The sequence below is a fragment of the Staurois parvus genome, unplaced genomic scaffold (genome assembly GCF_062004578.1).
Source record: "Staurois parvus isolate SC_StPar_1 unplaced genomic scaffold, SC_StPar_1.0 ptg000231l, whole genome shotgun sequence".
Lineage (NCBI taxonomy): Eukaryota > Metazoa > Chordata > Amphibia > Anura > Ranidae > Staurois > Staurois parvus.
In genome coordinates, this window is record NW_028318027.1 from 998,427 (window position 1) to 1,070,515 (window position 72,089).

At 43.1% G+C, this 72,089-nt stretch overlaps 3 protein-coding genes across 3 annotated transcripts; all 3 read right to left on the minus strand.

Moving 5' to 3' along the window:
• Window positions 1–347: 347 nt before the first annotated feature.
• On the minus strand, window positions 348–6,942 carry LOC149460382 (olfactory receptor 6F1-like). Its single transcript, XM_089679748.1, has 2 exons — window positions 6,838–6,942; window positions 348–1,298 (listed from the first exon to the last, which is right to left on the minus strand). Exons 1-2 carry the CDS (start codon window positions 6,940–6,942, stop codon window positions 348–350), a joined length of 1,056 nt encoding a protein of 351 aa, XP_089535874.1.
• A 14,841-nt stretch (window positions 6,943–21,783) lies between these two features.
• Window positions 21,784–22,892, minus strand: LOC149460383 (olfactory receptor 6B2-like). Its single transcript, XM_089679786.1, has one exon. The coding sequence runs from the start codon at window positions 22,818–22,820 to the stop codon at window positions 21,879–21,881; it is 942 nt and encodes a 313-aa protein (XP_089535912.1). The 5' UTR covers window positions 22,821–22,892; the 3' UTR covers window positions 21,784–21,878.
• A 33,746-nt stretch (window positions 22,893–56,638) lies between these two features.
• LOC149460384 (olfactory receptor 11L1-like) lies at window positions 56,639–57,574 on the minus strand. The gene has a single exon (XM_089679749.1). It carries the CDS (start codon window positions 57,572–57,574, stop codon window positions 56,639–56,641), a length of 936 nt encoding a protein of 311 aa, XP_089535875.1.
• Window positions 57,575–72,089: the final 14,515 nt, after the last annotated feature.

A 72,089-nucleotide genomic window follows, 5' to 3' on the forward strand; every position in this document is an offset into this window, starting at 1 on the left:
TCACGTGTCCCAGAAGGGGGGGGGGGCAAAACTTCTGCTTTTGATCGCCAAGGTGATTGCAGCGGAAGTGGGCATCTGTCAAAATTGGGTAACTGCTTCCCAAAGGTGTCAATCATTAATGGGAGTGGGGGACGAGGCCTTAAAGTGGAACTTCTCGTTTTGGGTAGAGATGCGCTTTAAGCATTTGTCATAGATGCCTAAAATGAAAGCTTGATTTGTAAAACAGATTTTATTCAAATAAAAAAAGATATAAAACATAATTTCAGACACTTAAAAAACATTTCAGACAAATTTGGCCCCAAACCATTGCGGTTTCCCTTTACCAAGGTTCATGTAATGATTGTTTATTAGGAATGTATTTTGGAAATACAGAATATTTTCATTTCAGTTTTTGTTTTCTGCAAAGCTTTATGAATTTCTTGGTTCCGTAAGGTGTAAATGATGGGGTTTATCAGTGGAAGCACCAAATAGTATATGAAAGAAGTCCCATTGTAGATGCTGAAACTCATTGGCAGCAGATATTGAACAAATGGTATGCCGAAATAAATACTAACCACCAGGAGATGGGAGCTGCAGGTGGAGAAGGCTTTCCGTCTCCCGGATGATGACTTTATCCTGAGGATGGTGATTATAATAAGTATGTAGGACAGTACAATAAACACAAAAGGTACATTAAGCAGATCACTGATCACTGCGCCAACTAGTTCAATTGGCCCCGTGTCCGATGTCACACAGGCAGTGGTGAATGTTGTGTATTCACAAAAGAAAGATTTAATACTAAACGGACCACAATATTCTAGATTCAGTAAGTAGTAAAATAATATTGCCACAACTAAAACTGAAGTTATCCCAAACACAATGAATAAATACAAGCACAGTCTATTATGCATGAGAGCGGAATATCTCAGAGGCTTACAAATCGCCAAACATCTGTCATAGGACATCAAAGTGAGAAGGAAAGTTTCAATGACCAACATAACAAGCACTACGTTTATCTGGATGAGGCAGCCAATGTAGGAGATGACCCCTCTTCCCGATAGGATGTTGTACAGGATTGATGGAGACATATTTGTGGTGCTGACAAATTCACAAAAAAGAAAATTGCTGATCAGGAAGTACATGGGGGAATGGAGACGAGGACTTTTCCATACCAGAGAGATGATTAGGAGGTTCTCAATGCAGGTAACGATATACATTATCAATATGAGCAGGAAGAGTGGAATTTTATAGTCACTGAGGCCTTCAAACCCAACAATCAGAACTTCCACAATAATTGTGCGATTCCTTTGATGTGTCACCTGTGGAAAAATTGACACAAATATGTCATGAAAACATGAGTTGCTCAGCTGGTAGTAAAATAAAAAACCACAGATCTTGCCCTTTTCCCAACACTGTTCTCCAGAGAACCTCCACCCCACCATCCAGCAACAGCCAGGACAAGATGTTGTCAGGAGGGATAGCTGCCCTGGGTGCCATGGTTTCATGTGAGGTGGAGAGTTCCTACCTACAAGCGGACAATAATAGTGACAGCAGCTTCACTACTCTCATCAGCTTAGCTCTGGAGGAGACAAGCCAGATCTGGAGGAGGAGAGTTCTGGTAGGACCTGTGGATTATCCTCTTTCCCCTCTATCTATTCCTCTTATCACTGCTCCTGGATTGGGATTGCTGGATTGCCACTATGTGGTGTTTGTTTGCTTGCCCCCATCTCCTCCCAGCAAAGGATGTGGATGGGTTGGGGGGGGGTAAAAAACACTGCACAATGACAATTTGACATCCAGTGGTATCTCTAGTGCGGGGCCTCAACACTGCAATCCTATAGACCTGCAGCAGCTGACATCTGTCCCTGCTATCTGCCAGTCAAAACTATTAAGTCAGTTTCCCTTAGGCTTCTTCTCAACTCTGACATGTCAAGATGAGGAGAAGCCTGGGAAGAAGGATGCCTCACAGCACTGAATATGATGTCTGTGTGTTTGAAAAGGGCAAGCATTGCACTGGAGACATAATGGGGGGAGGGGGGCAGAGTAACAAACAGTTGTGCTCGGCATGAGAGTATTTGAGTTAGAAGAGGAGAGGAGAAGAACATTAGTGCTAGTATGGGGGTTGGGAGGGGATTTGTGAAAGGAGGGGGGATTGAGGGAGAGAGTATTTATGCTGGAAGGAGGAATTTGGGGCTGCGTTAGTGGTGTAAAATTTGTTTTAGGAGGCAAAATTTGAGGAAGGGAGAATTTGTGCTGGAGGTGATTATAGAGATTGTTCTAGGAGGGGGAACTTGGGGAAGGAGGATTTGTGCTAGAAGGGAGTGTGTGTGCTGAGTGAGGGGAATTTGGAAGGGGGGGTAGAGGATTGATAAGCAGAGGGGAATTTGAAGGGTAATGGGTTTGTGTTAGGTGAGGGGGATTTGGGAGGATTTGTGCTGGGATTGGGGGATTTGGAGGGATCTTTGCTGGAAGAGGGGGATTTTGGAGGATTTGTGCAGAGCAACTTAGAGGGGGGGAGGGGATTTACGCTCAGAAGGGAAATTTGAAGGGTTTTGGAGGGAGAGAATATTGTACTGGAAGAGGAGGAATTTTTGTTTGATGAGAATTTTGGCTTGCAAAATGAATTTATGCTTAGAAGGTAGGCACACAAGATAGTGCTAAAAACAAATAAATAAATATATATATATATATTTTTTTTGGGGGGGTGGATTTTTGTTGACACAAAATGCTTATGCATTTGTGGAGGGGGGGTGCACCATTTGACATCTTTGTCCAGGGCCCTAGATGACCTTGTAGCGGCACAGGTCCAGCACAATCCTCTTTCAGGTTGAGTAATGTCTAACGCTCACCTTGAAGTTTTTAAAAATTAATGTAGGAGGTGGAATCCCAAAGCGGGGAGGAGGTCTGGCCTGGGGTGGTGCCCAAGCTAAAGTTGGTTTAAGTGAACTTAAACTTAAACCTAAGTGAACTTAAAAAAAAGAAAATATGCTATGCTGTAGGGAACATTTCAAAATGTTAATTATATATAAGAGGTACTATATAAATATATCTCCGGAAATAGAACACCACACTTCCTGGTATGTGATGTAACTACTGTGCTGCTCACTGATCTCTGTGCTGGAGGCTCTGACATGAGGAGGCTAAGACCTACCCAGGGGTGGACTGACCATTTGGAAACTCGGGCACTGCCTGAGGACCCGGGGTCAGTAAGGGGCCCCATGAGATGCCCCTGGTACCTTTTTCATAGACTTTTTTGAGTTTGGGCAAGGACACAGGGGCCCAGGGGCAGACTGACCATTTGGAAACTCGGGCACTGCCCGAGGGCCCGGGGTCAGCAGGGGGCCCCATGAGATGCCCCTGGTACCTTTTTCATAGGCTTTTTTGAGTTTGGGCAAGGATACAGGGGCCCCATGATCCCCTATTGCCCGGGGGCCCCATGAGTTGTCAGTCTGCCCCTGGTCACTATCATAATTCAGGTAGATAGAAAAAATTATGGACTGAAACCACTAAATAATTTTTATGGCCAGTCTCACCTATGTGACTCATCACCCCGCCATACCATAGACCATTTCTCTGCTCCTTTTCAGAATTAAACTGATCCTACTCAATTGGACAAACTTCAATCCATGAGTGGCCTGACAAATGTGCAGTACCCCTCTAGATATCCAGGGGGAGCTAGTTGCAAATTGTTAGTTAGAAAGGCTGAACAGCAGCCTGGGAATATTCAGCATCAGGGGCGGACTGACCATTTGGAAACTCGGGCACTGCCCGAGGGCCCGGGGTCAGTAGGGGGCCCCATGAGATGCCCCTGGTACCTTTTTCATAGGCTTTTTTGAGTTTGGGCAAGGATACAGGGGCCCCATGATCCCCTATTGCCCGGGGGCCCCATGAGTTGTCAGTCTGCCCCTGGTCACTATCATAATTCAGGTAGATAGAAAAAATTATGGACTGAAACCACTAAATAATTTTTATGGCCAGTCTCACCTATGTGACTCATCACCCCGCCATACCATAGACCATTTCTCTACTCCTTATCAGAATTAAACTGATCCTACTCAATTGGACAAACTTCAATCCATGAGTGGCCTGACAAATGTGCAGTACCCCTCTAGATATCCAGGGGGAGCTAGTTGCAAATTGTTAGTTAGAAAGGCTGAACAGCAGCCTGGGAATAGTCAGCATCAGGGGCGGACTGACCATTTGGAAACTCTGGCACTGCCCGAGGGCCCGGGGTCAGCAGGGGGCCCCATGAGATGCCCCTGGTACCTTTTTCATAGGCTTTTTTGAGTTTGGGCAAGGATACAGGGGCCCCATGATCCCCTATTGCCCGGGGGCCCCATGAGTTGTCAGTCTGCCCCTGGTCACTATCATAATTCAGGTAGATAGAAAAAATTATGGACTGAAACCACTAAATAATTTTTATGGCCAGTCTCACCTATGTGACTCATCACCCCGCCATACCATAGACCATTTCTCTGCTCCTTATCAGAATTAAACTGATCCTACTCAATTGGACAAACTTCAATCCATGAGTGGCCTGACAAATGTGCAGTACCCCTCTAGATATCCAGGGGGAGCTAGTTGCAAATTGTTAGTTAGAAAGGCTGAACAGCAGCCTGGGAATAGTCAGCATCAGGGGCGGACTGACCATTTGGAAACTCGGGCACTGCCCGAGGGCCCGGGGTCAGCAGGGGGCCCCATGAGATGCCCCTGGTACCTTTTTCATAGGCTTTTTTGAGTTTGGGCAAGGACACAGTGGCCCCATGATCCCCTATTGCCCGGGGGCCCCATGAGTTGTCAGTCCGCCCCTGGTCAGCATGGTCAAATTTCTTGCCCTTATCTCCCTCCTCTCCAATTTCAGCAGTCACCTGATCCATCCTCTATCCCTCCCTCATCAACATATCTTGTTATATTCCCATTTATCCATTCCATCATATGACATCATAATCTCTCAGGTACACATTCCCATTTATAATTCCCACCAATTTAAAATACAATCTTTCGGATAAATAAATATTCATGTCCCACCACGTCACTCTTTATTGTAAAAATGAGTGTTTGGGTCCCCTTGCATTTACCGGTGATTACAGAAGTCCTGAAGATGAGTCCATGTCACATTATTTACCTAACAAATAAATTGTGTCAATTGTTTCTTCCCAGAGAGAAGCTTCACTGTATACTGTATGTGATGAAGTTGACATGAATCAATAATAAAAACATGCCTGTTATGTTAACTGCTTTAGGACCACCCTATAGCAGATATACTGCTACAGTGCGGCACCTGTGCGCAGGATCACGTATATATATGTCATTCTGCATTTCAGGCAGGGGCGTATTTCCCACAAGGCAAACAAGGCATTTGCCTAGGGCGGCATTTTTCAGGGGGGCAGCACCACACCCCCCAGAAAGAAGGGATGGAAAAAGGGACACACACAGCATGTGGACCAGGTGGGATCTGAAGGAGGCTGCGGGCTGCTAAAAGGTGTATGCAGAGCCTGACTCTTGTTCCTGGGGATGTCCAGAGCTGTGAAGATGAGTGTCTTCTCTCTCTCAGGGGTAGGGTTGCCAGTGTATGGGGTGAGGTGGTAGTTGAAGACTCTCTTGGGTGGGGGGGTGTTGGTCAGTGTCAGAGTCTCCCCGTGGGGGGAGGGGAGCCAATTTTTGTGTTGCCTAGGGCAGCACAAAACCTAAATACACCACTGATTTCCGGGTAGGGGGGCCCTACACGTGCTGCCATTTGCGGCTGCGGATGTCAATCACCAGGTCCCGGCGCTCAGTGATTACTGAGCATCTAAGACAGGACAAACAATCTTCCTCCCTGTTGGCTCGAGCACACTGCTCAGGATGGCTGTGCACAATACAGCCATCCCGATCAGTGTGCTTACAGTGAAGCACACACCCCCTGCCTCCTAGTAAAACACTCCCAGCACACAGGTAACCCTTTGACCGCCCCTCGCATTAATCTCTTCCTGCCATTAGCACAGTATCCCCCCGAGCTACACTCGGGCTTACCATGCGGCGCTGCTCCGGGATCCCTCGATCACTTACCTTGTCCTGCGCTCCCGCGATGCCCCTCCTGCAGTGTCCCCGGCAATGTCCTCCGGCCGATGCCGGCATCTGTCTTCCGGGTTCTGTTCCCTGCGACGTCGGGACGTACGGGGGACGGAACTGGCGGGAAATTTGAAAATGACAAAAAGTGACATTCACTAAAATCACTAAAATCACATAGTATAACATTCCTGTATCAAACCATTTCACATACATTGTGTCCCGAGTGCTTTGTCCGGTGCCCTGCCTGCATTGTTACTGTTCTTTCTGCCTGGAAACTGAGAAACGTCCATGGCGTCCAAAAAGCGTCCCTTTAGGCCAAAAGCGGTTTTAGACCGGCTAGAGAACAGCGATAGTAAATCAGAACCACTTGCAGAATTGAGTGATAATGATTGGTGGGGGAAATTCCTCATCAGACACTGAAAACGATTCTGCGACTGAGCTCAGCGATGTGCGAACTTGGCGCTCTATTTCACATTTCAGTGTTTTTGGTTTGATTATATTATTGAATTAAATGTATTATTATTATTATTGAATTAAATTTAATATTATTATATTATTATTTTTTATGATTATTTATTAAATTATAATTTATGATTTCGTGTTTCAAATTTTATCATCCCCGGAATGTTTACTAGACTCTTGTTCGGACAGATTTCAGTGAGTTATTCCTAAAAATTACAGGCCTACAATAAAAAAATACATATTTCCATGCAAAAAAATGTACCGCTTTGAGCACAGAAATATGGACATAATCAGACCGCTAGGGAGGTTAAATCTGTCACCCTCAATGTGATCCTCTCTACTTACTATGTTCTCTGTACCGTTCCTCCCTCCATCCATCCTGGGAACATACAGATTTGGAGTGGAATGTTCATTGTGAAGAGCGTGTTGTATGCCTCCATGGACGCCCATGCTCCGGCTGAGGTTTTGCTTTCTATTGCATCCACTGGTCTCTTACAGAACCTTTTATACGTTTCTCATCAGCTACATTTATGAATTATCCCGGTAGGATTAATAATTTCTGATCAGCAATTTTTATTAATGATCCCAATGGTATTATTGATTTCCCAAAGCAGATCATTAGTATTTTACTATTTTTTTTTTATATGATGGTGTCAGACAAAGTATTTCATTGCATCACAGTTGGATCAAAGAATGCAAGGGAAGTTTTTTTTTTAAGTGAAAATCTCGGAGTATCGAGTTGGACCTTAAACATTTCTAAATTAGGATATGCTCACTTCTCAACTATGTAGTTAACATTTAGGGCCAGTTCACACTAGTGTGAGCCGTACAGCTCGCGTTTGTGGGGGCATAGCAATCCATCTATTTGATTGGGCTGCTGTGCCTGCGTTTCACGCAAGGAAAAGGTGCATGCGCCTTTTCCAAAATGCATCCACAGAGAAACTGCATGTTCTTCCGTAATCACGCTGTGGGATGAGATTATTATTATTATACAGGATTTATGGCGCCAACAGTTTTCTCAGCGCTTTACAATATAACGGGAGACAATACAGCAACAATACAGTTCAGAGCTATTGTGTTCTGACCGGGGGACCTCCCCCCTTCCAGAACACACCAGTCAGCACTCACAGCCAATCAACCCGCTGGGTTGAATAGCAAAATACCTATAGTGTGTATTATTATTATACAGGATTTATGACGCCAACAGTTTGCTCAGCGCTTTACAACATAATGGGAGATATTACAGCAACAATACAGTTCAATACAAGAGGAATAGGAGGGCCTGATTCTGGGAGCTTACAATCTAGGAGGGAGGGGCTAGTGGTACAAAAGGTAGTAACTGTGGGGGATGGACTGGTAGGAAGAGTAGAAGATTCCAGTATTAGCTGAGGGCAGGATAGGCTTCCCTGAAGAGATCGGTTTTCAGAGATCGCCTAAAAGTGAGCAGAGTAGGCGATAGTCTGATAAATCGGGGTAGAGAGTTCCAGAGAATGGGGGAAGCTCTGGAGAAGTCCTGTATATGAGCATGGGAGGAGGAGACAGGGGAGCTAGAGAGCAGGAGGTCTTGTGAGGACCGGAGAGTGTGGTTTGGGTGGTATTTGGAGACAAGACTGGTGATGTAATTTGGGGCAGAGTTATAAATGGCTTTATATGTTATTGTTAATGTTTTGAATTTTATCCGTTGGGCAATGGGAAGCCTGTGGAGGGATTGGCAGAGAGGGGTGGAGGACACTGAATGGAGGCCAGTGGAAGGATTGGCAGAGAGGGGTGGAGGACACTGAGTGGAAGCCAGTGGAGGGATTGGCAGAGAGGGGTGGAGGACACTGAATGGAGGCCAGTGGAAGGATTGGCAGAGAGGGGTGGAGGACACTGAGTGGAGGTCAGTGGAGAGATTGACAGAGAGGGATGGAGGACACTGAGTGGAGGCCAGTGGAGGGATTGGCAGAGAAGGGTGGAGGACACTGAGTGGAAGCCAGTGGAGGGATTGGCAGAGAGGTATGGAGGACACTGAGTGGAGGCCAGTGGAGGGAGTGGCAGAGAGGGATGGAGGACACTGAGTGGAGGCCAGTGGAGGGATTGGCAGAGAGGGATGGAGGACACTGAGTGGAAGCCACTGGAGGGATTGGCAGAGAGGGGTGGAGGACACTGAGTGGAGGCCAGTGGAGGGATTGGCAGAGAGGGGTGGAGGACACTGAGTGGAGGCCAGTGGAGGGATTGGCAGAGAGGGGTGGAGGACACTGAGTGGAGGCCAGTGGAGGGATTGGCAGAGAGGGGTGGAGGACACTGAGTGGAGGCCAGTGGAGGGATTGGCAGAGAGGGGTGGCAGATATGGTACAGTTAATAAGGGAGATGAGTGTGGCAAGAGCATTCATGATAGACTGAAGAGGGAATAGCCTGTGATATCAGTACCAGGCTTTAAGTGACAGCAGGCGCAGGGAGCGAGTATCAAAGTAATTTTAAAGGCTTATGTAAAAAAAATAAATAAATAGCAAACATTTCTATACTTACCTGCTGTGTGTAGTGGTTTTGCACAGAGCTGCTCAGGTCCTCCTCTTTCAGGTCCCCCTTCAGCTCGTTTGGCCCCTCCCTCCTGTTGGTTGCCCCCACAGCAAGCAGCTTGGTATGGGGGCACCCGCTGCTCCTTTTATCCATTCACACACGAAACTGCGGCTCGGCCCCGCCCCCTCTCTCTTCTCATTGACTCACTGGCTGTGATTAACAGTAGTGGGAGCTAATGGCTTCCGCTTTTGTCTCAGCCAATGAGGAGAGGGAGTCCCAGTGCACATCGCTGGATCCAGAGGGAGTGCAGGTGAGATGGTGAGGGCTGTTTCACAGAGAAGGGTTTTTTCCTTCATGCATTCAACCTTGAGCCTTTAGAACCACTTCAAGCTTCCTGTCTGTGAAAAGGGAGTCTGTCATCCATAATATTATATTACAAGTCTGTCTGAAAATCTGCAAAACAGTGTTTTAGGTCTTTTTTTATTTATTTATTTTTTTAAATAAAAATGTTAATCTCTGATATGTACCTGATTCAGCCTCTAATATTCTATATATATCTTCTGTGTGATATTCTGGGTGGATTCGATATTTTCTTCTCTAACCATATAGCCGGTTATTTACACTGCATTTACCACCACATATGGATATTCAAAAACAAGTTGTCTTTTTTACACTTTACATATTAACTAAATTACACACCAAACTTGTTATTGAAATTTTTATCAAATAAATTAATTGAAACAATAATTGGCCAAGTAATCGATTATGAAGATAATCCTTAGCCGCAGCCCTAATTCATAGTAACTTGTCTGTCGTGCCGAGACTACAATGAAAAATTGATTGTTATGATTTTTTGTTCAGCCTTGCGAAGAAATGATTAAGGGGGGGGGGGATATGATCTTAAAAAAATGTACATTTTAATTCTTTATTTCTGTTATGACAAATCAATTTTGTGCCAGCAGCCTCCGTCCAAACATAACAGGTACAAAGTACTTTGGGAATAATGCAGTTCAGACACTATTGGAATGCTTTTTTTCATGTGCATGAGCCCGTATTAATGTGTTTGTGCAGTAAAAGTGCGATTAAAAGGTCTTCGATTGGATTTTTTTCATTTAGAGTAGAGGATGCCATAGGTTTTTTTGAGTTTTGGCTGATATTGCTCAATTTCATTACTAGAAACAAGCGTGCCCTACTGTACGTGGCCAAAAGTTTATTGAAAACTGAACATCACACCTATATACATATACATACATACATATCACATATACATACATAATCAGGACTTAAAATTTCAAGTCCTGAGCTACTAGCCAGGCCTTAGAGTTACTCGCCACCAACAAACACACACAAACAGAGACACCTGTATACACACACAGACATGTACATACACACACATACACGCACAGAGACACATGTACACACATGCACAGAGACACATGTACACACACACACACACACACACACATACATACAGACACATGTATACACACACAGGCACGTACAGACACGCATACACACAGATACATGTACATAACAGAAATACAGACACATGTACGTACATACACACGTACACACACATGTACATACACGTAGACACATGTAGAGATACACACATGTACATACACACAGACACATGTACAATTGTACATGCATACACAGACACACACAAACACACACAAATGTACACGTACACCCCCCCCCTCATAAAAAGTTGCAGTGCTTCATTGTTCACTTACAGAGCCGGGTACTGCACTCTAGGGGGAGGCAGAGAGCACAGCACACACTCCTTCCTTTGCTTTCACTGTGCTCAGCTATTGAGCAGTCTGACGGCTCCCAGTGCCAATGACAGTACCGGCCTGAGCGCCGAGCTTGATCAACAAGACGGCCCTGGGGGACACACTCGCCCCCACCATTATTTCCAGTTGCCATTGGCGAGCAGGCGAGTGGAAATTTCAAGCCCTGCCTTAACCACTTAAATCAGAACTTCACCCAAAAGGGGAAGTTCTGCTTGTCTGCCTCCTTCCACTCTCTTCTGCCACATTTTTTCATTTTTTGAGGGGGAACAGGTATCTGGTTTTGACAGGTACCCACTCTCACTTCTGGGTCAGATTGTCATCTGAGCAAGAAGTTCAGCCCCCCTCCTAACACTTCACAGGTCCCAGAAGACTGCACCCATTCACAAAGTGCAGCATGCTTCGAGCATGCGCAGTTATCACCTGGCTATGAAGCCGCAAGGCTGCATAGCCTTACTGAAGATGCCTGTGCCAGTACCCAAAGGCGACTCAGGTGAGGACATTGTTGAACCCCTTAGACAGGTAAATGTCCTCATAGTAACCACTTGCCTTCTGGAAGATTTACACGCTTCCTGGCCAGGCCAATTTTTTCTATTCGGCACTGTGCTATTTAAACTGGTAATTGCGCGGTTATGCAACACTGTACCCAAACAACATTGATGTATTTTTTTTTCAAACAAATAGAGCTTTCTTTTGGTGGTAATTGATCACCACTGGTTTTTTTATTTTTTGTGATATGAACGAAAAAATACAGATAATTCTGAAAAAAAAGACCCTTTTCTACTTCAGGTTACAAATAATATACAATAAACTCAAAGTTAGTCATAAATTTAGGCCAAAATGTATATTGCTGCATGTCTTTGTAGCAGAAAAATTTCAATACATGTATATTAATTGGTTTCTGTGAAAGTTATAGCGTCGACATACTATGCTATATATACTAGAATTTACACAGCTTTTACTTTCTGACTGCCCATCACATTTCTTGAGGAGCTAATATGCAGTACAAAGATCTCCCAAATGACCCCTTTTTAGAAACCCAAGGAATTTCTGAGAGGAACGTTGAGTCCATGGAAGATTTTATTTTTTTCCCACAAACTTGTGAAAAATAACAATTTTTCTTTTACACAAAGTTGTGACTTAAATGATATATTGCTCACGTATACAATGGCTATATGCAAAATAACACCCCAAAACACATTCTCCTACTTCTCCAGAGTATGGGGATGCCACATGTGAGACACTTTCTGGCAGCCTAGCCACATACAGACCCCCAAAATCCAATGACCACTTTCAGGCTTTCAAAAGGGTTTATCTCCTCATATCACTTCCTCACTACCTATCACAATTTTGGAGGCCCTAAAATGCCAGGATAGTACAACCCCCCCCCCCCCCCAAATGACCCATTTTTGGAAAGTAGACACCCCAAGGAATTTGATAAGAGGCATGGTGAGTATTTTACAGATATCATTTTTGTTACAGGGTTTGAAAAAGACAAAAAGAAAAGAAAAAATAAATCTTTGTTTCCTTTATTAATTTTCTAAAAACAAATGGGATTTGCAAAATACTCACCATGCCTCTTAACAAATATCTTGGAGTGTCTACTTTCCAAAAAGTGGTCATTTGGGGGGTGGGGGTGGTGTTCTGGAATTTTAGGGCCAACACTAGAAGCTTCTGCCACACATCACCCACTCTTCTAACCACTTGAAGACCAAGCCTTTTCTGATACTTTTTGTTTACATAAAAAACATTTTGTTTGCTAGAAAATTACTATGAACCCCCAAACATTATAGATTTTTTTTAAAGAAATGGCCCTAGAGAATACAGCGATGGGTATTGCAATTTTTTTTGCCACACAGTGTTTGTGCTGCAATTTTTCAAACGCCAATTTTTTGGAAAAAATACACTTTTTTTAATCTTAATGCACAAAAACACAATATATTGCCCAATTGTTTGATAACATATAAAAGATGATGTTACACCAAATAAATAGATACCAAACATGACATGATTTAAACAGCGACAAACTACGTAAATTTTTAATATCAAAAGAGGACATTTTAAAAGCCTTTACAGGTCACCACTTTATATTTACACAAGGGATCTAGTGCTAGAATGACAGCCCTCGATCTGACGTTCATGGGGATGCCTCACATGCTTCTCTGTTTACATATTGACACTGGACCAATTTTTTTATTTTTTTATTTTTTTTACACTCTCCCTTTCCTTTTTTTTTAATTTTTAATTTTTTTTTTTATTTTGATCACTTTTATTGTTATCACATGGTATGTAAATATTCCCTGTGATAGCAATAGGCAGTGACAGGTACTCTTTTCTGAGAAATCTGGTATTTGTTAGACTCTAGATTTCTCCTCTGCCCTTAAAGCATCTGATCGCACCAAGATCGGTGTGATCAGATGCTTTCGCAATTTAAAAATGGTGCTGTTAATATCCGGCGAAAAGTAAATGATGAAATGCTCGTAGCTTTTGGTTTCTTAGACCATAGAGATTATTGGAGCCATTCTGGTCTCTGATCAGCTCTATGGTCAGCTGGTGGGACTACCAGCTGCATTCTTTAATTCCACTGTGGGACGGGAGAGCCCAAGCAAACTGTGGAAGGGGGGGATGTCCCTTCCCACTGCTTGTAAAAATTATCCAGCAGCTAATTAGCTTCTAGGATTGCTTTTACATGAAAGCCAACCACCAGCTGAAGAAAAAACGATACCGGGATGATGCCTGTAGCTGCAGGCATCATCCCGGTATAACCACTCAAAGTCCAGGAATGTAACAGTATGTTGGGCATATATGTAGCAGCAGAGAACCCAGACATATTATGAATCGGGTCTGTGGACCAATATGACCACAATTCATTCTTTTCTGTAATGCCCATGTTGTGGGTTTGGCCCTGTGAAGGGAGTGACTTTTGGGGGTGGGGGGACCTCTGTATCATCTCCCCAAATCCTTATGTTTAATCCACCCTGTGCCTGTTTAAGGGTACAGGGTGTGAATGTCCCAGTATTGTGCGTTAGTGTGTGTCCATTGTCTGTTTGCCATGTGCTCCCCCCGATTGTGCTGTGTCTTCCTGTCCAGCCAACTATTATGGGATGTACTGTTTGTGTATTGGTGTGGGGGTTGGTCAATGTCCTTTGCCACATGGCTGCATCCCATTGTTCTGTGTCTTGGTTGGATGGGGAGAGGTGATGAGGTGTTTCCTGCCTATACTGTAGCCCTTCCCACTGATAGGGTGGGCTGATGATGTGTTTCCTGTCCCTGGTTGTCTTTCCCCGCCCTCTGTATAAAACATGTTGTTTGTGTACAATAAAAGTTGTTGGCTTTCTGTCTTAAGAGCTGGGTGCTGTCTTTTTCCTGAGGGATTTCAAGGGTGTGGTCCGTGGATGGTGTTCGGACAGGGAAGCTGTGGAATAACGGAAAAACTCAGTGCGGTCTGGGTTCCGGTTCTGTTACAGGCCCAAAAAAGTTTTATTTTCAGAAACCGTGATAGGTTTACATGTGAATTGTCTGGCAAGAGCTGAATTTGGGTGGGCGGCCATGTATTGTTGTGCATATAAATTGCCTTGGCCCACAATTGATACAAATCTGCCGTGAAGAACAGCAGAGGGGCTAAACGCTAGTGCTGGCAGCGAATGGTGCCGATCCAGCTAACTCTGCGTTTTTGGGAACACTATACTAAGGAGGCACTAGTATAGTTCTATATAAACAAAGAATGCAAGTGCCTTACAATTGGAATTAAATATATATAAAAGCTGCTATGCACACAACAGGTAACCAATATCACCTAAAATCAAAAATAACATATAGAAAGGTGCAGCGCTAAAAGTGACAATAATGAGACAATAATGAGACAATAATGAGAGATCAATAAAATGAATATATGATAATATAATGATATAAATATTTCCAATAAATAGGAAAGGATAAATAAAGGTGACTCTAGTGCTCTGGTAACTCTGGATCCGGTATAGGTGCAATAGTGGTGATAGTAATGCGCACTCACTGGACGCACATGTTAAATGCGCCTTATATATTTATTCCAGATGTCATCAGTATGGGGAGTGGTCAAGAACTTATTAAGTCTTCCCTCTAGAGCAGTGGTTCTCAACCTTCCTAATGCCGCGACCCTTTAATACAGTTCCTAATGTTGTGGTGACCCCCAACCATAAAATGATTTCGTTGCTACTTCATAACTGTAATTTTGCTACCATTATGAATCGTAATGTAAATATCTGATATGCAGGATGTATTTTCATTGTTACAAATTTATCTTTTTTTTTTTTTTCAGTAGTTGATGATTTTACATTTACCCAGTAATTATAATTCATGAAGTGTCATTTTACCTCCAATACTGCTGCTTTCAACACAGTAGCTGCTTTTAACAGAGTAGCTGCTTTCTACACAGTAGCTGCTCTTTACACAATTGTGACTGGTCTACATAAGTACATTATGGCGCCAACCCTGTCACATACACCTGTATTTGTACGGGGTGTATGTGATGGGTTTGGCGCGATGATGTTATCACACCAGGTACTCGTATGTGGGCATATCTGCATGTGGGCGGACCCGCCTGAAGACGGATAGAGGAACGGTGTCTCGGTTTCTAAGACCATTGGAAATATGTGTTTTCCGATGGTCTTAGGCGACCCCTGTGAAAGGGTCATTCGACCCCCAAAGGGGTCGCGACCCACAGGTTGAGAACCGCTGCTCTAGAGGGTAGTAGGTCATCAGACAGGATCCTTTTAAAGAATTACAGATGATCCTCGTCCTATAGGATTCCCCTTTAAGGTGCCTGGTAGTGCTCCCTGGATATGTAGGTATCCACTGCAGATATGAAGATTCCTCCTGGAGTGGTGTATCTAAAAAATTCAGAGGGCTCCCCCAGAGGGTATGGACAAGAATTCTCCCATAGTGTAGTAATTGTGAATAAATATTTATTCAAAGTTTTAAAAAAATCGATGCATCAATATAAAATACAAAGCGTCAGACAGCAAGTACTGACCATCCTGTATTAAAGATGGCCGCCGGAGCTCCACATTGCTCCAGCGGCGTGACGTCACGGCGTGATGTGGCTCCTCCTGACGCGTATTGTGTACAAACACGTCCTCAGAGGGGGGTAGTAGTATAGTTCTGTTTGTCATCAGTTTATTGATCCGTACAAACACTATACTAGTAATGGCGGGGATCAGCGGCCTATAGCGTGAGTGCGATAGTGTGCGGGCAATCTAATGCTTGCTGACCCTGGCCGGAGGGGCGCTTACTGACCCTGACATTATCTGATGTCACTAGTGGCAGGAATGCAGTGATCAGTAAAAAATTCTATATACTGACACTGTACTAATGGCACTGGCTGGGTGACGGGGCCATCAAAGGGTTAATAGGGGCGATCAAAGAGTAAATGTGTTAATCTAACGTGGGCGTGTAAAATGCAGTGCTTTGTAGTGCGGTGTTCTCTTTTCTCTCCCTGGACTGACGGAGGCAGCGAGAGGCGCAGGCGCGTTCATAACCTGAAATAGAAAGTGACGTAAGTTTACCTCGCTTTGCCCAGAGCCGCTGTTTGCCCGCACAATGCGGGAAGGCAGGTGGCAAGTGGTTAAAAAAAAAAAAAAAAAAAAGTAAATTTAAAAAAAAAATCTCAACACAGTATTTTTTATTTTATTTTTTTTTTACATTTTTTATTACTTTTTTTAAATACTTTTATCAAAGTAATGCAATATTACCATAGTAACATTGTACTACTCTGGGGGGGTGATCAGGGATTTGTTTTTTTTTTTATGAGCATGAGCAATGAAGATCAAATCTTGCTTTGAACTGTCGTGAATGAGTTAAGTTCATAACAGTTCAATATAATAGTGATCTGTGATTGGCTGGAGCTGGTCACATGATACAGGGTGCTGTGATTGGCCCCATGTATCACATGAGAGCTGTGAGCCAATCACAGCTTACCAGGAATTGAAGCAGAACTGTTATTAATCAGATTGATTCATAGCAACTTTGCTAACATTGTGATCATGTGATCGCATGATCACCGAGTCTCGTTCACCGTCATCTACATTCAATTGACACAGCGGTCTCGGGTGGAGAGTGTTGCACACCAACTAGGCCGAACAGCGCCCCCCCCTGTGTTAGTACAGCCAGTGCAACGTACCCATACCTCGCTTTGCCTGCAGCTGCCGCCCGGCCGTCGTACATTGTGGTTGCGTGGTCGGGAAGCAATTAAAAGTCAGAAGGTACAGTATTTGTAGCTGCTGACTTTTCATGTTTTTGGAGGGAGCCCGAAGCTCCGGAAGGTTTCTACCCCTTGCATGATCAGGGCATTTTTTGCTGTTCAGCACTGTGTTACTTAAACTGGTATTTGTGCAGTCATGCAACACTGTATCCAAATTAAATTGATATCACTTTTTTCACACAATTAGAACGTTCTTTTGATTGTATTTGACCATCACTGTTCTTTTATTTTTTAATATATAAATGAAAAAAGTCCAAAACTTTTGAAAAAAAAATAGTAATAGTATTCAACTAAAAAAAATATAAAAAAAATATAAGTTCTTCATAAATTTAGGCCAAAATGTATTCTGCTACATGTCTTTGGTAAAAAAAAAAAGAAAAATCTCAATAAGTGTATATTAATTGGTTTGTGTGAAAGGTATACACATTATACAACGTCTACAAACAATGGTATATATACCAGAAGTGATATTTTCTTTTATACTAATAATGGTGGTGATCAGTGACCTATAGTGGGACAGCGTTAGTGCGGCGGGCAATCTGACACTGGGTGGGAACTGACTAAATGACACTGACATCTCTAGTGACACTGATACAGTGATCAGTGTTAGTGCTATACTATCACTATACACTGTCACTGTACTAATGCCACTACCTGGGAAGGGGTTAACATCTTCGGCAAACAAGGGGCTAACTGTGTGCATACTGTGCAATGTGCGAAATATCTGTTTTTACTACTAGATATATTTTTTTTTTCTCCGTGAAAAAACAGACATATCACTACTCCAGTGTACAGAGCTCTGTGTGTTAGTAAACACAAGGCTCTGTGCTTTCATCCACTAAGCCGATCAGCAGGTCCCGGCCAATGATTTAACTTCTTGCCGACCAGCCACTGTAGAAATACGGTGGTAGGTCGGCACGGCTGGGCAAAAGCATGTTTTAAAACGTGCACTTGCAAAACAGGGGCGTGCGCGAAGCGCGTGCCCGCCATACCCATCCTGCTGATTGCGGCCACGGATGTCAGTCGCTGGGTCACAGCCGGTCATTTCCTACCATGTCCCGGCGATTAGCGGCAATCACTGACAGAGAGGACAGCTGCAGTGTTTACACTGCAGCCGTGCTTTGTGTCAGTCCCCTGTCAGCTCCTGACATGCTGATCCGGGGAGAAGAGTTTATCTCTCCGGATCAGCGTGTACCCGTAGAGTACACACCTCCGCCCTCTAGTAAAACACTCCCCTCACACAGTTAACCCTTTCAGTAAATAAAAAAGTTAACCCCTTCCTGCCCAGTGCCATTAGTACAGTGTCAGTGTTTTTTTTTTGCCCTGATCACTGTATTGGTGTCACTGGGGATGTCAGTGACCCCAAGTCAGTTCCCCCCAAGTGTCAGAATGTCCGCCGCAGTCCTGCCATAAGTCACTGATCGCCGCCATAAGTCGCTGATCGCCGCCATTATTAGTATAAAAAAAAATTTAAAATCCCAATATCTTTCCCGCCATTTGTAAACGCTATAACTTTCACATAAACCAATTAATTTACACATATTGTTTTTTTTTTAGCAAAGACATATCGCAGAATGCATTTTGGCCAAAATTTATGACTAAATTTGATTTTTACATTTTTTTTACTGGACATGTTTTATAGCAAAAAGTCCAAAATATTGTTTTTTATATTCAAAATTGTCAGGCTTTTTTTATAGCGCAAAAAATAAAAAACGCACAGGCGATCAAATACCACCGAATGAAAGCTCAATTTGTGGGAAAAAAAGGATGTAAATTTCATTTATGTACCGTATTGCATGACCGCGCAATTGTCCGTTAATCTAGCGCAGCGCTGTATAGCAAAAAAATGGCGTAAATTGCAGTATCTATCCCATAGTTTGTAGACGCTATAACTTCACACAAAGCAATCAATATACACTTATTGGGATTTTTTTTTTACCAAAAACATGGAGCAGAATACATTTTGGCCTAATTTTATAACCAACTTTGAGTTTACTATATATTTTTTATAGCTGAAAGTAAAAAATATATTTTTTCTGCAAAATTTGTGGTATTTTTTTGTTTATTGCGTGAAAAATAAAAAGCGCACAGGTGATCAAATACCACCGAAAGAAAGCTCTATTTGTGGGAAAAAAGGATGTAAATTTCATTTGGGTGCAGCATTGCATGACCGCGCAATTATCAGTTGAATTAGTGCAGCACCGAGTAGCAAAAAAAGGCGTGGCCAGGAAGGGGGGTAAATCCTCAGGAGGGCAAGTGGTTAAATCATTGGTTGGGACCTACTGACCAGCTTGTGCTGTAGCGAATGACAGCACAAATCAGGCAGCAGGTGCATGCCCCCTACTCGGAAAAGCTGGAACACGTACTGTACATGTACCAGCGTAGCGGGGCCGCTTTGTCGCAGTAAAACTGCAGTAGGTGGTCCACAAGTGGATAAGCTTGTCAGACATCCTATACTAGGAGTTGCCTCCTGCCCTCCTTTGTGGTTATACGAGCTTCCACTGTTCTGGGAAGGCTTTTTATAAGATATTGGAGTGTCTGTGGCGATTTTTAAGCCCATTAAGCCAAAAGAGCATTTGTGAAGTCAGGTAGTGATGTTGGATGTTGCCTTGCCATTGGCATTCCAATGCATTCCAAAGGTGTCCAATGGACTTGAGGTCAGGGCTTTGGGCAGGCCACTTGAGTTGACCCATACATTTATGGAGCTGGTTTTGTGCACAGGGGTACAGTCATGCTGGAACCAAGTATTGATATATATTAATAGTGCTCTTCACTGGAGGCTTCTAAACGTAATACATTGGAGGGATGTCCACATAATTTATAGGTACACTATATAGCCCAAAGTATTGAGACGCATGCCTTTACACGCACATTACATTTAATGGCATCCCAGTCTTAGTCCGTAGGGTTCAATATTGAGTTGGCCCCGCCCTTTCCACGCACATGACCTTTAATGGCCCCCCCAGTCTTAGTCCGTAGGGTTCAATATTGAGTTGGCCCCGCCCTTTGCAGATATAACAGCTTCAAATCTTCTGGGAAGGCCTTCCACAAAGTTCAGGAGGGTGTCTATGGGAAGGTTGGACCATTCTTCCAGAAGTGCATTTGTGAGGTCAGGCACTGATGTCGGGGGAGGAGGCCTGGCTCACAGTCTCCACTCCCAAAGATGTTCTATCGGGTTGAGGTCAGGACTCTGTGCAGGCGAATCAAGTTCAACCACCTCAAATTTGCTTGTCCATGTCTTTATGGATCTTGTTTTGTGCACTGCTGCGCAGTCATGTTGGAACAGGAAGGGGCCATCCCCAAACGTTTCCCACAAAGCTGGGAGCGTGAAATTGTCTAAAATGTCTTGGTATGCTGACACCTTAAGAGTTACCTTCACTGGAACTAGGGGGCCAAGCCCAACCCCTGAAAAACAACCCCACTCCATAATCCCCCCTCCAACAGACTTTACACTTGGCACAATGCAGTCAGGCAAGTACCGTTCTACCAGCAATCAGCAAACAAAGACATGTCTATCAGATTGCTAGACAGAGAACACGTCTCTACTGCTCTAGAGTCCAGTGGCGGTGTGCTTTACACCACAGCATCTGACGCTTTGCATTGCACTTGGTGATGGAAGGCTTGGATGCAGCTGCTCGGCCATGGAAACCCATTCCATGAAGCTCTCTACGCACTGTTGTTGGGCTCATCTGAAGGCCACGTGGAGTTTGGAGGTCTTTAGCTATTGACTCTGCAGACAGTTGGCGACTTCTGCTCACTGTGTGGCTTCAGCATGCGCTGACCCCGCCCTGTCATGTGACGTGGCCTACCACTTGGTGGCTGAGTTGCTGTTGTTCCCAGTTGCTTCCACTTTGTTATAATCCCACTAACAGTTGAGCGTGGAATATTTAGTAGCCAGGAAATGTCACGGATGGACTTATTGCACAGGTGGCCACCTATCATGGGACCACGCTTGGAGTCACTGAGCATCTAAGAGCGACCCATTCTTTCACCAATGTTTGTAGAAGCAGTCTGCATGCCTAGGGGCTTGATTGTATACAGCTTTGGTCATAACGGGATTGGGCACCTGAATCCAATGATTTGGAGGGGATTGGAACACCTGAATCCAATGATTTGGAGGGGATTGGAACACCTGAATCCAATGATTTGGAGGGGATTGGAACACCTGAATCCAATGATTTGGAGGGGTGTCTCAATACTTTTGGCCATATAGGTAGCTGTGATGGCTAGGTGTCCGCAAACCTTTCTAAAAGTAACGACCTAGTAGACTGTATAATTAAAATGCTGCACAGTGCATGTGTATTGTCAATCATCTCATTCCACTGCAATTTTACAGGACAAGGTCTGTCCTGAAGAAATGCCCAAAAATTAGAAGAATCTGCATGAAACATTTTCTGTACTTGGTGTAACCCATGATAAATACTTAATGGCCCCCACTCAGGCTAAGAAGGTCCTATGAACTGGATGCCACTGATTAGTGAGGGTGCAGGTTGAGGAAAAGTTTGTCCAGACCCAAAGCATGCTGTAAAAATAGAAAAAGATACCCCACATATGATTGGGCACCTGGCCTCAGGGAGAAACATGCTGGAAGCATGGCTTGGATGAAATGAACTGAGGCTGCTTTTACCTGCTAACAACTCGGGCCAAACGAGGTGTGCGGAGGTTGGAGTATGTCTTCCTATTTCTACAGTTACATTTTCAATACTTGGGTTACATGATGCAGAACTTTTCTACTTTGATAAGTATTTTAATCAATACTTTGATTTGATAAAGGTGTCATGCTTTATTGATTGCTATCAGGTGTAAATTTTGATCATAGGTCAACCTGGTTCAAGTGATAATATGTGATCATTTCAAAATGTTTTATCTACTTTCTTTAACTTTTTCATACATTCTGCCCGAAACTCTTTATTGTTAAATGTATATATCAGTGGGTTCATTAAGGGGGTCCAGCAAAACTGTATGATTGTGTAAGTGTTGGTGACTTGAGGTGTCACTATGTCAGTTGGCAGCACATAGACACCAAGACTGACACTGTACTGCATGGAGAACACAATGAGGTGGGAGCTACACGTAGAGAAGGTCTTCTTCCTACCAGAGGATGAGGGGATTTTAAGAATTGTATGAATTATAAACATGTAAGTTATGAAAACAGATAAAATGGTGAAAAATATCATCAAGGCGCTTATCACCAGAGTATAGAAACGAATAGGTATAGTATTGGAGGTGGCCAGGTCCAGGAATGGAAAAAAGTCACAGAAGAAATGGTGAAGTGTGTCCTGACCACAAAATTGTAACTGGCTCTCAAAGGCAGCTGTGACAGATGAAAGTGCGATGGAAATAATCCAAAAAGTGATGACCACCCGGAGATAGATGATATTATTCACAAGAGAAGTATAGCGTAACGGATGGCAAACAGCCAAGTATCGGTCATAAGACATCATAGCATAAAACAAACTCCCAACATTTCCTGTAATCCCGTACACAACTGATTGTACAACGCAGCCAATAACAGTGATGGTCGGTCGCTTAGCAATGATATAATGGAGCATCATTGGAAGCATATTTGTAATGCTCAGCAGTTCATACACGCACATGCTCCTAATTATAAAAACCATGGGTGACCTAAGACGGGTGCTGCTCCAAAGGATATAGATGATCATTAGATTTTCTCCGAATATCAAAAGGTAAATGATGAGGAACACAACAAACATTGGAATCCGGAAGCCATAATAAGATCTAAATCCAACAATTAGAATTTCGGTGACGTCTGTGCAATTCTTCGGATGCTCCATTGAGAGAGAAGACAATCAGATCAGATATCCTGTAGATCAATAAATAATTTTGCCTTCTATAACACCTTTACTAGCAGCTGAAATAAACAAAAAAACAGTGTGAAGATAAATATTATTCACAAAAGAAGAATAGATGGCAAATTGCCATGAACTGAAGTGGAGAAATAGCGTTGGACCCATGATCAAATTGGCATTGTTGAAAGTGGCAAGGTCCGGGGGCAGGAGGATTCTACACCCCCAGAAGATCTCTTTGGTCTCCTTGGCTGGTACTGTCATGCAACACAAATGTAAACTGAAGAGCCATACCACTGCTAACAGGTCCAGGCAGGGGTGGACTGACCATTTGGAAACTTGGGCACTGCTCGAGGGCCTGGAGTCATTAGGGGGCCCCATGAGATGCCCCTGGTACCTTTTTCATATGCTTTTTTGAGTTTGGGCAAGGATACAGGGGCCCCATGATCCCCTATTGCCCGGGTGCCCCATGAGTTGTCAGTCCGCCCCTGGGTCCAGATATGACTTTATTCCAGTAAAAGTCAGGGGGACAAGCCAAAGAGTAACTGTTGTGTTTTGGCAGTTGAAAAATGCCTCTGTCATCAGGGATTGATATTGAAAATAATGTGAATGGGCTAGAAGTGAACTGGACCTCTAATGGTAAATCAGACTTGATGGCAAATTAATTTTCACAAAAGTAGAGAATAAAATCTCATAAAAACCACAAGATGCCACAGCGTTAGGAACAGGGGTGGATTGACCATTCGGACACTTGGGCACTGCCCGAGGGCCCGGGGTCAGTAGGGGGCCCCATGAGATGCCCCTGGTACCTTTCATAGGCTTTTTTGGGAGCGGTTTGAGTGTGGGTGAGGACACAGGACCCCATGAACCCCTATTGTACGGTGGCCCCATGGGTTTTCAGTCCGCCCCTGGTTAGGAATCACGTATCATCATGCAACCTTGCTGGACTGGACTTTCGGAGGCATACCTCCTTTCTCAAAGCTCAGCATAGCTCTAAGGAAAGAGGTATGCCTCTGAAACGCATCAGCTTGCCAATCCAGCAGGGTTGCATGATGATACTGTATGTGATTCCCAACACAGAGGCATCGTATGGTTTTTGTGCGATTTTATTCTCTACTTTTGTGAGTATTCATTTGGCATCCAGTCTGTTTTATGAATAATAAATTGTTGGTAATGCACAAAGCATTTGGCCCTCCTGTTCGTTCTTCTCTTCTACGAGATTTCCCCATCTGAGGAGGGCTGCAACAGCTACACATTTCAGACAAAGCTCATGGTTCATCATATATCATTCATGGCCCTATCTTTCACTGGTGGAACTGTTCTGGAAGTGACAGTGTAAGGAACCGCCTGGCGGTACCTCTATCAGCCCACTGGTTAGGTTTACCCAGAGCGCGGAGTCTAAGTCCTGGTACGCTTGTTCACCAGGGCCCCTGATGGTGGGGATGGACTTGGAGCGAACCGAGACCAGGTTGCGGCTCCTGAGTACACCCTCCCATGGTAGAGGGATCCGCCAGAGGTTTCTGCAGGGGGAGAGCCTGATGTGAACAGGCGGATATGCCAGAGCAAGGTGGATGGATGGATGAGCAGGAGTGTGGTCAGATAAGCCAAGTCGGTAGCCGTAGGAGCAGTACAATACAAAGCAGCGGGCAGAGAATGGTCGGGTCACACGCCAGGTCAGCAACAGAATATCAGGTCCAATAGGGGGGCATCCAGGAGGGAGGTCAGGCAAGCCAGGGGTCAGAGCAGGAGAATACAGCAAGGTCAGGTACAATCCGGGTCAGCAACAATCAGGAATCACAAACAGCAAATCAGGAACACAGGGAGACCAAACGGCAACTCCTGTCAGTGCAGGGCGGTTTAAATACAGCGCCCTGCGCTGTCATTGGTGCCAGGCGTGCACCTGTGGCTTCAAGTGCGCATGCACGGATTCTGTCTCCGCCGCAGCCAGCCAGGACCTAGTGCCCGTATACTAGCGTGATCGGGCACAGTGAGCCTGCGCTGAGCCGTGGATCGTGGCGGCTCCTGACAGACAGTGTGTTATGTGTGGACCTTTAATGTTGTTTCTTCCAGTGTGATTACAAGGACAGGTATTGCTATCCAAACCAGTTGCTGACAAGACCTGTTTTAGGCTCAAGTCCTTAAGCCCCCACCACCAAAAGGCACTAGATACACTTTGGATTGTCCTGCTGACCTTTATTGGAATACAATCACATCTAGGCCTTTTTTAGCAGAGCATGGTGCTTCAATTTCCATTTTAGTTCATGTTATTCCTTGCTCTAGCATTGAGCCTTCTCCCCTGTGTGTGTGGTCACCAACTTCCTGCTTCTTCTGGCACCACAGCCAACCACAGAGTAGGTGCTGCTTCAGAGGACTACCATGCAGGTTGCTCAATGTTCAAGCAATGCATCCACATTTGTCCCCTGTGTTACCTAGTGATCTCTCCTGTGATCCCCAGCAACTCCTGGCATTTTCTCTAATGTTCCCTAGTGTCTCTCCAGTGGTCTTCATGTACTCCATCCTTGTGATCGCTGTGCATTTAAACCTGGACCATGTGCCTGTGCCCCTGAGCCTTCTCCTGTGATCCCCATCTTCCCCAGTCTACATTCTGCTCCAGTGACTCTCTACACCAGTCCCAGCATCCAGTCTCTATTCATCAGCATGTGTTCTTTCATACTCTAATCGGCTGCCCATTGCACTGCAATCCCTGTGTGTTCCAGCCAGCCTATTATTACCAGCCTTGGTGAACTCTTAGTTTGTTTTCCTCATTTTTGCCTCTTTGTGTTTCTGTAGAGTCCCAACAGTTTTGGCTGTTTCCCATAGACTAGTGATCCCAGCATCTCAACCCTGCAAGGACTCTTCCATGTGTATCTGATCCCAGATCAGTAGTTATCCTTTCGGATGGGTCAGAGGGCCACGACCTGATGACGCATACAGAAAAAACTCATCTCACCCTTCAGGAGCTCCATTGATGACTAGGAGTCTCCTTAGATTCTGAACCTTAGCTCTTCTAAGGATTTACACCATCACCTTAGGGGAAGGCACACTGGGCTTGGCCTCCAGTGTCAACAGGTATTCTGCTTCTCTTTGCCATTCTCTGTGCCACTTCTGTGGCCACTGCCTAGCTCCAGCTGTAATGAATAATGTCTCTTAACCTCTTTTCAGTCAAGAAACCCTTTAAAATTATGGAAAGGCCTGAGACACCCTTTAAAATTAATCACAGTCTTGAGGCACCCCATTCTAAAAAACTATTCTAACCCAGCAATATCCACACATGTAGGACACCCAACGTTAGAGATGATTTATTCTTCTACAATACACTCTTGCACACTGGTACGGACCATTATGCCAATGTTTCTCTTCTCCCTCAGCTGAGCTAATGTGTCTCCAGTACTGACAGAGAGAGGCAGGGGAGGGTCAAACAAGGATGCTGTGCAGGCAACCGACATCCTCCTTATCCTAGCTCCATACACCTGTAATTGTACCATGCAGCCAGCAACTGCGATGGTCTGCCACAAAAGAACGTCATCAGAATAATATGTGATATTCCCAAAAACTGCATACATGAATACTCTAAATAATAAATAGTGATGGGATTCATGTTCGAGTCGAATTGGACCATTTGTGTGTTCCCTGAACACATGAACGGTACGTGCATTTGGCCGCTGTACCCACAATGCACTGCGCCCTGACAGTTCCCCATATTCATTCACATGGGGGGGCGGGATCTGGGGGCCCCCTTGTTAAAGGGGGCTTCCGGCTTCTGATAAGCCTCCTGTCCATAGACCACAGTTGTGCAGAAGAGCACCTTGTCCCCATCAACATGGGGACAAGGTGCTTTGGAGGAGAGCCCCCCCACCCCAAAGCACCCCCCGAACAAGCACCCCCCGAGCGAGCACCCCAAAGCACCTATGGTTCGGGGGGGTGCTCGCTCGTCCGTCCCCCCTTTCATGACTTGCCAGGCTGCATGCTCGGATAAGGGTCTGGTATGGATTTTAGGGGGACCCCACACTTTTTTTTTTATTTTGGTGTGGGGGTTCCTCTCAAAATCCATACCAGACCCGAATGGCTTGGTATGAATGGGAGGGGGGGACCCCACACCGTTTTTTTTTTTAATAGTTGGGCAATGCCGACAAATCTTTTGATATTCAGCTGTCAGCAGGGAACCCCACTGACAGCAGAAACACGAATGAATGTCTCACTACTAAAATACCGCGTGACGTCATCATGAACTCATGCCGGATTGTAGTCACTGAGCGGGATCTCACCACATGCTCAGATGCAGGAATATGCCGCTCAGTTGTTCGGTTCGTGTTCGAAGTTTGCGGTCAAACATTTTGTAGTTTCGCATGTTCGACCGGGAACCGAACAGGGGGGTGTTAGGCCCATCACTAATTATAAATAAAAATCCTTGGCACTAGAGCAAACAAAATGATAAAAATGATCAATACATTTTCCCAGAATATCAAAGGCAAAATTATCAGAAATAAAGCAAACCTTGAAATCCCCAAATGCTGAAAAAAAATAAAAAAAATCAAGTGAGCAGAATTCTCCGGATACGCGATCCGTGGAGGAGAGAAACCAGATCAGAGAGTCCTACTCTTTCCAGGGATGGTGTAAATGTAAGACATTAAAGCAGAACTCCAGCCTAAAAGACCGGCCACCCCTGGATAATAGGCAGGTTGTGGTGACCAGTTGTATAGACAGGAAATCGCCATAGGACAATCGGTTAGACGTGCAGGACGAAAACGTTTTGTTTCATTTCAATTTGTTATTTAAATAATGTTGTTTAAGTGAATTTGTTTCATTTGTTTTTGAATTTTGTTTTGTTTAGTTTTTTTGTGTATTTGTTTTCGAATTTGAGCCAAAAAGTATTGGCTCAAATTAAAAATGTATCCTATTTGAAATTTGAAGTTTGGAAGATGGCTGTATTCTTTCTATTTTATTATATTATGTTCTTTTGTTTTTTCTATTCTATGCTATTCTTTTTATTCTATTCTATTCCAATTTATTCTATTTTTTTCTATTATATTCCGTTTTTCTATTCTATTCTTTTATTTTCTATTTTATTGTATTCTATTCTTTTCTATTGTATTCTATTCTTTTCTATTCCATTATATTCTGTTTTACTCTATTTTATTCAAATCTATTCTATTATTTTCAAATTTCAGAAGAAAACTATTTTTTCTATTTTATTGTATTGTATTTTATTCTATTCAAATATATTCTATTTTTTATATTCTGTTCCTTTTTTCAATTCTAGTCTTTTATTTTCTATTATATTGTGCTCTGATTTACTGTATTCTTTTCTATTCTATTCCATTATTTTCTATTCTGTTTTACTCTATTCTATTCAAATCTATTCTATTATTTTCAAATTTCAGAAGAAAACTATTTTTTTTTAATTTTATTGTACTATATTTTATTCTATTCTATTCAAATATATTCTATGTTTTCTATTCTGTTCATTTTTTTCAATTCTATTCTTTTATTTTCTATTATATTGTGCTCTGATTTACTGTATTCTTTTCTATTCTATTCCATTCTTTTCTATTCTATTCCATTCTATTTATTTGTATTCTACTCTATTAATTTGTATTCTATTCCTTTATTTTCTATTCTGTTTTATTCTATTATTTTATTTTCCATAATATTCTGTTTTAAAGGAACAGGAGAGAGATATGGGAAAAGAAAGAAAAAGCGAGAGCGAGAGAGAAAGCAAGAAAGAAAAATAGAAAAGAAAGAGAGAAAGAAATTGAAATGAGAGAGAAAGAGGAGACAGAGAGAGAAAGAAGGAAAGAGAGGGAGAAAAAAAAGAGAAACAAGAGACATAGAGAGAGAGAGAGAGAGAGAGAAGAAGGAAGGAAGGAATTGAATTTAAAGAGAGAGAAAATAAAAGAGAGCAAAAATAAAAGAGAGGGGGGAGAGAGAGGGCGAGAAAGAAAGAAAGAAAGAAAGAAGGAGAGGAAGGAAGGAAGGAAGAAAGAAAGAAAGAAAGAGGGAGAGGAAGGGAGGAAGAAAGAAAGAGGAAGAGAGAAAGGGGGAGAGAGAGAAAAAAGAGAAACAAGAGACAGAGAGAGAGAGAGAGAGAAGAAGAAGAAGAAGGAAGGAAGGAATTGAATTTAAAGAGAGAGAAAATAAAAGATAGAGAAAAGGAGAGAGAGAGAGAGGGGGAGAGGGGGCGAGAGAGAAAATAAAAGATAGAGAGAAAGGGAGAGAGAGAGAGAAAGAAAGAAAGAGGGAGAGGAAGGAAGGGAGAAAGAAATAGAGAAAGGGAGAGAGAAAAAGAGAGGAGAGGAAAAGAGAGAAAGAGAGAGAAAGACAGAGAAAGTTAGAAAGAGGGAGAGAGAGAGAGGGGGGGGGGAGAAAGAAAGAAAGAAAAAAAGAGGGAGAGGAAGAACGAACGAATGAACAAAAAGAGGGAGAGGAAGGAAGGAAGGAAGGAAGGAAGAGAGAAAGAAAGGGAGAGAGGAAAATAGAAAGAGAGAAAAAAGATAGAGCAAGACAGAGAGAGTTAGTGAGAGTTAGAGAGAGAGAGAGGTAGAGAGAGATAGCAAGAGAGAGAGAGAGAGAGATAGGTAGAGAGAGGTAGAGAGAGAGGGGGGAGAGAGAGAAAAGATAGAGCAAGACAGAGAGAGTTAGTGAGAGTTAGAGAGAGAGTTAGAGAGAGATAGCGAGAGAGCGAGAGAGAGAGTGAGAGAGATAGGTAGAGAGAGATGGAGAGGGAGAGAGAGCGGGAGAAAAGATAGAGCAAGACAGAGAGAGATAGCGAGAGAGAGAGAGAGAGAGAGAGAGATAGGTAGAGAGAGAGGTAGAGAGAGGGGGGGGAGAGAGAAAAGATAGAGCAAGACAGAGAGAGTTAGTGAGAGTTAGAGAGAGAGAGTTAGAGAGAGAGGGGGGTAGAGAGAGATAGCGAGAGAGTGAGAGAGAGAGAGAGAGAGATAGGTAGAGAGAGAGATTGAGAGGGGGAGAGAGCTGGAGAAAAGATAGAGCAAGACAGAGAGAGATAGCGAGCGAGAGAGAGAGAGAGAGAGAGAGAGGGGGGGGTAGAGAGAGAGCAGGAGAGAGAGAGAGAAAAGATAGAGCAAGGCAGAGAGAGTTAGTGAGAGAGAGAAAGAGAGAGAGAGAGAGAGAGAGGGAGAGAGAGGGAGAGGGGGAGAGAGAGGGGGGAGAGAGAGAGCATTTTTACACAAACTTACATTTTTGTAATTTTAATATGCTGTAGACAAAAGGACAGTAACTCATATTTTTAACCAATGACTCCCTATTTCATACATTTTAAATATATATTTTTCATTCTAATATTTTGTAATATCAGTAAAAAAAAATTTTTTCGGATTGGGTGTGAAAGGTTTTGGAAGATTATATCAGGCCTTGGCTTCACTAAGGTTGAATGTTTTACATCATACTTCCTTCTCTAAAACTATTTCATCTTTGGAAATTTACTGCAGCTACATAATAATGCCTAATAAGACTTTCCTACTCTAATAAAGAAACACTTTTTTTTATTTATTTTGTTGTCTGCATTGTTGTTGAAGAGTTCCCTTCACTTCATGCCTGGTAACATGTTATTATCAGGGCAGCAAGTCAGTGGATATCTCTTCAATGGAGCCATGGATAGCAGTAAAAATCTGAAAAACTCACCATTCGTCCTAGGAATATGATGATCTTGTGATTCTGGGAATATGATGATCTTGTGATTCTGGAAGTACGATGATCTTGTGATTCTGGGAATATGATGATCTTGTGATTCTGGGAGTATGATGATCTTGTGATTCTGGGAGTACGATGATCTTGTGATTCTGGGAATATGATGATCTTGTGATTCTGGGAATATGATGATCTTGTGATTCTGGGAGTACGATGATCTGTATTATAACACTGAAGATGCCATTCTTGATGTTACATGTTCGTACGCGCTCCAGGCAGAAGTTTCCCTTAGTGTTACATCTTTTTCATGGGTTCTTTTATACTTTATACTCCTATGATTAACCCCACTGGAATAAATCTGAAATGAAGTTAATTTCCCAATATAGATCATTAGATTATTTTTGTTATTAATGATGCTGGAAATAATGATGAATCTTGTCCCAGTGAAATAAACATCTGATTTCATCAGACTGTAAGCTAGATAGGAAAAACAGATATGAATTAGAAACGTGGAAGTCATTCTTCACTTCAAGTAGAACTGTAGGCAAATTTTTTTTTTCCATTTTGGATAGAGCAAGGGAGGGTTATAACCCGTTTTTTTTGTCATCTATGTCCCATTTTGGATTTTTACTTCACTGCCTATTGTTGTGGGCTTTTGAATTATGTCTCAAAAACATGATTTATCAAGACATAATCCTATATAACATCAAGTCAGCATAGTCGGATGTTAAGGGGTTAATTTGTCTTGGTTGGAAAGTCGAATGACCATCTAGCTAGAGAAATGTAATGGGTGAAGGGATTTTTTTTCTTTCCTCCTAGAGACAATACTATTTTGAAGTTCTACAGGTGATCAAACACCATTATTCAGACTTCAATAAGCAGGTAAACATATACAAGGTCTGGACATGACAATAGAGGAACCAAACTGATTGTCTGAGAGCTTACCCAAACCTTGTAGAGTGTGATAAACCAACAGACCTCTGAAACTATCACAATATACTATTGTCCACCAAGGGTGAAAGCATTAATAGTTGTTTACCGTGACTCCAATACAAGAGCCAGGCAAACAGAGAGTTTTTCCCTACACATAGAAAATGTTGGTTCTAAAACAAAGAAGTGAAATTCAGGACATTTAAGTCTAAAAATTGACTGTATATAATTACAAAGATATACTACAAAAACATATTATAAATGAGATGTTATAGGTTTTATACACCACTAAATATTCAGCAATGGGAACTATATATCACTAACTTGAGTATTGAGATGATGGAAAGTAAGATGTATTATAAACTAGCATTAGTTACATGTCTTATCAGGAAACAGACAGGATGGTATTTCAAGAAGGAATAACTGAATATACACCTATATTCCATGTTCCCTATTTAGAATATTATAGGTATGATCACTTATATCTGGAAAAAGACGTATATTTGATCCCTGAAATTACCTTAAGATTCCACCCAAGGTATGAGTCATCTCAAATACTCAAATTGTTCTATGATACATGACCGCCACCTGGCGGGCAGGTGAGAAATAGCTTATGTACACACATTTCTCAACTAGCCAATCAGGAAGCCTGGTGGGAAGGTATCTTAGAACAATGGATTAGTTGGTATAAAAGCCCTTGTACCTTTAAGAAAGAAAAACCTCATCAAGAAAAAAACCTCATCAAGAAAAAAACCTCATCAAGAAAAAACTCATCAAAAGAAAAGACCTCAGCAAAAGAAAACCTGACGGAAGAAAGACCTGATTCTGAATAACTACTCTTCCATACTTTCAAACTTCCTAAAACTTTAACTAAATTTCTAAACCTCTATCCTTATAACTTCCTACATTCTCCCATACTAAATATCTATCACTTGCCCTATAATATCATTTCTAAAGGCGTTCCACTGCCAGCTAAATCCACGGGAGAGTTGCCTAGTCTGAATGCCGGGTGCGGTGAGATTGTTTATTTGATTTTGTATTACCTATTTTCTCTGTTGTGTGGAATCATAAAATTACCTTAGTGTATCACAACAATATTGGGTAGTTAGATATATGTAGAGAGATCCTGTTTTACTGTTAAAAATTGTTTGTTGCCATATTATAATTTTTTTCATATTTCATAATTTATTGAATATTAATAATCAGAGTATAATATATCAAGGGCCAGCTTCTTGCAATCCTATGGCCACGGCTTGTGAGAATATAACCTTTGAGATACTCGAAATTATTAATTATTAATAAATTTAATAAATAATCAGATCAGTTAAAAATTGTGATATTGATGTAATTAGTTAGAAACCTTATTATTGTGTCTTACATTGGTAGGATATATTTTTGATTGTGTGTACCGATATTCATTTATCACCAGTCTTTTGCGTTTTGTGTTAATATATATATAATTTTTGTACATAAATAAATTTTTATATTTATCTATTATAAGGCAAATTTTGTGTGTATGGTACGAAATCATATTGGCTAAAAGAATTCAAGGTATAATAATAAGTGGTGATCAAATTATCAAGGTGTCCAAATTATTGGTTTACTAAATATTTGCCGTATTTTAACGGCTGGAGGCACTGTAATATTTCATCTAAGGGAAAGGGACACGCCCTTTATAAATAATATATATCCTTACATAAACCACCACACTATCCCATAGCCAAAAAATCACTGCAAATGAAGGAAATCTCCCCGAAGGTTACCAGAATTATTGTCCACATCGAAAAATGTCCCAGCTGTTACTTTTCTAGGGACAACCCCAAATTTGGGAGAAGAAAGAAAGAAAGAAAGAAAGAAAGAGGGACAGAGAAAGAGAAAGGGACAGAGGAAAAGAAAGAAAGAAAGGAAAGAAAGAAAGAAAGAAAGAAAGAAAGAAAGAAAGAAAGAAAGAAAGAAAGAAAGAAAGAAAGAAAGAAAGAAAGAAAGAAAGAAAGAAAGAAAGAAAGAAAGAGAAAGAAAGAAAGAAAGAAAGAAAGAAAGAAAGAAAGAAAGAAAAAGGGACAGAGAAAGAGAAAGGGACAGAGGGAAAGAGAGAGAGAAAGAAAGAAAGAAAGAAAGAAAGAAAAAGGGACAGAGAAAGAGAAAGGGACAGAGGAAAAGAAAGAAAGAAAAAAAGAAAGAAAGAAAGAAAGAAAGAAAGAAAGAAAGTTACTTTTCTAGGGACAACCCCAAATTTGGGATATTCTTTACTATTATCAATGTTACTTTTTATCTCTCTCATCCCTGGTTCTCACCAATGTGACTTGTCATGCGATTTGACAGTTTTGCCCTATTGTCGGCAATGGTACCATTCATTTCGAGGTTGAAGTCACACCGATTTTGAAAGTAGTTCCTGCACTACTTTTTGGGATTTCAGGTGAGTCTTGCATAGACATCTGTGCATGAATTCGCACAGATGGCTTCCAAGTCGCACAATTTCAAAGTCGGATCCAGTGTGAACCCAGGTTAACTTCTGTATGATCAGTGTTTATATACAATGTTACTTTGTAGCTCAGTCCCCCCACCCATCAGGAAAATAGCTGCAGTACAGAGTATTGAGGTTTTGCCATACTAGGCCTCTACTGTTGAAATAATGATGTATACATGGGACATTGAAAGACGTCTGGAGAGACTCTACTGAGGAAAGGTTTCTTCACAGTGAGAGCTGTGAAAATGTGGAATAGACTCCCTCAAGAGTTGGTTGTGGCCAGCTCAGTGGATTGCTGTAGGAAAGTCCTGGATTCTTTCTTGGATACAAAGAATATAACTGGATCAGGGGTGGATTGACCATTTGGAAACTCGGGCACTGCCCGAGGGCTCGGGGTCAGTAGGGGGTCCCATGAGATGCCCCTGGTACCTTTTTCATAGGCTTTTTTGAGTTTGGGCAAGGACACAGGGGCCGCATGATCCCCTATTGCACGGGGGCCCCATGAGTTGTCAGTCCACCCTTGAACTGGATATAACATTTATAGGTAAAGTTGATCCAGGGAATATCCGATTGCCTCTCGGGGGATCAGGAAGGAATTTTTTTCCCTGCAGGAGCAAATTGGATCGTGCTTTGCTGAGTTTTTTTGCCTTCCTCTGGATCACCTGTGGGTGTAGGATTAGAACTTTTTTTCTTTTTTTTCTTTTTTTAATGGTTGAACTGGATGGACTTGTCTTTTTTCAGCCAGACTAACTATGTAACTTTGCTGAGCACATACATACCTCTCCATAAAAATAAACAATCACATTATACATATAGTATATCCCCATTAATAATAAATAATCACATCATACATGTAATGTCATTATGCCCAGGTTCACACTAATGTGGTGTGGCACATCACATGTGATTCACCCAGGAACTGCACCACATTCCTGTGCAAATCACATGCGATTTCTGTGCAGTGCAATTTGAGCCGTACATTTTGTATGGCTCAAATCACACCGCATCCACACCAAAATTGCTCTAGACACTTTTTTTTTTGCTTGCACCAGAACTGGATTGGCTGGGTGTTCACACCCATGCAATGCGATTCTGCACATAGGGCACGGCATTTTGGGGGTGTTGTTAAGTTAATATAACACCCGCAGCGGTTCGCATGATTATGATGCAGTGCTTAAATCACAAAGAAACTAGTGCGACTTCCGCACCACATCAGTGTGAACCAGGGCTAATAATAAATCATATTATATATATCCCTAATAACAATCATTAATCCAGCCAGGGGAGGCACAGCCAGGGGTAGCATTGACAATTATCATCATAGGTAAAGTATTGATCTTGGATTAAGTATCACACTTCGGCTCTGCATCATCTGAATAACACTGCTCTATCCCATCACAGGTAATTGTCTGTGAGCAATATCCATCTGTAATATGGCCCATGCCATGTAATAATAATAATATGATCTCCATGTAATACATAAGGGGGGGATATGATCTCCATGTATAATACATAAGGGGGGATATGATCTCCATGTATAATACATAAGGGGGGGATACGATCTCCATGTATAATACAGAAGGGGGGGATACGATCTCCATGTATAATACATAAGGGGGGATATGGTCTCCATGTATAATACATAAGGGGGGATATAATCTCCATGTATAATACATAAGGGGGGATATGATCTCCATGTATAATACATAAGGGGGGATATGATGTCCATGTATAATACATAAGGGGGGATATGATCTCCATGTATAATACATAAGGGGGGATATGATCTCCATGTATAATATATAAGGGGGGATATGATCTCCATGTATAATACATAAGGGGGATATGATCTCCATGTATAATACATAAGGGGGGAATGATCACCATGTATAATATATAAGGGGGATATGATCTCCATGTATAATACATAAGGGGGATATGATCTCCATGTATAATACATAAGGGGGGATATGATCTCCATGTATAATACATAAGGGTGATATGATCTCCATGTATAATACATAAGGGGGGATATGATCTCCATGTATAATACATAAGGGGGGTGGGGATATGATCTCCATGTATAATACATAAGGGGGATATGATCTCCATGTATAATGCATAAGGGGGGGGATATGATCTCCATGTATAATACATAAGGGGGGGATATGATCTCCATGTATAATACATAAGGGGGGATATGATCTCCATGTATAATACATAAGGGGGGATATGATCTCCATGTATAATACATAAGGGGGGATATGATCACCATGTATAATACATAAGGGGGGGGGGGGATGATCTCCATGTATAATACATAAGGGGGATATGATCTCCATGTATAATACATAAGGGGGGGATGTGATCACCATGTGTAATACATAAGGGGGGGTATGATCTCCATGTATAATACATAAGGGGGATATGATCTCCATGTATAATACATAAGGGGGATATGATCTCCATGTATAATACATAAGGGGGGATATGAGCTCCATGTATAATACATAAGGGGGGATATGATCTCCATGTATAATACATAAGGGGGGATATGATCTCCATGTATAATACATAAGGGGGGATATGATCTCCATGTATAATACATAAGGGGGGGGGGATTATACATGATCTCCATGTATAATACATAAGGGGGATATGATCTCCATGTATAATACATAAGGGGGGATAGGATCTCCATGTATAATATATAAGGGGGGATATGATCTCCATGTATAATACATAAGGGGGGATATGATCTCCATGTATAATACATAAGGGGGGATATGATCTCCATGTATAATACATAAGGGGGGATATGATCTCCATGTATAATACATAAGGGGGGATGTGATCACCATGTATAATACATAAGGGGGATATGATCTCCATGTATAATACATAAGGGGGGGATATGATCTCCATGTATAATACATAAGGGGGATATGATCTCCATGTATAATACATAAGGGGGGATATGATCACCATGTATAATACATAAGGGGGGGATATGATCTCCATGTATAATACATAAGGGGGGTATGATCAGCATGTATAATACATAAGGGGGGATATGATCTCCATGTATAATACATAAGGGGGGATATGATCTCCATGTATAATACATAAGGGGGGATATGATCACCATGTATAATACATAAGGGGGGGATATGATCTCCATGTATAATACAAAAGGGGGGTATGATCACCATGTATAATACATAAGGGGGGGTATGATCTCCATGTATAATACATAACGGGGGATATGATCTCCATGTATAATACATAAGGGGGGATATGATCTCCATGTATAATACATAAGGGGGGATCTGATCTCCATGTATAATACATAAGGGGGGATATGATCTCCATGTATATTACATAAGGGGGGATATGATCTCCATGTATAATACATAAGGGGGGATATAATCTCCATGTATAATACATAAGGGGGGATATGATCTCCATGTAAAATACATAAGGGGGGGATATGATCTCCATGTATAATACATAAGGGGGGATATGATCTCCATGTATAATACATAAGGGGGGTATGATCTCCATGTATAATACATAAGGGGGGGATATGATCTCCATGTATAATACATAAGGGGGATATGATCTCCATGTATAATACATAAGGGGGGATATGATCTCCATGTATAATACATAAGGGGGGATATGATCTCCATGTATAATACATAAGGGGGGATATGATCTCCATGTAAAATACATAAGGGGGGGATATGATCTCCATGTATAATACAAAAGGGGGGATATGATACATCAATGGTTCATATAGTGAACTCGGTGTAGTTGTCATCACAGAGGACAAGGGGGCGCTCTTTACCTCTGGAGGAAAAGAAATGTAATCTCTAAACACGGAAAGGTTTCTTCACAGTAAGAGCTGTGAGAATGTGGAATAGACTCCCTCCAGAGTTGGTTGTGGCCAGCTCAGTGGATTGCTGTAGGAAAGTCCTGGATTCTTTCTTGGATACACAGAATGTAACTGGATATAACATTTATAGTTAAAGTTTATCCAGGGAATATCCGATTGCCTCTCGGGGGATCAGGAAGGAATTTTTTCCCTGCAGGAGCAAATTGGATCGTGCTTTGCTGGGTTTTTTTCCTTCCTCTGGAACAACTGTGGGTGTAGGATCATTACTTTTTTTTTTTTTTTAAACTAGAAGCAATTTTGACTTTTTTTCCAGCCAGATTAACTATGTTACTATGTAATGTGTATAATGTCAATATTTATTGTTAATAAAAAATAATTACATTATTCTTCAATATGCCTTAATTTGAATATATGTATCTTTGAAATATATTATTTAAATCAAGCTAAATAATTTGAGTGGATATAATCCACATAAGCAGCCAACACAATATTGCAGGTTTCAATACAAAGAAAATAATACATACATAAATAAAAAAAGTGCAGCTCTTCATTTTTTTATTTATTGAATATATGTGTGATGTGATTATTTATTTTAAAGGAGCTTTTATTATTTTTTCAAGGAAATATAGGTATGGTGATTAAAAAAAAAAAAGTCTTTAGTTTAACCATTTCACTGCCATAGCCACAAGCTAAAATGAACTTTTATTTTACACAAATAAACCCTTAACCTCTCTGGCGGTATTCCCGAGTGTAGATCGGGGTAACATTTCAGTACCAAAAGCGGTAACCCCGAGCTACACTCGGGAATACCATGCGGCACTGCTCCGGCATGTGTTCTTCACTTACCTTACCCTGCGCTCCCACGATGTGTCCCCTGCAGCGTCCCCGGCCATCTCCTCCGGCCGATGCCGGCATCCGGCTTCTGTGTCCTGTCCCTGTGACGTCGGGACGTACGGGCGCCGCCGGCGGCGGGAAATTTTAAAATTTTAAAAAATGTCATTTTTTTTTTTTTTCATTTTACACAGTAAAACATTGCTGTTTCAACCTATTTCACATACATTTTGTCCTGAGTGCTTTGTCCGGCGCCCTGCCTGCATTTTGTCTGTTCTTTCTGCCTGGAAACTGAGAAATGTCCATGGCGTCCAAAAAGTGTCCCTTTAGGTCAAAAGCGGTTTAGATCAGCTAGAGAACAGCGATAGTAAATCAGAACCACTTGCAGAATTGAGTGATAATGATTCGTGGGGGAAATTCGTCATCAGAAACTGAAAACGATTCTGCGACTGAGCTCAGCAATGTGCGAACTTGGCGCTATATTTCACATTTCAGTGTTTTTGGTTTGATTATATTATTGAATTAAATTTTTTATTATTTTTATATTATTTTTATGATTATTTATTAAATTATAATTTATGATTTTGTGTTTCAAATTTTATCCTACCCGGGATGTTTACTAGACTCTTGTTCAGACAGATTTCAGTGAGTTTTTCCTAAAAATTACAGCCTACAATAAAAAAAATACATATTTCCATGCAAAAAAATGGTACCGCTTTCAGCACCAAAAATCTGAAATAATCATACCGCCAGGGAGGTTAAAACCCTTTTTGTATATTTTCTGAAAGCTGAGGATCCTTAAACCTGGTATTTGTATTAATATTGTATAAAAACAAAAAAATTGCAACTGTTTATCGGAAACAATTTTTGAAGTAAAAATATATTCAGTTTATTTCAGTGCACACAAACAAAATAAAATTCCTTCTTTTCTTTGTATAAAAAATACAGAGAGTATTTAACCACTTGCCCTCCTGAGGATTATACCCCCCCCCCCTCCTTCCTGACCAGGCCATATGTTTGTGTTACGGCGCTGCGTTACTTTAACTGACATTTGCACGGCCATGCAACGCTGCACCCAAATTAAATTTACCTCCTTTTTTTCCCATATACAGAGCTTTCTTTCGGTGCTTTTGATCGCCTTTGTGTTTTTTATTTTTTGCGCTTTAAAAAAAAAGACTGACAATTTTGAGAAACAAATTTTTAATTTTTGCTATTAAACATCTCCAATAAAAAAATTTAGAAGATCAAATTTCATCATAAATTCAGGCCAAAACATACTCTGCTCCATGTCTTTGCTAAAAAAAAAATCCCAATACGTGTAAATTAATTGGTTTACATGAAAGTTATAGCGTGCACAAATGGTTGTGTGTACAGTATATATACTATACAGTGAGGAACAGAAATATTTGAACACCCTGCGATTTTGCAAGTTCTCCCACTTAGAAATCATGGAGGGGTCTGAAATTCACATTGTAGGTGCATTCCCACTCTGAGAGACAGAATTAAAAAAAAAACAAAATTCAGGAAATCACATTGTATGATTTGTAAAGAATGTATTTGTCTCGCACTGCTGAACAGAAGTATTTGAACACCTAAGAAACAGCAAGAATTCTGGCTCTCAAAGACCTGTTACTGTGCCTTTAAAAATTCCACCTCTACTCCACTCATTCATCTCACTTAGTAGCACCTGTCTGAGCTCTTTAAAGACACCTGTCCACCGCACAGTCAGTCAGACGCCAACTACTACCATGGGCAAGACTAAAGAGCTGTCAAAAGACACCAGAGACAAAATTGTGGACCTCCACAAGGCTGGAAAGGGCTACGGGGCAGTTGCCAAGCAGCTTGGTGAAAATAGATCAACTGTTGTTAGAAAATGGAAGAGGCTAAAGACGACTGTCAGTCTCCCTCGGACTGGGGCCCCATGCAAGATGTCACCTCGTGGGGTATCACTGATGATAAGAAAGGTGAGGAATCAGCCCAGAACTACAAGGGAGGAGCTGGTCAATGACATGAAGAGAGCTGGGACCACAGTTTCACAGGTCACTGTCGGTAGAACACTACGTCGTCATGGTTTCCAATCATGCATTGCATGGAAGGTTCCCCTGCTCAAGTCATCACATGTCCAGGCCCGTCTGAAGTTTGCCAATGACCATCTGGATGATCCAGAGGAGGCATGGGAGAAAGTAATGTGGTCAGATGAGACCAAAGTAGAACGTTTTGGTCTAAACTTCACTCGTCGTGTTTGGAGGAAAAAGAAGGATGAGTTGCATCCCAAGAACCCCATCCCTACTGTGAAGCATGGGGGTGGTAACATCATGCTTTGGGGGTGCTTTTCTGTGAAGGGGACAGGACGACTGCACGGTATTAAGGAGAGGATGAATGGGGCCATTTATTGTGAGATTTTGAGCAACAACCTTCTTCCCTCAGTCAGAGCATTGAAGATGGGTCGTGGCTGGGACTTCCAACATGACAACGACCCGAAGCACACAGCCAGGAGAACCAAGGAGTGGCTCCGTAAGAAGGCTCTGGAGTGGTCTAGCCGGTCTCCACACCTAAATACAATAGAACATCTTTGGAGGGAGCTGAAACTCCGTGTTGCTCAGCGATAGCCCCGAAACCTGACAGATCTAGTGGAGGAGTCGGCCAAAATCCCTGTTGCAGTGCAAACCTGGCCAAGGACTGCAGGAAACATATGACCTAATTGCAAACAAAGGCTTCTGTACCAAATATTAACACGGATCTTCTCAGGGGTTCAAATACTTCTGTTCAGCAGTGCGAGACAAATACATTCTTTACAAATCATACAATGGGATTTTTTTTTTTTTTTTCAAATTCTGTCTCTCAGAGTGGCAATGCACCTACAATGTGAATTTCAGACCACCATGATTTCTAAGTGGGAGAACTTGCAAAATCGCAGGGGGTTCAAATACTCCTGTTCCTCACTGTGTGTGTGTATATATATATATATATATATATATATATATATATTAGTATACTGGGATTTTTTTTTTTTTATTATCTTTACTAGTAATGGTGGCAATCAGCAACTTATAGCGGGACAGCGGAGGGCATTCTGACACTGGGGGGGACTGACTTGGTGTCACTGGTATTCCCAGTGACACCATTATAGTGATCAGTGGTAATAAAAAGCACTGACTCTGAAATAATGGCACTGGGCAGGAAGAGGTTAACATCTGGGGGGATCAAAGGTGTTTTACTGTGTGCTGTGTTGTTTTTGTGCTTCACTGTAAGCACACTGCTTTGCATGCAAAGCAGTGTGCAGGAGCTGACAGGGGACCTATATGGAAGAAAAATATATTTGAAATATACCGTATTTATTTGAGTATAACGCGCAAAATTTTCTACCAAAAAAAGAAATCAAAGTTTGGGTGCGCGTTATAAACGAGGGCTGGGGTGGGGTGACGCAGTGGCGGCCGATCCATTGAGGGCGCAGGCGCTCACTGTACGCGAGGGCGAAGAAAAAAAAACGTCCCCTGTGCCGGCCCCGCCCCTTTAAGGGGCGGCAAAAACGGGATCATTTTTTTTTTTCTACGTCCCCTCGTCGCGTACAGTGGGCGGCCCGAACTGGCGAGATGCACTGGTGGGGTGACGCAGTGGCGGCCGGTCCATTGAGGGCGCAGGCGCTCACTGTACACGAGGGCGAAGAAAAAAAAACGTCCCCTGTGCCGGCCCCGCCCCTTTAAGGGGCAGCGAAAACAGGGGATCGTTTTTTTTTTCTATGTCCCCTCGTCGCGTACAGTGGGCGGCCCGAACTGGCGAGATACACTGGGGGTGAGAATTCTTATCCGCTGTAACATATGGTCGCCTCTTCATTTCCTTTCCTCGCCTCGCCCACACGTTACGGTAAGCATTGCTGTTTTGCTGTTTTGCACAATTCAGTGTTCTTCATATTTTTGGTTCTTCAAAAAGTGAAACAAAATTTTATACTGATTTTTAATCGAAAATTAGGGGTGCGCATTATACACGTGTGCGCGTTATACTCGAATAAATACGGGTACTTTAAAAATATTCTTCACAAATGTAGTGCCATATATATATATATATATATATATATCCATCTAGGTATAACGGAGTAAACATAAGGGAATCAAAAGATGAATTTAATTCCAAAATGGAATATAAGGAAAGGGTTAAAATGAAATAAACTGATTTTACCAGTTAAATATTACAATTCAAGTATCAAGGAAAATGTGGGGAAAAAGGATTTTAATTGAAGATCAATTTTCTATTCCAAGTGTGTGTGTGTGTACGTGTGTGTATATATATGTATGTATATATGTGTGTATATATATATATATATATATATATATATATATATATAAAATGTGTTTTATTACAAAATATATGAAAAATATTTTTAAGAATACATTTCAAATACACTGTATGTCTTTAAAAATACAAATCTACAGTTTTGAAATGCATTCACAAATATATGAAAAAATATAAGTAAAAATGTCCTTTTTATGTTAAAAAAAAAATCTGAAGAATATATTTTAAAAATATATATTTTAAAAAATATATTTAGTATGAATATATTTTATAAGTACTTCTATATTACAACACTTCAACCTATAATATCCCAGAAAACCAGTAACCCAGAGTGGTTAATGTGCCCTGCTGTTTCTGCTATAGGGTAATTACCCATCCATATTAGAGTTGGAGAGTTGGGATTTGGTTTTCATTTATCACCCTTTTATATATTAGAGTGTTATTTGTGGAGTGGTTTTTCACATATTGTATGTGCTTTCACTCATACTGTCATTTCACTTATTTTATGTGTTTTGACACTTGGTTTGAGTTTACACGTTTAGTCAATATCTTGCATGCTGCACAGCGAGTGGCACGTGTGTTTTCATTATTTAAGGTATGACACTATGTCGAGTTTTTTTCTTTTTTTGAGGTATATGAATATCAGAATTTGCGGGTATTAAGAAGGTTTTGGTGATGAAAGAAGAAGAAAAAGTTTAAGTTTTTGTGTTTACACTTGTGAGGATTATTTTTTTGGGGATTCCTTTTGGGACTTTTTGATTTTATTTTATTTTTGGACACGGTGGGACTTTGGACATAATTTTTGCAGATAATATTTTTTTGCAGATAATTTTTATAATTTTATATTTCATATTATTTTGGTTTTGCATTTTGATTTGATGTATTTTGTTCATAGAAAAGTCACATATATATTATATTTTATAAGTAAAAATGGTTGTTTTTATGTTAAAAAAAAATCTGAAGAATATATTTTAAAAATATATAATTTTAAAAAATATATTTAATATGAATATATTTTAAAAATATATATTTTAAAAAATATATTTAATATGGCCAAAATTGTAGCATTTCAAATATATGGCAATGTATTTGGGAAGAATATTTTTAAAATATATTTTTCTTCCATGTGGGGAGAGAACTGTTTACATTCAGTTCTCTCCCACGTCGGAGATGCTCAGCAATCACTGGGCGCCGGCGAGTAATCACTGGACAGGACCCTGTGATTGACAGCCGCAGCTGCGAATGATGGCACAGGGGTATGAAAATACATAATAAAATAAAACAATGAGTATGTCATTCATGATAATGTATACGGGCCGATGTCCCCGCACAATATATCTCAATGATACGTCTTCCCAGCTCTTTCATACTATTCTGATCATTTGATTTACTGATTTATCCCGGGGGGGTCTGACAATTTCCCAAAGCAGATAATTACATTTGTTTATGCTACAAACAAAGATAATGAATATTGTCACCTCAAAATAAACATTTAATGACATTAGATTAAACTTTTGATTTCACCAGATTGTGAAATGTGTAAAGAATGGGAAAAAAGGTCATTTTATTTTGTTAGTGGAAAGCTTTCTTTATTTAAAATGGCTTTTTATTCCCCATCACCAGCTAAATGTCCAGACGCCTCCATGCAAAGAGAAACCTATATAAGAAGGCCAACAATTGCTGCCTGTCATGTCTGGGTTCAATAACTACTTGGCCACCAAAAGGTTTTTTTTGGCTATTTAGCACTGCGCTACTTTGACTGTTAATCATGCAATGCTGTACCCAAATGAAATGTATACTTTTTTTTTTTTTTTTTTTTTACAAAAATAGATCTTTCTTTTGGTGGTATTTGATCACCACTGGGTTTTTAATTTTTTATTAAATACCAAAATTATGAGTTAAAAAAAATACATTTTTTTACTTTCTGCTATAAAACATCCAATAATAAAAAAAAAATCTTATTTTTTCAAAATTTAGGTTAAAATATATTCTGCTACATGTCTTTGGTAAAAAAAAAAAATAGCAATAAGTGTACATTCATCGGTTTGTGTGAAAGTTATAAAGTCTACGAACGATGGGATATATACTGGAATTTTTATTTATTTTTTTAATGCTATTAATGGGGCGATCAGCAACTTAGATTGCCTGCCGCAATATCACAATAAAGTTAATACATAATTCACCTGCCTGTACTCCATTCACAGGTCTTCATTTTCAGCTGTAAATGAGATTTGTTTATCCTAAAAAATGTAGAAATGACCCTCCTGTATTGTATGTTAATGTCAGGACCTGGATCTGAACCTGCGATTTCTGCTGGATCTGGCAGCAACTCTTCTTGCTGAGCCACCTGAGATGTTAGGCAGCTCCCTCTCTATTGCCCGAGACCAGCAGTCTAAAATATTTCTTAACAAAGGGCCAGTTTACTGTCCTTCAGACCTTAGGGGGGTGGACTGTATTAGGGGGAGGAATAGTGCCCCATCATTGGTGTCAGTGGGAGGAATAGTGCCCCATCATTGGTATAAGTGGGAGGAATAGTGCCCCATCATTGGTATCAGTGGGAGGAATAGTACCCCATCATTGGTGTCAGTGGGAGGAATAGTGCCCCATCATTGGTGTCAGTGGGAGGAATAGTGCCCCATCATTGGTATCAGTGAGAGGAATAGTGCCCCATCATTGGTATCAGTGGGAGGAATAGTACCCCATCATTGGTGTCAGTGGGAGGAATAGTGCCCCATCATTGGTGTCAGTGGGAGGAATAGTGCCCCATCATTGGTATCAGTGGGAGGAATAGTGCCCATCATTGGTATCAGTGGGAGGAATAGTGCCCATCATTGGTATCAGTGGGAGGAATAGTGCCCCATCATTGGTATCAGTGGGAGGAATAGTGCCCATCATTGGTATCAGTGGGAGGAATATTGCCCATCATTGGTATCAGTGGGAGGAATAGTGCCCATCATTGGTATCAGTGGGAGGAATAGTGCCCCAATATTGGTATCAGTGGGAGGAATAGTGCCCCAATATTGGTATCAGTGGGAGGAATAGTGCCCCAATATTGGTATCAGTGGGAGGAATAGTGCCCCATCATTGGTGTCAGTGGGAGGAATAGTGCCCCATCATTGATATCAGTGGGAGGAATAGTGCCAAATCATTGGTATCAATGGGAGGAATAGTGCCCCATCATTGGTGTCAGTGTGAGGAATAGTACCCCATCATTGGTATTAGTGGGAGGAATAGTGCCCCATCATTGGTGTCAGTGGGAGGAATAGTGCCCCATCATTGGTGTCAGTGGGAGGAATAGTGCCCCATCATTGTTGTCAGTGGGAGGAATAGTGCCCCATCATTGTTATCAGTGGGAGGAATAGTGCCCCATCATTGCTATCAGTGGGAGGAATAGTGCCCATCATTGGTATCAGTGGGAGGAATAGTGCCCCATCATTGGTATCAGTGGGAGAAATAGTGCCCCATCATTGGTGTCAGTGGGAGGAATAGTGCCCCATCGTTGGTATCAGTGGGAGGAATAGTGCCCCATCATTGGTATCAGTGGGAGGAATTGTGCCCATCATTGGTATCAGTGGGAGGAATAGTGCCCCAATATTGGTATCAGTGGGAGGAATAGTGCTCCATCATTGGTATCAGTGGGAGGAATAGTGCCCCATCATTGATATCAGTGGGAGGAATAGTGCCAAATCATTGGTATCAATGGGAGGAATAGTGCCCCATCATTGGTGTCAGTGTGAGGAATAGTACCCCATCATTGGTATTAGTGGGAGGAATAGTGCCCCATCATTGGTGTCAGTGGGAGGAATAGTGCCCCATCATTGGTGTCAGTGGGAGGAATAATGCCCCATCATTGTTGTCAGTGGGAGGAATAGTGCCCCATCATTGTTATCAGTGGGAGGAATAGTGCCCCATCATTGCTATCAGTGGGAGGAATAGTGCCCATCATTGGTATCAGTGGGAGGAATAGTGCCCCATCATTGGTATCAGTGGGAGGAATAGTGCCCCATCATTGGTATCAGTGGGAGGAATAGTGCCAAATCATTGGTATCAATGGGAGGAATAGTGCCCCATCATTGGTGTCAGTGTGAGGAATAGTACCCCATCATTGGTATTAGTAGGAGGAATAGTGCCCCATCATTGGTGTCAGTGGGAGGAATAGTGCCCCATCATTGGTGTCACTGGGAGGAATAGTGCCCCATCATTGTTGTCAGTGGGAGGAATAGTGCCCCATCATTGTTATCAGTGGGAGGAATAGTGCCCCATCGTTGGTATCAGTGGGAGGAATAGTGCCCCATCATTGGTATCAGTGGGAGGAATAGTGCCCCATCATTGGTGTCAGTGGGAGGAATAGTGCCCCATCATTGGTATCAGTGGTATCTGTTAGCAGAATCTGTTTTGGGGTGTTATTCTACATATATCCATGGTATGTGTGAGCAATATATCATTTAAGTGACAACGTTGTGTAAAACAAAAAATCCCACAATTTGTCATTTTCCAAAAATTTGTGTCAAAAAATAAATCTTCCATGGACTCAACATACCTCTCAGCAAATAACTTAGTGTGTCTACTTTCCGAAAAGGGGTCATTTTGGAGGTTTTTGTACTGCCCTGATATTTTAGCACCTCAAAAAATGTCCACCAGAAAGTAAAAGCTGTGTAAATTCCAGTATATAAACCATAGTTCACTGGAACTAGGGGGTTAAGCCCAACCCCTGAAAAACAACCCAACACCATAATCCCCCCTCCACCAAACTTTACACTTGGCACAATGCTGTCAGGCAAATACAGTTCTCCTGGCAACCACCAAACCCAGACACATCCATCGGATTGTCAAATAGGGAAGCTTGTTTGGTTACTCCAGAGAATATGTTTCCACTGCTCTAGAGGCCAGTTGTTTTACACCACGGCATCCCACTAACAGTTGAGCGTGGAATATTTAGTAACAAAGAAATGTCACGGATGGACTTATTGCCCAGGTGGCCACCTATCACGGGACCACGCTTGGAGTCACTGAGCTCCTGAGAGCGACCCGTTCTTTCACCAATGATTGTAGAAGCAGTCTGCATGCCTAGGGGCTTGATTGTATACACCTGTGTCCATGGAGGGGATTGGAACTCCTGAATCCAATGATTTGAGGGAGGGGACAATACTTTTGATATTATAGTGTACCTTTTCTCATCAGAAGTTAGAGCAATCTTGTGACTTCTATCGGTGGCCAGCCGAGCACATGTTAAACCTTGAAGGAGGAATTTTCATTCTGCTCTAGGAGGATGCAGGACCACTGACCTCTGTCTGAATAGTGCTGATCGGCCCTGTCCTGATCACATGTACTCTCCCAAGAAAAAAAAAGAAACCTCTCTAGCAATTTGTCAGCAATAATATTTTTGCTGTTCCATCTGCCAGGTTGGAAACAAAACTCTTCGATCTCTAGTGTAGAGAATCACCCATGTGAACCATCTTCTAGAATTTAAATCCCATGATGCAGGACTTATGGCAAGAAAGGTATTCTTTTTATTCAAAAATGTGATTTGGCAATGTTGACATACAGCAAATATACAAAATTTAGACTTACATAAAAAGAATGAACACACTCAGCCATGAGCACTCAACACCCCTTTGGCATCCTCACACACATCGGAGGTATATCAATATCTCTGGGAATTTTATTTTAGCCCAACAGTAAATTGATGAGAAATGATTGTTTATATTGCATCAGCCATTTCCAATCTGAAGTATGTTTGTTGTTTCCCAAGTACACACATTTTTGGACTTCCCTCTCTCTCTTCATTTTTAGACGTATCTGTCATTCCACACCATCCTAGATTTTAAATTGATAGGAAATGTAGTAGATTATATTCTACTTCAACAGGCGGGTCTATAGAAAATACATTTTAGTTGTTTGCAGAAACCTTTTTGTAAACGTTCATGCTGATCCAGCTAATGGGTTATGATTTCTGGGGTAAAAAAAGTCGGTGGTCAGAACTGCACTTTACTTCCAAGTATTTATTGTAATATATCAAGATGGTGAGAAGAAATGGTCCAAAATGTCAGTCTTGATATATTTTACATTACAGCGTACTATTGGCCAGCTACATCTCTGGACTTTGGTAACAATAAGGGCTGTGCATCCAATTTTGCTTTAAATGCACTTATATGAAATGGTCTTTGACATATGCTGATTTATAGGGTTATACTCTACTCCAGCCTTTCTCCACCAGGGTGCCCAGCAACAGGGTGCCTTGAGGTTTCTTCAGGGGTGCCTTGAGGTTTCTTCAGAGGTGCCTTGAGGTTTCTTCAGGGGTGCCTTGGAAAAATGTCTAAAAATTACCCAAAACTTGTATACAAGCCAGCGGGTGGGACAAGCCGGCCTTTTAGTTAGACAAAGCCACAGGTTTTCATTGTGCACCATTACGACCTTCTAGCCGCCGGAGTCCTGACAACCAATGACATCATCAGTTGATAAGGAGGATGTCAGTTGCTTGCACTCCATCCTAGTTTGGCCCTCACCTGCCCCTTTCCATCAGTGCTGGGGTCACATTAGCTCAGTGATGGATAATAAATGAGGGAGAAGTGAAAAGCTGGAATACTACTCAGTACCAGTGTGCAAAAGTGTATTTGCATTGGAAGAATACATTCCCACTAATGTTGGGTGTTGCTGCGTTATATAAAACTAATAGAATAGTTTTTCACATTTTAGAATGGGGTGCCTCAAGACTGTCCATAATTTTAAAGGGCGCCTCGAGACTGTCCATCTTTTTAAAGGGTGGCTTGGGACTAGAGATGAGCGAATTATTAAAAAATTTGATTCGGCTGATTCGCCGAATTTGCGGAAGAAATTCGATTCGATGCGAATTTATTCGCTGCAAATTTAACTTATTAAAAGGGTTTCTAGGCTTCAGAGAGCCTTTATATTAGTGCAGACACTGTACCTTTAATTTAAATGCCCTTGGAGTCTGCTGGGGAAGAGAAATAATACTGTCAGTCAGTATGACATGCAGATGAGTGCCGTCGATCTTAGAATCACCGCACACTTCACTCATTTGGGCAGTCACGGGGCACGACGAAGAAGAAGAAGAAGAAGAAGAAGAAGAATGAAAAGAAGAAGAAGAAGAATGAAAAGAAGAAGAAGAAGAATGAAAAGAAGAATGAGAAGAAGAATGAAAAGAAGAATGAAAAGAAGGATGAGAAGAATGAAAAGAAGAATGAAAAGAAGAAGAAGAATGAAAAGAAGTAGAAGAAGAATGAAAAGAAGAATGAAAAGAAGAAGAAGAATGAAAAGAAGAAGAAGAAGAAGAAGAATGAAAAGAAGAAGAAGAAGAATGAAAAGAAGAATGAGAAGAAGAATGAAAAGAAGAATGAAAAGAAGAATGAAAAGAAGAAGAAGAATGAAAAGAAGAAGAAGAAGAATGAAAAGAAGAAGAAGAAGAATGAAAAGAAGAATGAAAAGAAGAAGAAGAAAAATGAAAAGAAGAATGAAAAGAAGAATGAGAAGAATGAAAAGAAGAATGAAAAGAAGAAGAAAAAGAATGAAAAGAAGAAGAATGAAAAGAAGAATGAAAAGAAGAAGAAGAAGAATGAAAAGAAGAAGAAGAAGAATGAAAAGAAGAATGAAAAGAAGAAGAAGAAGAATGAAAAGAAGAAGAAGAAGAAGAAGAAGAAGAAGAATGAAAAGAAGAAGAAGAATGAAAAGAAGAAGAATTCCAGTACAGCAAAAAGTGTATCTGCAGAGAGCTCCGCTATTTCTGACAGTTCTCTGACAGTTCCTTCACATTTACAGCGGTTGAAACATTGTATCTATTTGTTTCCGAATAAAAACATCTGTATCCTAAATGGAAACAAACAGAGAACTGTCAGAAATAGCGGAGCTCTCTGCAGGGACACTTTTTGCCAGCTGTAGAAGGGATGAAAATCGGCCGATCGGGAAAAATTTGATTCGTGCATCCGAAGTTTGCTAATTTTCGGATTCGGTGCGAATCGAATTTTTCCTAATATTCAAAACGAATTCCACTTCGCCAAGTTCGATTCGCTCATCTCTACTTGGGACTGTCCATCATTTTAAAGGGTGCCTCAGGACTGTCCATGATTTAAAAGAGTGCCTTGACTGAAAAAAAAGTTGAGAAACACTGGTCTACACCATGTATAATCTTTCTCCATGCCGACCTTTAGCCAGTCCACTACCATGTCAGCTTCTGCTGTTGCTTTTACCAATTTGAGTTTAGAACTTTCCACAGCCCAGCCTTTGTTGCCTCCGATATATTGTCTCAGTTTATGCTTTGCACAGAATTGCTGATTCAGCCAAATGAGGTCTTAGGGCAGAGCAGCTTTGAGAAATGACCAAAGATTCTGCTCCAAAGACCTTGCACCCTTTTCTTTAGAGGTCATATACCCTGAATCTTCTCCAGAAGTCCAGCTGGTTGACCCAGGGTGCAAGGCTTCTGACACAGTTTCTGCTTTTGTGGTTTTGCACTCCATCTTTTCTCCAAAGAATTTGAACCATGCCTCCACTTTAGAGGTCCTGTACTCCATCTCTGCTCCTGAGGTCATGTACTCTGTTTTAGCTTTCAAGGTCCAGCATTCTGATTCAAATATCAAAATCCTGTACTCTGATTTGACTTCCAATGATGGAACGCAGCCCAATTCAGCTTCCAATGTCCTGCACCCCCATCCTGATCCCACCCCCCCAAAAAAAGGGCAAACTCAATGGACCACTCTGTCTTTTTCTGCTATCACTTTTCTATGTTTCTGTGTTTCTGTAAAAATCCCCCCTACTGTCTGGCCAGATTAGACTGATTCTCATCCTGCTGTGCACTCTGACTCCAAGGCAGTGAACACCTATGAAGAGTGGAAACTAACTACCTACCTAACTATATGCAGAGGAGAAGGAGAATCACATAAAGCAGATTCAATTGGGAGTACAAAGTACAGGAGAAGGAGCAAGAGCAAGAATGATTAGCAGGTTCAGGGAGTAAAAGGTTCAGTACATACATCAGCACAATAACCGGCTATGGCAATGTTGGACTCCTGAGTGGGGATGAACTGGCTTTTGTTTAGAACCAGGTTTGAGCCCAATCTTAGAAGCCACCTTTCATTCCTGGTCCAATGAGCTGCAGGCAGGGGGTTCCCACAAAGGGGCAGGAATACTTGTGACATTATAGATCTAATATGGCCATGTGACCATATTACTTTAATGTTATTGACTATGTATTTTGGTAATGAGGTAATGAGCATCCTCAACTTTACTAATGTTATATGTGAAGCTGGAAACATCCTGTGCACAGCTCATTAGACCATGAATGACAGCTCTGGGTTTGGACAAATGCAAGCTGATCCCTACTCCTGAGGGGTGCTAAGTGCCCTCCAAGAAACCAGCACAAGGTGGTGACTAATCGTTGTGACCCCCTGACTGCAGCTAGTGGACATTGGAACTACACCACTCAAGCCTGGGGACCATGGTGCCACTAGTAGGTTTTCTAGTTCCTGAGAGATGTTTCTTTTTGTCTACATCCTTTGTGTTAAAAGATGCCCCTCCAGCTCATCTCAAAAATGTGGAAGTTTATAATAACTGTGTTACTTTAGACAGGTTATTTTTTAGTATACCAGGGATTGTGTAGATCTGCAAAGGCTGCGTGCTTTCAAGGGCATTTAGCTTGCTTTGGAGATCAGTTTGAAATGCTTCTAAATTCTATCGAAGTTCATTCACAGGTGCATTTGACCTGCAACTCTTGTCCTGCAGTTGACCTCCTTCTGGCCTACAACCTTTTAATCTGCAGTCAACCTTCTTCTGACCTTTAGTTGACTGCCCTAAAACTTTCAGATGACCTCCTTCTTTGACAGTCCAAATGATATGCATGTGGAGCAGGGGCGGACTGACCACTTGGAAACTCGGGCACTGCCCGAGGGCCCGGGGTCAGTAGGGGGCCCCATGAGATGCCCCTGGTACCTTTTTCATAGGATTTTTTGAGTTTGGACAAGGACACAGGGGCCCCATTATCCCCTATTGCCCGGGGGCCCTATGAGTTGTCAGTCCGCCCCTGATGTGGAGCAAATATGTTTTGGCACAAACTAAAACCAAATGTAACAATTTCATCATCTCCAAGGCTAACAAACACTAACTGTAAAAACCATAAAAAAAAAGATTCTCATCCACAAAAAAACTCATCTCAAAGCAAACTCTAAACTCACACTCTTTATCTTCTCCAATGAGCTGCAAGCGAGGTTGTTGCTTACCCACAACTGACATAAACCAAGAGGCGGGCTACAGGAATGACCCAGGCTACAGCTCACTGGGGTAAAAAAAAAAAAGAGAGAGGGCGTGAGTTTGGAGTTCAGCTAGAGATGAGTTTGGTGGATGTCATCTCTAATGTCACTGATCTTAGTAGTGACTATCAGAGGGTAGAAAATACTATATTCATCTCTGAGAAACCTTCTTCAAAGACTTTCTATTACATGTCCATCCCGATATTGACATATCAAGGATAAAACAAAAAGCATCCCATAATGTGTACCGTTCAAATTTACCCCTTTATTCATAAAAGTAAACCACTCTCATCAAAATGAAGCAAAAGTGCTAAACATTGGCCGGTTTCATGATGACGTCACAGCAAGCTCTGGCTGACACGTTTTGTCACACCTGATGACCTCTTGGGCTTGTGTAGATATGAAAAGGCTGTGTGCTTTCAAGGGCATTTAGCTTTTTTTGGAGATAAGTGCTTCTAAACTCCATCCAAGTTCATTCACAGGTGTATTGGACCTGCAAATTTTGACCTGCTGTTGATCTCCTTCTGGACTAGAGCCTACAACCTTTCAGCTTGCAGTCTTCCCTTCTTCTGACCTATAGTTAACCGATTTCAAACCCCGCAGATGACATTTTTTTCATCCATCTGAAGCCAAACTCCAAACTTGCACTCTTTAGTTTCTCCAATGAGCTGCAGGATGGGCCATTCCTTACCCCCACAACCGATGTAAACCAAGAGGCGAGCTGAGGGAGTAACACAACAAACGGGTAAGAAAAGAGTGTGAGTTTGGAGTCCAGCTAGAGATGATATTAGACATGACATTCGCCAAAATCAACAACAGGTGCCCTCCTTATTTCTGACTCTTTGAAGGTACAATGGAGGTATTTTCTGTCCCTCTTAATTCTATCAGAGTGTACTCTTTATACCCTCACTGACAAGGCTGACATTACTCTGCCATGAAGAGAGACCACCGATCAATGACTATGCTCTCTTCTGATTGCAACATAACTCTACAAACACTAAAAATAGTGGACTGTTACTATAGAACTTCTGAGGGTGACAAAAATGTACCCTGTTCACCCTGACACATATGTCGCCTCACCAAGGTTTTTTTTTCTCAGAGAATAGGTGCAGCTACTCCCCCCTTCCAAGTCACCCCTTGTTTCTGCTCCTACCCACCTCTGAGCACCATCTCTTGGTTCCACCCTCGGCCCACCTCCAAGTACCACTTTTAGAGAATACAGAACCAAGTATAATTTTTTGGTGCTAAGTAATTTTGTATTGAATGTGGTAATGATAGCTAGAAAAACAGTTAAATACTGTAGATCCCTGCAGCCAGCAACAATAGACCCCCTCCCCAGTGCTTTTTTTCTTATAAAATCGATGCAGTTACTCGCCCCCTCCAAGTCACCCCTTGTCTCTGCTCCTTCCCACCTCTGAGCACCATCTCTTGGTTCCACCTTCGGCCCACCTCCAAGTACCAGTTTTAGAGAATACAGAACCAAGAATCATTTTTTGGTGCTAAGTAATTTGCATTAAATGTGGTAATGATAGCTATAAAAAACAGTCAAATACTGTAGATCCCCTGCAGCTAGCATCAATAGACCCTGTCAGCACCTGTGGTAGTGAGCCCTTGTAGATAGTCAACTTGAGGCTCCCCAGGGCGCGGAGCCTCTCCCATCCTCTGGAACTCTCTACCAGGGTGTGGAGTCTAAGCCCCAGCCTGCTTCTTCACGAGATCCCCTGATAGTGGGGATGGACTTGCAGCAAGCTGGGACCAGATCACGGCCCCCGGGTACGCCCAGCTGAGGATGAGGAGACCGCTCGCAGGAGCAGATTACAATGGAGGAGACAAACGGAAATCCGATAGACTATCCGAGGTCAGGACGGATGGAAAACAAGCAGTCAGAGCACAAAGCTGGGGTCAGTACACAAGTAGTCAATGCAGGATACAGGCGATAGCAACACACAGGAGCTCTGACAACTAGGAAGTTGCTCAGCAAAGTGGCCTAGACTGAACATGTCTTATATAGACAAGCAAACAAGGAGGCGGCCAGGAAGTGATGTAAGGGAAGGAAATAAAACCCAGAGAGCAGCAGATGATGTCCATAGGTGAGCACAGACAAACACACATGTGAAAGGGATCAGGAACAGCACTGCAGCAAGGAGGTAAGAATACAAACAAGAAACTGCAGGCTAACTTGTGACAGACCCCCTCCCCAGCAACAATAAACTCCCCAGAAACATCAGATTTCCCCCATCAACAATATACCTCCCCCATACCCCCATACAAAATACCCCTGAGGAAAAAGAGATCTACCCCAGCAACAAACGATTCTGGCCAGCAGAAATAGACCTCCCAGCATCCAGCATCAATAGACCCTTCAGCAGTCAGCAACAATAGACCCCTTCCTCAATAGTAGATCCCTCCCAGCAACAAAACAATCCCAGCCAGCAGCAATAGACCTCCCAGCATCCAGTATCAATAAACCCTTCAGCAGTCAGCAACAATAGACTCCCTCCCCAGCAAGAATAGGCCCCCCAGAAACAACAGATTCCCCCCGTCAACAATAGACCTCCCCCATTACAAAATATTCCTGAGGAACAAGAGATCTACCCCTGCAACAAACAATCCCGACCAGCAGCAATAGACCTCCCAGCATCCAGCATCAATAGACCCTTCAGCAGTCAGCAACAATAGACCCCTTCCTCAATAGTAGATCCCTCCTAGCAACAAAACGATCCCAGCCATTAGCAATAGACCTCTCAGCATCCAGTATCAATAAAACCTTCAGCAGTCAGTAACAATAGACCCCCTCCCCAGCAAGAATAGGCCCCCCAGAAACAACAGATTCCCCCCGTCAACAATAGACCTCCCACATTACAAAATATTCCTGAGGAACAAGAAATCTACCCCTGCAACAAATGATCCCGACCAGCAGCAATAGACCTCCCAGCATCCAGCATCAAAAGACCCTTCAGCAGTCAACAAAAAGACCCCTTCCTCAATAGTAGATCCCTCCCAGCAACAGAATCCTTGGCACTACATATACAATATGTGCATGCGTGTTTGTGCTGAAAGATCGCTCTATCACAAGCTCCCAACACAGAAACCAAGCCATGATTGAGAGCTCTTGGTCTCCTACTAATGACTAGTACCTGGAAGGACTGGCTACAACCGTGATCACATGACTGGGAGCCAATCCTAGTAATCCCTTGTTTTAGGCACCTCCCCTGCAGTTCTGTCCTAAAGGAGGAATATATAGATGGTTTATTAATATTTTAACAGAATTCCCTCACAAATATGTCATGCAATCAAGTAATTGGCCGCAGTGTGTTTAAGAAGGGTTTGAGGGGACCCTTTCTAAATTTTTACCACCCTGATGTGTGTTAGACAACATAACCCATTCAAGAATGGGAATGTGTTTGATAACTTTGAGGTGTGATTTTTTTTTTTTTTTTTTGTATAGGTCTGCTTGAATCAAAGGAAAATGTGATTTCAGCATGTTCTATTTTTTTATTTCCCTGACCTTTTTGAGAAATTCTGCCTGAAACTTCTTATTTCTAAATGAATAGATCAGGGGGTTCACTAAGGGGGTCCACAAATAGTTTGTGAATGTCACAGCGTCAGTGACTTGAGGTGGTACAGCTTGACTAGGCAATACATAGACTACAAGACCAATACCGTTCTGCATAGAGAACACAATGAGGTGGGAGCTACACGTGGAGAAGGTCTTCTTCCTACCGGAGGATGAAGGAATTTTAAGGATTGCACGAATTATAAACATGTATGATACAAAAACAGACAAAGCTGAGATCAGTGCCAGAAAAGCACTGATCACAGCAATAATAAAACGAATTAGTGTTGTGTCGGAGGTAGCCAGGTCTATCAATGGGTAAAGGTCACAGAAAAAATGGTAGATGGTGTTATGGCCACAAAATTGCAACTGGCTCAAAAAAATGGATGTAGCGCCTGAAAGCGCGACTGAAAAAATCCAACATGCAGTAACCACCCGAAAATAGAATCCATTATTCACAAAGGAGGAATAGCGCAATGGATGGCAAACCGCCAAGTATCGGTCATAAGACATTAAAACATAATGAAAACACCCGACGTCCCCCGCAATCCCATACACGTCCAAATGTACAATGCAGTTGGTTACAGTGATGGTCGGCCGTTCAACAATCATATAATGGAGCAGCACCGGAAGCATGTTTGTGGTGCTCAGTAGTTCAAAGACGCACATGCTCTTAATTATAAAAAACATGGGCGCCGTGAGACGGGCGCTGCTCTGAATTATATAGATGATCATTACATTTGCGCTGCAGATCAAAAGGTAGCTGAGCAGAAAGAGAACAAACATCGGAACCCGGAAGCCATAATACGGTTTAAATCCAACAATCAGAATTTCAGTGATGGCTGTGCAGTTGTCGGGATACACCATCTGTAGAGGAGACAATCGCACATCATATACGATATTCTGTAGATCAAGAAATACATCTGACCTGCGATTTTTTTTTTTCACTGTGATTGGAGTTAACTTTTTTTAAAAAAATAGTGTTACAGTGTATTTTTCTTGCATTTTTCTTGCTGTCAGTTTCAGTGCCTGAAAAGTCCCGTATGCCCTATGTTTGTTTGTTTGTTTGTTTCTTTTTTTTTTTTTATTGAGGATTTCTTTTGGGTATAATGAGATTATTATGATTGATATTATGTGTGATTTTTTTTTTTTTTTATTTTAATAGATATCTTTGTATAATGTGATTATTATTAATTTGTAAATATGTATAACGTGCCATTGTAGCCTTCCTAGTCGTCTGATTATGTCCATATTTCTGTGCTCAAAGCGGTACACTTTTTTGCATGGAAATATGTATTTTTATTGTAGGCCTGTAATTTTTAGGAATAACTCACTGAAATCTGTCTGAACATCCCTTCAGTCTAGTAAACATCCCAGGCAGGGGTGGACTGACAACTTATGGGACACCCGGGCAATAGCGGATCATGGGGCCCCTGCAGGGCCGGACTGACAACTCATGGGGCCCCTGGGCAATATGGGATCATGGGGCCCCGTGTCCTTGCCCAAACTCAAAAAAGCCTATGAAAAAGGTACCAGGGGCATCTCATGGGGCCCCCTACTGACCCCAGGCCCTCGGGCAGTGCCCGAGTTTCCAAATGGTCAATCCGCCCCTGGGCCCCTGTGTCCTTGCCCAAACTCAAAAAAGCCTATGAAAAAGGTACCAGGGGCATCTCATGGGGCCCCCTAATGACCTGGGGCCCTCGGGCAGTGCCCGAGTTTCCAAATGGTCAGTCCGCCCCTGGGCCCCTGTGTCCTTGCCCAAACTCAAAAAAGCCTATGAAAAAGGTACCAGGGGCATCTCATGGGGCCCCTTACTGACCCCGGGCCCTCAGGCAGTGCCTGAGTTTCCAAATGGTCAGTCCGCCCCTGATCCCGGGTATGATAAAATTTGAAACAATAAACTATAATTTAATAAATAATCATAAAAAATAATATAATAATAATAATACATTTAATTCAATAATATAATAAAACCAAAAACACTGAAATTTGAAATATAACGCCATAATAAGTTCGCACATCGCTGAGCAAAGTCGCAGAATCGTTTTCAGTGTCTGATGATGAATTTCCCCCACCAATCATTATCAGTCAATTCTGCAAGTGGTTCTGATTTACTATCGCTGTTCTCTAGCCGGTCTAAAACTGCGTCTGACGTAAAGGGACACTTTTTGGACGCCATGGACGTTTCTCAGTTTCCAGGCAGAAAGAACAGTAAAAATGCAGGCAGGGCGCCGGACAAAGCACTCGGGACAAAATGTATGTGAAATGGTTTGATACAGGAATGTTATACTATGTGATTTTAAAGTATTAGTGAATGTCACTTTTTGACATTTTTAAATGTCCCGCCAGTTCCGTCCCCCGTACGTCCTGATGTTGCAGGGAACGGAACCCGGAAGACAGATGCCGGCATCGGCCGGAGGACATTGCCGGGGACACTGCAGGGGGGACATCATGGGAGCGCAGGACAAGGTAAGAGAAGAACAGATCCCGGAGCAACGCTGCAGTGTATTTCCGAGTGTAGCTCGGGGGGGTTACCGCTTGTGGTGCTGAAACTTGGGAATACCTCCAGGGAGGTTAAGGGAGATATACAGTATGTATCATGTCATGATTTATTTTTTAAGGGAATCTATGTATTGTCATTTTTTTTTTAAGGTCTGTAGTTTCCATGTAAGAGCCGCATGCTAAAATAGACATTTTGTATCCCTTTTTGTATGTTTCCATAAAACAGAGGACCCTTAAAATAAAAACCTGGCAGTTGTAATTTTTCTTTGCTGCATGATATTAATACAATTGTTTATCAGATCTATATATTCAGTAAAAATACATTCAGTTCATTTTAGTGCACACAAACATAATAAAATCCCCACATTTTCTGTACATTTTTAAAGACACAGAGATTGTTTGACACATGAAAAAAGTAAATAATGATTAAATAATAATAATAGTATTAATAACAAGTAACACAAATGCCTAAAGCTTTACTTTTATGGAGCAAATATAATACATTTTTTCTTACCCTGTGTCTTGGAACAAATAAATCTATGCACTAGAACAATGACTGTCATTCATGGTATTGTATCACTGAGATATACCATGTCCCCGCACAGGTATACCTCAATGATACATCTTGGGAGTTTTTACAGCTCTTTTATACTATCCTGATCAATTGATTTACTGATTTATCCCAGGGGGGAGGGGAACTGACAATTTCCCAAAGCTGATAATTATATTTATTTATGTTACAAACAAAGATAACAAATATTGTCACCTTGAAGTAAACATTTGATTGCATCAGGCTAAATATTCAGTTTCATCAGATTGTGAAATGTGTAGATACAAAGAATGGAAGACGAAAAGCCATTTTATGTTGTTAGTGTAAAACTTTCTTCATTTTAAATGAGTTTTTAGTCACCATCAACACCTAAATGTCCAAATGCTTCCATGCAAAGAGAAACCTAGGAAAGGAAAAGGCCAATAAATGCTGCCTCTTCATGTCTGAGTTCATTAACCTCTTGCTGAACGCAAATGTGCGGCCTCCAGGCGTCTGGGCCTAGACTCCGAGAGGCTGCACATTTGCGTTCTACTAAAAACATAAATTAAAACCAAAAAAAATATGAGCTGAGAGCGTGCGCCCTGCGCACTCCCAGCCGGGGGTGGACTGACCATTTGGAAACTCGGTCACTGCCCGAGGGCCCGGGGTCCGTAGGGGGCTCCATGAGATGCCCCTGGTACCTTTTTCATAGGCTTTTTTTTAGTTTGGGCAAGGACACAGGAGCCCCATGATCCCCTATTGCCCGGGGGCCCCATGAGTTGTCAGTCCGCACCTGCTCCCAGCACACATGTTCAGTACTTACAGAAAGGTCCAGATCTCCTCTTTCAATCGGGACCTTTCCCGATCATGTGACCGCCATGACAGCGAATCACGGCGGTCACATGACCCTAGAATACCACCCACCTCCTGGCTTCTGGAATCCTTAAAGGGTCGGGAGGTGCCGGCGCCAAGGGGCTAAAATGATATTATTATTATTATTATACAGGATTTATTATTATGCATGATTTATATCCCGCCAACAGTTTGCCCAGCGCTTTACAACATAAGGGGGGGGCGGTACAATTCCAATACAGTTTGATACAGAAGGAATTGGAGGGCCTTGCTCATGCAGCTTACAATATAAAGAATTTATTCAGGATTTATAGAGGGCCAACAGTTTAGGCAGCGCTTCACACCATAAAGGGGCGGGGCAGTACAGTACAATACAGAAGGAATTGGAGGGTCTTGCTCATGGAGCTTACAATCTAAAGAATGTATTCAGGATGTATAAAGTGCCAACAGTTTACGCAGCACTTTACAACATAAGGAGGGCGGTACAATTCCAACACAGTTTGATACAGGAGGAATTGGAGGGCCTTGTTCATGGAGCATACAATCTAAAGAATTTATTCAGGATTTATAGAGCGCCAACAGTTTGCTCAGAGCTTTACAATATAAAGGAAGACAATACAGCAACAATACAGTTTTTGATACATGAGGGCCCTGCTCCCGGGAGCTTACAATCTAATAGGGAGGGGCTGGTGGAAGAAAAGGTTATAACTGTGTGTCACAAGTTACCCTGCAGTTTCTTGTTTGTGTTCTTACCTCCTTGCTGCAGTGCTGTTTCTGATCCCTTTCAAGTGTGTGTTTGTCTGTGCTCACCTATGGGCGTTGTCTGCTGTTTTCTGGGTTTTATTTCTTTCCCTTCCATCACTTTCTGGCCCTTCTCCTAGTTTGCCTGCCTATATAAGACATGCTCAGTCTAGGCCACTTTGATGAGCAACTTCCTAGTTGTTGGAGCTCCTGTGTGTTGCTATCTCCTGTACCCTGCATTGACTACTCATGTAGCGACCCCGGGTTAGTTCTCTGACTGTGCTTGTTTTCCACCTGTCCTGACCTCGGCTAGTCTATCCGATTTCTGTTTGTCTCCTCATATTGTACTCTGCTCCTGCAAGCGGTCTCCTCTTCCTCAGCTGGGCGTGCCTGGGGTCGCGACCCGATCCCAGCTTGCTGCAAGTCCATCCCCACCACCAGGGGATCTGGTGCAGAAGCAGGCCAGGGCTTAGACTCCACGCCCTGGGGAGCCCCAAGCTGATGATCTACAAGGGCTCACTACCACAGTTGCTGACACTGTGAGGGATGAACTGATGGGAGATATAGAAGATTTGGTTATTTGCTGAAGGCCTCCCTGAAGAGATGAGTTTTCAGGGAACACCTAAAAGTGGACAGAGTAGGAGATAGTCAGTAAGGTTGGGGTAGAGAGTTCCATAGGATGGAAGAGGCTCTGGAGAAGTCCTGGAGATGAGCATGGGAGGAGACAAGGGAGCTAGAGAGTAGGAGATCATGGGAGGAGCAGTTTGGGTGATATTTGGAGACAAAATTGGAGATTTAGTTACAACTTTTTTTTTAAAATCACTTTCAGCAGTACAGATGGTCCAACAGAGACATGCCCCCTCCTCCTCCAATGGGAAACATTCTTTCATTGATTACTGTGAATGGGGGAGAGTCAATAGACAATAGTGAAATACATTGTACAGCAGCTGAACAGTACATAAGCAGCCTGAATAGCTTGCAAGGCAGATTTATCTTGAAATCAGAATCAAAGTGTATTATTTCAGGATCAATATCTACATATATTGTGCGACGGCTGGAGATCATATAAGTGCCTTTATTAAGCCACAATGTAAGAGGGAGAGATGAAGCAGAGTTTATCCTTCATTAAAAATTACAAGGTGTTCTTTCAGAGACAATAGCCACACATGTTGTACATCAGCTGTAAAGTATGTAAGCAGTTTATTAGGCTGCAATGGGGACATTCCTCCAGTACCTGTGGGAGGGACACCTACCTGGTCAAGGATGCTGCTGGAGATGGTGGGGTGGGTGTTGGAGACTTGTGATGAGTCTGTGTGATGTCTGCGGTTGACCCTACACAGCAAAGCCCAGTGTCATGATCAGGGGTCAGGCTCGAAGACCAGTTGCTGTAGCAGTGGAAAGGCTCACCTGAAAACAGCAGGATAGGTACACAGGCAGGTCACCGTGGAGGAGGAGTGGGATTACATGAGATGCGGAGCCTAAGTACCAACCGGTGTTCACCAGAGCTCCTGATGGTGGAGATGGATTTTGCTGCGTGTTAACATCAGGTTGTGGTACTCAGGATCACCCCACCAGGAGGTGAGCAAGCGGAGGTCGAGTAGTCTATAAGCAGGTAAGGATCAAACGAAAGCGTGGTCAGTACACAAACCAAGGTCGGTAATGAGCAATCGCAGGTTGGATCAGGCAGAGGCATAGTCGAGGAACAAGCCAAGTTCGGTAATGAGCAGTTGCAGGTTGGGATCAGGCAGAAGCGTAGTCGAGGAACAAGCCAAGGTTGGTAATGAGCGGTCACAGGTTGGGATCAGACAGAAGTGTAGTCGAGGAATAAGCCAATATCGGTAGTGAGCAGTCACAGGTTGGGATCAGGCAGAAGCGTAGTCGAGAACAAGCCAAGGTCGATAATGAGCAGTCACAGGTTGGGATCAGACAGAAGTGTAGTCGAAGAACAAGCCAAGGTCGGTAATGAGCAGTCACAGGTTGGGATCAGGCAGAAGCGTAGTCGAGAAACAAGCCAAGGTCGGTAATGAGCAGTCACAGGTTCGGATCAGACAGAAGTGTAGTCGAGGAACAAGCCAAGGTCGGTAGTGCGCAGTCGCAGGTTGGGATCAGGCAGAAGCATAGTCGAGAACAAGCCAAGGTCGATAATGAGCAGTCACAGGCTGGGATCAGGCAGAAGCATAGTCAAGAACAAGCCAAGGTCGGTAATGAGCAGTTGCAAGTTGGGATCAGGCAGAGGCGTAGTCAAGAACAAGCCAAGGTCGGTAGTAAGCAGTCACAGGTTGGGATCAGGCACAAGCGTAGTTGAGGAACAAGCCAAGGTCGGTAATGAGCAGTCGTAGGTTGGGATCAGACAGAAGCGCAGCCAAGGAACAAGCCAAGGTCGGTAATGAGCAGTCACAGGTTGGGATCAGGCAGAAGCGTAGTCGAGAACAAGCCAAGGTCGGTAATGAGCAGTCACAGGTTGGGATCAGACAGAAGCGTAGTCGAGGAACAAGCCAAGGTCAGTAATGAGCAGTCACATGTTGTGATAAGGCAGAAGCGTAATCGAGGAACAAGCCAAGGTCGGTAATGAGCAGTCACAGGTTGGGATCAGGCAGAAGCGTAGTTGAGGAACAAGCCAAGGTCGGTAATGAGCAGTCACAGGTTGGGATCAGACAGAAGCACAGTCAAGGAACAAGCCAAGGTCGGTAATGAACAGTCACAGGTTGGGATCAGGCAGAAGCGTAGTCGAGGAACAAGCCAAGGTCGGTAATGAGCAGTCACAGGTTGGGATCAGGCAGAAGCGTAGTCGAGGAACAAGCCAAGGTCGGTAATGAGCAGTCACAGGTTGGGATCAGGCAGAAGCGTAGTTGAGGAACAAGCCAAGGTCGGTAATGAGCAGTCGTAGGTTGATATCAGACAGAAGCGTAGCCGAGGAACAAGCCAAGGTCGGTAATGAGCAGTCACAGGTTGGGATCAGGCAGAAGCATAGTCAAGGAACAAGCCAAGGTCAGCAATGAGCAGTCACAGGTTGGGATCAGGCAGAAGCTTAGTTAAGGAACAAGCCAAGGTCGGTAATGAGCAGTCACAGGTTGGGATCAGGCAGAAGCATAGTCAAGGAACAAGCCAAGGTCGGTAATGAGCAGTCACAGGTTGGGATCAGGCAGAAGCTTAGTCAAGGAACAAGCCAAGGTCGATAATGAGCAGTCGTAGGTTGGGATCAGGCAGAAGCGTAATCGATGAACAAGCCAAGGTCGATAATGAGCAGTCGTAGGTTGGGATCAGGCAGAAGCGTAATCGAGGAACAAGCCAAGGTCGGTAATGAGCAGTCACAGGTTGGGATCAGGCAGAAGCGTAGTTGAGGAACAAGCCAAGGTCGGTAATGAGCAGTCGTAGGTTGGGATCAGGCAGAAGCGTAGTTGAGGAACAAGCCAAGGTCGGTAATGAGCAGTCGTAGGTTGGGATCAGGCAGAAGCGTAATCGATGAACAAGCCAAGGTCGGTAATGAGCAGTCACAGGTTGGGATCAGGCAGAAGCGTAATCGATGAACAAGCCAAGGTCGGTAATGAGCAGTCACAGGTTGGGATCAGGCAGAAGCGTAGTTGAAGAACAAGCCAAGGTCGGTAATGAGCAGTCGTAGGTTGGGATCAGGCAGAAGTGTAGTCGAAGAACAAGCCAAGGTCTGTAATGAGCAGTCGTAGGTTGGGATCAGACAGAAGAGTAGTCGAGGAACAAGCCAAGGACGGTAGTGCGCAGTCGCAGGTTGGGATCAGGCAGAAGCGTAATCGAGGAACAAGCCAAGGTCGGTAATGAGCAGTCGTAGGTTGGGATCAGGCAGAAGTGTAGTCGAAGAACAAGCCAAGGTCTGTAATGAGCAGTCGCAGCTTGGGATCAGACAGAAGAGTAGTCGAGGAACAAGCCAAGGACGGTAGTGCGCAGTCGCAGGTTGGGATCAGGCAGAAGCATAGTCGAAGAACAAGCCAAGGTCAGCAATGAGCAGTCACAGGTTGAGATCAGGCAGAAGTTTAGTCAAGAACAAGCAAAGGTCAGTAATGAGCAGTCACAGGTTGGGATAAGGCAGAAGCGTAGTCAAAAACAAGCCAAGGTCGGTAATGAGCAGTCGCAGGTTGGGATCAGGCAGAAGCGTAGTTGAGAACAAGCCAAGGGTCAATAACGAGTGGTAGCAAAATATGGATAATAACAGAGATGACAAGGAGCAAGATACTGGCTGGAGAGCACAATAATCTGGCAAACAGGAAGTGCAGAGACACTCCTTATATCAGGAAGTTCATGGAAGGAGCAAAGGGTTCAAGGTTCATGACAAACAAGGTCAAGGCAGGATCATCCAAATAACTGTCAAGGGAGCTGTCCAGCATTCCAGGTGGCTCAGCAAGAAGAAACATTACCACTCGCTGCAGAAGGTCCAGGTTTGGACCCAGGGTCTGACACCCAGTGCTGACCTTCTTCTCCACTTAATAAGCTTCTGAAACCTCTAGAGGCTGCAGATGGTAAAGTTAGTGCATCGAGAGAATCTTGTAGAGGGGAAAAAGATGAAATGTGAGGAGCAGGAGTGTGGGCCTTTTGCTGCAGACTGGTATCATTGAGGAGTTGCTCCCATGGAGAATTGTGGTGCAGATTTATGCATCTCCTCATGCTTGTGGTACCAAATTGGATGGTAGTTTTAATACTGCTGATATGCTAAAGGTAGGCCACACCAGTTTTGCCAGCAGCAGATGTGTTAAACAAGGCCCAGACTACAGAGCTCTGTGAACCGGCACTGGGGACAGCAGTGCCCTGTGCCCAATAGGGCAATACCGTTCAGCGGATTAGCATGGATGCTCCTTCTAGTCCTCTGCAAGATGCTCCTGGATACAATTCTCCTTTGTTGCTCTGGCTCCTTTTAAACCTGCCTGGCATTGTTTGTGGATACAGGGAGTTTCAGTATATGTGTGTGTGTATGTGTATGTGTATGTGTTTATGTATGTATGTATATGTGTGTGTATATATATATATATATATACTATATTGCCAAAATTATTGGGTTGACTGCCTTTACACATGCATGACCTTTAATGGCATCCCAGTCTTAGTCCATAGGATTCAGTATTGAGTTGGCCCCACCCATTGCAGCTATAACAGCTTCAACTCTTCTGGGAAGGCCGTCCACAAGGTTTAGGAGGGTGTTTATGGGAAGGTTGGACCATTCTTCCAGAAGCACATTTTTGAGGTCAGGCACTAATGTCGGACAAGAAGGCCTGGATCGCAGTCTCCGCTTTAATTCATCCCAAAGGTGTTCTATCAGGTTGAGGTCAGGACTCTGTGCAGGCCAGTCAAGTTCTTCCTCCCCAAACTGGCTCCTCCATGTCTTTATGGACCTTGCTTTGTGCACTGGAATGCAGTCAATTAGAAGGGGCCATCCCCAAATTGCTCCCACAAATTGTCCAAAATGTCTTGGTATGCTGACATCTTAGGAGTTCCCTTCACTGGAACTAGGGGGACAAGCCTAACCTCTGGAAAAACAACCAAACACCATAACCCCCCCTCCACCAAACTTTACACTTGGCACAATGCAGTCAGGCAAGTACCATTCTCCTGGCAACTGCCAAACCCATACATGTCCATCGTATTGCTAGACAGAGAAGCATGATTGAACAGAGAACACGTCTCCACTGCTCTAGAGTCCAGTGGCAGCATGCTTTACACCACTGAATCTGATGCTTTGCATTGCACTTGGTGATGTAAGGCTTGGATGCAGCTGATTTTTATAATATATTAATAATGTATTTCATATTTTTTTTTAGGGTTAGAGGGTTAAGGTTGGGGGGTAATTATTTATTTATTATTACATATTATTTATTTAGTTATTTATTATTTATCTATGAGGTTTTGTATTTATTTTTGTAATTATTTTATTTATTTTACATTTATTTATTCATATGTTATTACTAGCGCGTTTCTATTAATTTCAAGGGGAATAAAAACGCACCAAAACCATGTAAGTCTGCTCAATATGAGCTACAAAAAACCTCCAGAATTTGTTTGAGCTTCAGGAGCTTGGCTTCAGGCAACTTGGAGTGGAGATTGGAACCATCTCCATTAAGAATAATTGATTTTTTTTCTCCTCAAAGGGGTTGGAGCTTCCAGCTATAAAACATTCAGATGTGAATGCGGTCTGAGGCCATAGAAGAACCCCTTTGGATATGGGATGACCTGTAGAGGGTGTTGGCTCTTAGAGTTTTGTCAGGAAAACTTGTCAGGCAAGTTAACCCCTTAACCCTGAATCCATCCACCTAACAGGTCATCCTGAGGACACAGCGTACACAACATTGTACAACATTTTCACAAGAAAGACAGTAGACTTGACCCAGATAACTGAGGAACTTGAGTCGGCATAGAAAAAAAAAAACATGAACCCTTTGGAAGTACCTGCTGACATGTGGAACCTTTACAGTGTCATACTGGTGGAACAGGATGAAAATATAGAACTTATTATGCAGCAAACTCTGCAAAATTTGCAGGTGAGGCCCACTTTGTGTGGCATCTTTGCATTGCTGGAGTACCAGAACTGGTCCAGGGTGGTGGTATAGACTGGTAATGCAAGCAGTCCAGCAAACATAGCTGAAGCTAATGACGGCAGGATTCAGTAATAATGGCAGGTCAGCAGCAGTGGTAGGAGCTGCGATTATTGCCAGTCCAGCAGAGGTTTGGAGCTTGTATTGGTGGCAGTGACAGGCAAGTAAGGTGGCAGGAGCTAGTAATAATGACAGGCCAACAGAGGTTGCAGGATCTGGTCATGGTGGCAGTCTAGTAGATGTGGCAGGAGCTGTCAATGGTAAAAGGTGACAATAAAAAGTTTAGTTGGTAACATTAGCTGAATGGGGTTTTGTATTCTTTACTGATCCAGGGCTGGTTCATCTCTGATGGGGGGCACAGTCTCTGATGGGGGTGCTGCTTCAGATTGAGTGCGGCTTCGAAAGAGTGCGATGCAGTTAAACACAGCAGTTGAACTAAAGCAGGAGAACTTAAGCAGCAGGAAGACACTACAACAGCAAGAAACTCTACTGCATGCTGGACAGACTGCAAGCAATCACCCTGGGAAACCTCTCTTACATACCTGAGTCCCACTCCGTGTACCTTTATATAATACGCCCCTCTTCTCCTCTTCATATTACTATCCTCTGTTCCCAAATCTCATTTCTTTACCCCTCTGCTCCACCCCAAAACTTGTACATCTCCCCCTCATTGCTATCATCTCCCTACTACTGCTCTCATCACCCCCCCAAAATGCCTCTTCTACTCCTCCTTCTCATTTTCCTCTCCTCTGTTCCCAAAATCCATTCACTATATCCCTCTGCTCCTCCTAAACATTTGTATATTGTGTCCTCACTGCTTCCTTCACCCCTCTATGGCACCCACCACCTCCTCCTATCACTCCACTCTCCCACTGACCCCAACACCTCCACTAGTAGTTTATCACGCTCCTGCACATCCCGCTCCCATGCCACCTTTCTCACCCTTCTCCTCCTCCTAGCCGCTGGGGACATCTCCCCGAATCCTGGCCCTCCACCACCTCCCTCACCCGCACAACACCCTCCCGCCTCCACGTCCTACCGCAACCCCCGCAACCTAGTATCTGTCCCCCTGCTCCCTAAAATCTCCCCCCCGTTTTCATGTGCCATCCACGACCTTTTTGTTTCCCGCTTCCTCAACCTCCTAGCGATCACGGAAACCTGGATCCAGCCCACTGACTCTACCTCCCCTGCTGCACTCTCCTATGGAGGTCTCACCTGGACCCACTCACCCAGACCTAACGGTCGTAAAGGTGGTGGGGTTGGTCTGCTCCTGTCACCGCAGAGCACCTTCCGAGTCCTCCCAAACCCCCCCTCCCTATCCTTCTCCTCCTTCGAGGCCCACTGCATCAGACTATTCTCCCCAACCCCCCTGAAGATTGCTGTGATATACCGGCCTCCTGGATCCATACCCCGCTTCCTGGATGACTTTTCCTCCTGGCTACCCTTCTTCCTCTCCTCTGAGCTACCCACCATCATTCTTGGGGATTTCAACATCCCTGTCAACCTCGACAACCCGGCCACATCCCATCTCCTCCACTTAACCTCCTCCTTTCCACTTGCACAGTGCATACAATCCACCACCCACTCCAACGGTAATATTCTTGATCTTGTCTTCTCCAACCACTGCACTCCCCACAACCTCACTAACACCCCCTTTCCTCTCTCTGACCACAACCTGATTACCTTCTCTATCTCCTCGTCCCCCAACGCCTACCCCTCCAAATGTCACACTACTACCAGCCGTAACCTCCACAACCTTAACCCTGCCCCCCTCCACTCTGCAGCTGATCAACTACATGACAGCATCCTCCCCCTGTCCTGCCCCGACTTGGCTATGACTGCCTACAACAACGTGCTGTCAACAGCCCTTGACTCACTAGCGCCTTTAACCACACGCAACATCAGACCCCGACCGCTCCAGCCCTGGCAGACTGATCACACCAAAACCCTCAAACGACACAGTCGTGCCCTGGAGCGACTATGGCGCAAAACACAATCCCAACAAGCCTTCACCCACTACAAATCTGCCTTCCGCACCTACACCTCCTCCCTCCACGCAGCCAAACAAGCCTACTTCCTGACCCTCATCAAGACCCTCTCCTCCAACCCTCGCCGACTCTTCTCCACCTTCAACTCTCTACTCTCTCCACCCCCACCTCCACCCAGCACCTCACTCACCGCCCTTGAGATTGCCAATCACTTCAAAAACAAGATTGACACAATTCGCAAGGACATTGCCGCAACTCACTCGCCCTCTCAACCCGTCCCCTCTCACACAGCTACCCCCTCATCCCCCCTCCCCCTCGACATTACCCGCAGGGACTTCGTCGCTGCTCAAACTCTCTCCAACCCCGTTCCCCCTCACTCAGCTACCTCCTCATCACCCCTCTCCCACGGCCCCACCACTGCCCTGACCTCCTCTTCCACCCCACCCTACATTCCTCATACTGAAGCTCCCCCAACACGCCACACCTTTGACCTTACTACCATCGAGGAAGTCTCCAAGATCCTCTCTGATGCCCACCTCACCACCTGCCCCCTCGACCCTATCCCCTCACAATTCCTACGACCTCCCTCCCCCTCCATCCTACGCTCCCTCACCCACATCTTTAATCTCTCCCTCTCCTCTGGCACTTTCCCCTCCCCACTGAAGCATGCACACATCACCCCCATACTTAAAAAGCCCTCCCTGGACCCCAATGACCCGAACAACCTCAGACCCATCTCCCTGCTCCCACTTACATCTAAACTCCTCGAGCGCTTCGTCTACACCCGCCTATGCTCTCACCTCAACGACAACAACCTCCTCGATCCCCTACAGTCTGGCTTCCGTCCCCTACACTCCACCGAAACCGCCTTACTCAAACTCTCCAATGACCTTCTAACCGCCAAAGCTAATGGCCACTATTCAGTGCTCCTACTCCTTGACCTCTCTGCGGCCTTCGACACAGTTGACCACCCCTCCTCCTCAAAAAACTACACTCCCTCGGCCTCAGAGATTCTGCTCTCTCCTGGCTCTCATCCTACCTGTCACAACGCTCTTTCAGCGTTACCTATAATGCTACCACCTCCCCCTCACTCCCCCTCTCTGTTGGGGTCCCTCAAGGCTCTGTCCTCTGGCCCCTTCTCTTCTCCATCTACACCTCCTCCCTTGGCCAACTCACACACTCTCATGGCTTCAACTACCACCTCTATGCCGACGACACACAAATCTATCTCTCAACCCCCCACCTCACCCCCTCGGTCTCTGCCCGAATCACACACCTACTGAGCGACATATCAGATTGGATGTCGCTCCACTTCCTTCAACTGAATCTCTCCAAAACTGAGTTTCTTGTCTTCCCCCCAGCCCGAACCCCACCCCCCATTGACTTCTCCATCACATCCAACAACGCTACCATCAAACCCGCCCTGCAGGCCAGAGTACTTGGTGTCATTCTGGACTCCAACCTATCCTTCCAGCCCCAAGTCCAATCTTTAACAAACTCGTGCAGACTCCACCTCCGCAACATCGCCAAAATCCGCACGTTCCTAACCCCAGAAACCACTAAACAGCTCATCCACTCCCTCATCATATCACGATTCGACTACTGCAACTTCCTCCTCACTGGCCTGCCTCGCCGCTGGCTATCCCCGCTTCAGTCGATCCTGAATATGGCTGCCAGACTCATTCACCTTTCCAACAGCTCCGTTTCCGCCACCCCCCCTCTGCCAACCCTCCACTGGCTTCCGATTGCGCAACAGATCAAATTCAAAATCCTAACACTGACGTACAAAGCTGTCCACCATACTGCCCCGAACTACATCACCGACCTAATATCCAAGTACCACCCAGCACGCACACTCCGCTCCTCACAAGACCTCCTTCTCTCTAGCTCCCTGGTCTCCTCCTCCCATGCCTGCCTCCAGGACTTCTCCAGGGTGTCACCCATCCTCTGGAACTCCCTGCCCCAACCCATCAGATTATCACCTACTCTCCTTTAGGTGCACCCTGAAAACCCATCTCTTCAGGGAAGCCTACCCCCTGCTAACTTGACCGACCTCCTCCACTCTTCCTACCACTCCATCCCCCACAGCTATCTCCTCCTGTACCACTATCCCGTCCCTTCTAGATTGTAAGCTCGAAAGAGCAGGGCCCTCGATCCCCTCATGTTTTGCATTGTATTGGTATTGTTCTGTCACATGTTCTGTCCCCCTTTGTAATGTA

What these genes read in the sequence shown, in the direction of transcription:
- LOC149460382 (XM_089679748.1), bottom strand. Translation starts at nt 6,942, where the DNA reads ATGGGCGTCCATGGAGGCATACAACACGCTCTTCACAATGAACATTCC. An exon ending in GGAACGGTACAGAGAACATA is followed by an intron (nt 1,299 to 6,837) that starts GTAAGTAGAGAG and finishes ATTTTTCCACAG; the next exon opens with GTGACACATCAAAGGAATCG.
- LOC149460383 (XM_089679786.1), bottom strand. Translation starts at nt 22,820, where the DNA reads ATGGAGCATCCGAAGAATTGCACAGACGTCACCGAAATTCTAATTGTT.
- LOC149460384 (XM_089679749.1), bottom strand. Translation starts at nt 57,574, where the DNA reads ATGGTGTATCCCGACAACTGCACAGCCATCACTGAAATTCTGATTGTT.